We start from the raw sequence: 71,636 nt of genomic DNA, 5'->3' as shown, positions 1-71,636 counted from the left end.
GCTGTGCTTCCGCAGCCCTTGGCCATTACAAGCAACGAAGTCCTTTTCCCTCACTGACATCTCCCTTTCTGCACTGTAACTTCCAGGACCAGTTCCCTGTATTACTCTGAGGCACGAGCTAAATCAGCACTTCAAACAGGCCATTTCCTGCTCCATTATGTATTTATCTGTTTCAAAAAGCAGTTTTCTAAATAGAAGCGGGGAGCAGGAGAATTCTTATCACTGTGAATGCAAATATTTGCCCCTGACCACAGAGGAAATGAAAAGGGTCGGAATTTGCATTAATGTCTTCTCTCGAGCTCTGCTGATGCGAGGGAGGGAGAGATGTTTCTTCCAAAACAGTCTTAAGCTAATCAGGCCCCGTGTTCTCCCCAAGTCACAGTAATTGAATTGTTTTAATATTAATGTCTTCTCCAAGGAGCAGGGGGAATCGGGACAGAGCAGAGGGCTGGCCTGGCACGAGCAGCCCTTCCCGGGCTCTCGCCTCTCAGTCTTCAGGAGCTCTGTTCCATTTTTCAGGGAACTCTTTGAGAAGACCCCAGGGCTCACAAAGAGCAGTGCCACACCCTGAGCTGTGTGTAAGGAGAGGGAGCTGGATGCCATGGAGCCCAAACCAGTCTTGGATTTTGGGATTATGGGACTTAGTTTGGGGTTGATGGAGCAGGGGGCAGAGCATGGGCTGGGAGGATGCCATGGAGCCCAAACCAGTCTTGGATTTTGGGATTGTTGGACAGGGCTTGGAGTAACCTGGGGTAGTGGGAGGTGTCCCTGGCCATCGCTGGGGCTTCCAGAGGGGGAGGCTGCCTGTTTCTAAGGTATCTGGGATGTTTTCTGGCTCAGCAGCACCAGGAGGGATCCCTTCAGCCCCATGGCGGTGTTTGGAATGAGACCATCTTTAAGGTCCCTCCCAGCCCAAACCATTCCCCTTCCCCATGAGCTCACTGCTCTCACAACCTCTCTGATCACAGTAAGATCAAATCAACCCCACCCCCGAGAGGCTTTTAGCCCAAAAGCTTGTGGATCTTTCCTGCTCCACCATTTTGCTCCCCATTGCAGAGACCCTTCTGCTCTGTCATTCCTTCCACCTGCAGCATCTTCCCGTAGCAACGAAGCCTGTGCTGTGCTCTTGGCTCCAGTGGCTCTCCAGCACTGGTTCCCACTCGCGTTTGTTCTGACACCTGCTGCAATCAGGGCTAAATGCTTTCCATGGAAAATCAATGCCAGGCTTCTCTTGATTTTCTCATCCTCCCCATCGAGTCTCTCTCTCTTGATCTAATTGAAGGGGGGATCTGTCAGGGCCTGAGGCCCAGCAGAGCCAGATCCAAGCGGGTCTGGCATGAAATGGAGAAGAGCAGGAGGAACAAGGACAAAATGGAAGTTTTGCTCCAGCTGGTTATTTCCTAAGTATCAGAAATCTGCAGCAGAGGGGAAAGGCAGGACTTTTGTTTATCGTATAAGAGAAAAGTTTGTCAGGCCTTGGAGTTCAGCAAGATTCTCTCTGGAATTAATTTCCTACCATTTTCCATTTGTCTGTTTTATGTATTTTGTTTTCCCTTCCTCTGAAAAATGATTACAGGATCACTCTGTCATCTTTCTCTTTATTACCCTTTCCTCTGCGGCCATGATGGGATTAGTGATAGTGGGCTGGAAAGCTCAGGAGATAAAGAACTTGAGCTGAAAATTCACTGTGGAACAATTCAAAGCTCCTGGAAGTGGAAGCAGACCTTTGGCTGCCATCAGCAGAGCTCCAGGTGAGGCAAGCTGTTTCTCCCCACTTTGTGCTGTTCTGCTGCTCCAGCACAATCTCTCAGGGATGGCACCCCTTCTTTCAGTCTGAACCCCAAAATCTTCCTGTGTTCTGAATGGTGGTGGCATCTCCCTGTGCCAGGGCCTCACCACCCTCACAGGGAGCAATTTCTTCTATTTATCCAACCAAAATTCCAGCCTGGCCTTGGACACTCCCAGGGATCATGGGGCAGCTGCAGCTGCTCTGGGCACCATTCCACCCCCTGCCATGGGCAGGGACACCTTCCACTGTCCCAGAATGTTCCAAGCCCCGATCCACAAATCACAGAATCATGGAATGGTTTGGGTTAGGAGAGACCTTAAAGCTCATCCCCCTTCTCCAACCTTAATGATTCTGGGATCCTGTATTAACAAACTCAACAACTCAACAAAAAATTGTCTTCCTTATGTCACAATGAGGTTTAGTGGGCGTGGTGGGACTTGATCCTGGAGGCTTTTAATGCTCCTAAAATTTTCCAATGCCACCAAAGTTGGGGATTTCCTTCCTCTATGGAAGCTGGGTTCTACTGTGCACAGTGTAAATGGGGTGAGTGTCTAATGCTCACTGTGGAGGCTTTTAATGCTCAGTCCATCTAAGCATTTCAGCATTTTACTCACAGTAAAGCCAGGGTTTAAGTCCAGATCAGTGATGTTTTATTGAGGCTGTGGTACGAAAGGAGAGATTCTGTTCCTTGTGAAGAAACGAGATGGCCACAGCTCAATTGCAGGACTGCCTGAATGGTGGCTCGTGGCTGGAGCTGAAGGAGGGGTAATTTCTTTGCAGCTCAGCTCCTCTGCCAGCCACAGACTCCAGAGAGGAAGGACTATCACAAAATTAGTTTTTGGGGGTTGATTTGAGGGGTTTGGGGTGGGTTTTTTTGGTGAGGGGGGGCTGAGCTATAATTGGTGGATGTGAAAAGTTTGCTGACAGGGTTGGTTGCTAAGATGCCAAACACTTGGATAAAGGTCTGGTTGATCTTGTAGGTGATACTTGAGTGACAGCAGAAAAATAAAACTAAACCCAGCTTTCCTCTATGAGATCCCTTGAATCCTTCTGCAACAGGTAAAACACTGAGGGTTTAACCACTGAGAGAAATATTCTTAAATAAGCAAGACTTAAAACTGGGAGTTTTTTTAGCTACTTTCCTGAGCAAGCGGTGCTGCTTTTTCTGCCTTGCAACACTTCACCCATTTTTTAATAGGAGTCTGAAGGACCAAAGAGAGAATAAATCATCTGGACCCACCTCTGGAGAGATACATCATAGCAGGAAGTTGTCAGCAATTAATTTTCAGAGTGCTAAATGGCCAGCAGACAGTGTTTAGTACAGATGTGCAGAGCAGCAACTCTCAGTTGCCAGCAAACCATTTAGAATATATATGGGACATGAGGCACACATGGCTAGGGGGAGCGGGTGGGATTTATGGGAAGCGCCTGCCTGGCTAATTCCCCTCTCCCCCTGCCTCTCCAGCTGGCTCTCACTCTCTGCCTCGCCCTCCTTGTTAGCTGGAGCCACTGCCCAGTGCTGGGGCTCTGTGGCTGGCGATTTTATTGTTTGGGCTTTCTGATGGTCGTCTCAAATCATCAATAAAGCTCTGGCTGTCTGAAATGATGGGGAAAGCTGGAGGAGGTTTAGCCTGCATGCATGAAGCAGCAACTCCAGTAAAATAAGATTTATTTCAAAAACAGCTTTTCCTTTTTACCTGAAGGCGAGGGGGGGGAAATCTCTGAGCCTGGAGTTTGACAGGTTGCGCTTGGTGGTGGCATCACTGGTTTTTTATTTCCATTTTTCATGCATTACCTCTTTTCCTGCCCCATTCAAAAGAACAAAAGGAGTTCTGAGCTCTCTGAGCCTGTCCTTTGCCTTGGCTTTGTGGATATAAATACTGACACCTTGTTCGGATCATGCTCTGCTTTTATCCCTCCCTTTGAGGACTCCCAGGCTGGCGGCAGGAAAGCCCATGCTTGGCAAATAACGCGTCTCAGATGAGCTTCTTCCTCTGCACGAGCTGAGCTGCTTCCAGGTGCCAAAGACCTTTAGACCTCCAGCTCGTGAGATTCCCATCAAGCCAAAAAAGGTTGAAACACGTTTTTCTGCTCATTTCTCCTCACCTGCAAAAGGATCGGCTCTTAATGAGAGAGAAAACTGAGGAAATCGAAATAACTCAGAGTAGCCAAGTCAAAAACATCAATCCGAGGTATATCCAGTTGAGTGGGAGCAGTGATTCCCTCCTGGAACTGCAGTGCCAGCTCTGCCAGAGGTGGGAGAGCTGTTGAGAAAGGATTTTAACACGGCGCATGAGGAAGAGAGCGCTCAGTTTTTGGCACAGGGCGTGGGTGATGCTTCCCTGAGGCTCCACTCCCAACTGCACCAAGCTGTGGGTCCCAAGATCTTATCCTTAAAATAAACTCAGCAATGGAGACTTTGGAGCCCTGCTTTGCCTCTGACAACCCTTCCTCCCTGCTGGTTGATGTCCTCATTGCGTCTGCTTTCTGCAAGGGAGAGCATATTCCGCTTGAACTCTCCATCACTCGTTTTAATATCATTATTCCTGTTTACACACTAATGTTTTCCCCATCAGAGACTGGCAGAGCTCAGTGATTCTCCGTGGTGGATATTTCCCCCAATTCTGTCTTTGGGCAAGCTTTGGAGCAGGGAGGGCTGATGCTTTCACCATGCCAAGGAGAGCCCTGGAAACAGGGATGGCACAGGCTGGGAGGGCTCGTGGCGCTTGGCTTGACCGAAACACCTTAAAGAAAACACCAAGAGAGCAGGAGAAGGAGATCCAGACTCCCCTTGTCTCCTCTGGGGCAGCTCTTGCTGGAAAACACTGCAGAGTTTGCAGGTAGGAAAGGCAGGAGCTGTTACACAAAACAAAACTTAATCCTGTCATTCTTTCTGCACAAATCTGCCTGGTTTATATTCCTCTTTTTTCTTTGTAAATTTACTTCTCTTCTTGGCATCGAGAGCACCTGAGAGGAAGGAAACACAAAACAAAACTTAATCCTGTACCATCTGCTTCCTTGGGATGTGCTCCTGCTATAACTATTTATATTTTAAGTTGGTAACGCTGTTTATCACTTCTAATTTCTACATCTGGGTCTGAAAACTAATGAGTGAAACAGGTCCCCTGCAATTACTCAACTCTGTTCCAGTGTTTCAAACACTTTTGAATCCTGAAGGAGACTTGAAAAGACAAAAACCACACTGTGCGGAAATAGTGACTTCAGATCCCTCTGTGAATGTCCATGATCTCCTGATTCTATTTTCCTTCTCATATGAAGGAACGTGGCCTATCACTACTCATGCCCATGGTAGGGGGATGGAAATGGATGACCTTTACATTCCCTTCCAACCCAAACCATTAAGTGTCCCAGGCCAGGTTGGACAGGGCTTGGAGCACCCTGGTCTGGTGGAAGGTATCCCGTGAGGGTGGTGAGGGGTTGGCATGGAATTCCCAGAGAAGCTGTGGCTGTCCATCCCTGGAGTGGGCTTCCACTGCCAGAGGGCAGGGTTAGATGGGATATTGGGAAGGAATTCTTCCCTCAGAATGAGATGGATTCTAACTGACTCCATGTCAGGAACTGGAGTGGCAGGACAAGTGTGGATCTCCCAAGCTTCAGCCTGTCCAGTGTGACAGCATCCTTCAGAGAGCTGGGGGAATGTGTTGCAGATAGAGGGGATCAGGAACTGGGGCTCTGTCTGGGGGTGACAGGATGCCTTCTACAAAACAGGAGCTGGAGATTGATTAATTCTTGTGAGCTGATCAGAGAGCTGGGGGAGTCACAGACCATCTGTGAGCCAAGAGAGAAATGGGAATAGCAATGTTTTGTTTTGTCTGTTCCCCTCCCTGAATAATGGATGGTTGGGGGGCCTGGTGGGGTTGTTAATGCTCCTGTGGCAAAGTCATTATTGCAGGCACAGCCATGAATTTGGGGAAAGTTTAAACCCTGCCTCTCACTCTCTGTGCATTTGGGCTGGGAGAAGATCGTTCTGAACAATTCTGCTTCCTCTTGCCTTTGAAAGGTTGGACTTGATGATCTTGGAGGTTTTTTCCAACTTTAACGATTCTGTGATTCCCTGAAAGGCTGCAGAAAGTTCTCTTGGTTAGCACTAAGGCTGTGCAGATTTTGAATATTTTCAAATTCTTTCCATGCCAAACTGCAGCTTTTTGCCCCAAAAGTGCTGTTGTGATAGTAGTGCTTCACAGTCCACCAGGAAGGAAACCCATTCTTTGTTTCTGACTTACCCTGAATGCATTTTCCCAGAGAATCTTTGGATTTAGCGTTTCTCCTCATGGCAGTGCTGTTTTCCCTGTGCTGGGAGGTTTGCAGCCAGGAGGGGCTGGGGATGGTTGAATGCTGGAGCTGGAGGTGCCTCCAAGGCCATTCCTCCCTGGTGCCCTGAGCACAGAGGCTGCTGTGATGTGGGGAGCTGTCATAGAATCTCTTCTCCTTGAAATAGAATAAATTGCCTGAAGCACCTGGTTTCCCAGGGAATGACTTGTGACCATTTTTCAAGTGAGAAGCATTGATTTCTGTATTTTTTTTTTTTTTCTCTGTAACCAGGGAGAGTGGGAGGGAGCAGAGACCGAGTGTGCTGGTGCAAAATGGGATTTTGGCAGCAGCCTGGTCTGCTCTTCCTTAAAATATGTTTGAAATCAAGGAGCTCAACACCCGAGGTGGAAGTCCTGAGCTCTCTGCTTTTCCAAGTCTTCAGCCCAGCCAAAGCAGTGTGCTGGGCTGTGCTGCTGCCACAGGCCCTGCTGAGGGTGCCCTGCCCGAGGCTCCGGAGAGAGAGCCTTCACAACCCTGTGATTCTGTCTCTGGTGTAGTTCCAGACTGAGCCAGAGCACGCCGTTTGGAGGGCACAGTTTGGTCAAATCATCAATTACGTGATGATTCTGGAGGGCATTTCCTGGCTGGGCTGAGAGCTGTGGCCGTGAGGCACAGCCTGTGTCCAAAGTCCTCACAGCGTGTGCTCCTAGGCCAGGGGATGCTGCTGCGGGGAATGAGTCTCTGAGTGGGGGGATGCAGAATGTGCCAGAAAGACTCGTGAATGCCTGCTGGAAGGGCTGTGGAAATATTTTGGCAGATGTGTTCTCTCCTGCTGGGTTTAAAAAGAAATGGTTTCACAGAAATGGCTCCAGGTGTGCATTACATTGCAATTAAATAAATTCACTGCTCCCCATAAAGCCTAAACCCTATAAAATACAGCTAACACTCGGACACTTTTCCAGCCTTTCCTTGGAGTGGAGGAGCAGAACTGTGCTCTTGCCAAAGGAGGGAACGTGTGTAATGTCACCAGCTCTGCCCACGCACTGGGGAATTTGCCCTGCCAGGGAGGGGACTGAGAGCAGTAGATGGAATTAAATCCCTGTTTAATGTAGGCTTTTAATACCCTGGCTGGGTGCCACAACCAAGCTCTGCCTCCCACCTTAACCTGCACAGGAGCACTCTTAACTCAAGACGTGACATGCGGGTCCTTTTGGGTCCCTCGGTGTTGGAGCAAGCCCAGCTCTTTGATCTCCTGCTTCCATCTGCTCTTTTATTGCTCCAGAGCTGCAGTGTTGAAATTTCTTTGCAAGTCGAAAGGTGCTGAGTAACTTCTCCTGGAAGCAGCTCTCTGCAGCACAACCAAACCTGACCCAGTCTGGGATTCCGGGATTCTGTTCCAGCCCTCTGGACACACTCCAGTGCCCTGTGCTCTGGGATGGCCCTGCTGGAGCAGGTGACCCTCTGTGGTCCCATAAAAGCCCAGAGAGGGGCTGGAGTCTCCTCACTGGGATATTCCAGAGCCCTCTGGACACAGGCCTGAGCCCAGGGAGCTCCACCTGGACACGAGGAAGAACTTTACCGTGGGCACTGGAACAGAGCCCAGAGTCTGCTCCCAGGGCCCAGCAGTGGCACCAGAGCCACGGGCAGCCAGCTGAGAGGGGCCCTCAGTCCCTGGATGTCCCTGGGTGTCCCTGGGTGCAGCGAGGGAGCATCTCCCTGCCCAGGGAAGGCTGAGGGAGCTGGGGCTGCTCAGCCTCGAGAGGAGCCCCAGCTGAGAGGGGCCCTCAGTCCCTGGGTGTCCCTGGGTGTCCCTGGGTGTCCCTGGGTGCAGGGAGGGTCAGAGCAGGGCCCAGGCTCTGCGAGGGCTGAGGGAGCTGGGGCTGAGGAGATGCTGAGAGGGGCCCTCAGTCCCTGGATGTCGGGTGGGGCCAGAGGAGGCTGTGGAGATGAGGAAGGGCCTGGAGCATCTCCCTGCCCAGGGAATCCTCAGGGCGTATTTAAGGATGAAACTCCTCAGGACAAGGGGACCTGGAGCTCCTGGCTGCCAGACTGTTCTGGGGCTTGGGGACATGTGGGGCTGCCATCACTGTGGCTGCAAATTGAGCCCAGAGGAAGCAGAAAGACGCTCAAACATCTGTCCTGGTGCTGCGCCTTGCTCAGCATTTCCAGCATGGGAAGGGAGCTGTGAGCCTGCTCCCTCCGCTCCCTCAGAGTGTGAATGCTGACAGCTCATCATCTCTCAGAGCTGTCTTGCCAGACTGAGAAGCCTCTGATTTTTTTCCCCCTGTCCCTGTGTCACAGCTTGGTGACGGCAGCCTGGCACCTGGTGACATTCTCCATTGGCCCTGCCCTGAGTGCAGCAGAGTCACCCTGGATTTACGAGGGCAGATCAGAGCAGATAAGGGCAGAAATTGAATTGATCTGGGAATCTGTGGGGATTTGTGCTGAAATGGCCGGGGCGGTTTGGTTTGTAGGAAAAGCAGAAAGAGCCCATGGACTCTCCTCATTCCTTATTCCCTTAAGCAGCAATGGCCAGAGCTGTCTTTCCCCTTGTGTTCGCCCCCTGGGGCTGAGGAGGTTTTTAGGTTATTTATTTATTTATTTATCTATTTCTTTCTTTCTTTGCTGGCTGAGGTGACAAGAGGCCTCAGGGAATGCCAGCCTGGCTTTAGGCTTTCTTTTTAGATTTTCAGTGAAGACTCTTCCCCAGCAGTGCCAGCCACCAGCATCCCCAACACTCCACAGGCCCAGGCTGTGAGCGTGTGATGCTGCTGCTCTGCCTTTCCTTGGCTTCTCTCCCTCCCCAGCCCTGCTCTGGCTGGAGATGTGATTGATGAAGGTGTGATTGATGGGCATGTGCTGGAGGTGTGAGGAAGGCGTGAGGAAGCCGTGCTCGCCCTGCTCTGGCTGGAGATGTGATTGATGAAGGGCTGCCCGTGGCTGATGGGGAGGAGGATGGAAAGGAGGAAAATTGGGCATCTGGCCTGCAGGTACGGCCTGAGCCCATCCCTGGAGGATGTCCCGGGCTGAATATCCGTCGAGTCACTCGCCTGTGAATAGAAATAAAACCAGCAGATGGTGCTGGAGAATGTCCACCTTGGCACCTGCATGGTCCTGGTGCAGGTGGCACACGAGTTCCTCCCTCTCCGAGGGGCTGCGGCAGCAACATTTGCTCACGTAAAACATCTCATTTAACAAAACCTGTTGTTTTTCACAGGAAAGCGAGAACTTACATTTTCTTCTCACATGGGAGTATCCCACACTGAAAAATACGGACAAGCTTCAACAGATGATCAAAATAATTCATTTTATAATTCTCAAGAAGCAGCAAAGTAAAAATACATTTGGCAAACAGTTTCTGCCAAAAAAAAAAAAGAAAACACAAATTCTCCCTTTATTGCTTTCACCAGAAATGCCAGTTTCGGAGTGGAGGAGGCAAAGCTGTCTGGGAATTTGGGTCAGATGGAGAGGGTGGCTCAGTGGCAGCAGCAGACCTGGGTAATTTGGGTGACAAAGAGTTTACATTAATCTCAAATTAAACCTTTTGTTTTGCCCAGCAGGAGCGGGCAGGATGAACTCTGCTCCTCCTGATACCAGCACAGCCCAAAAATGTTCCCTCCCTCCCCTCCTCAGCTCCAAGAGAAGCCACAGCCGTAATCCTCGGGGAAGGAGAATTCCATGCACAGGCTGAGCTGCAGACAGCGCTTCACGCACTGGGAAGGACTGAGGGAAAAGAATCAGGATTTGTGTGATGCATTGGCTGCTGAACTGTAAACAGAACTTTCTCTTCCAATTCCACACCTTCATTCTGGATTTTTGTTTGCTCCCTGTGTGGATGGGGATGCTGGGCTGGGTTCACCTGTGGCAGCATCCAGGAGAGGCATATTTCTGTGCTGGAGTATCCTGAGAGTTGCAATGTTTCACCTCCAGTCTAACCATAAATGAGAGAAGTGGGCAGAGTTTGTTGCCTGCTCCTCAACCTCTGGGCTGTCCCTCGCTGATTGAGGTGAAGTGGTGAATAAAATAAGGGCGTGCTTGAGAAGGGCTCAGCTACATTGCCCGAACTTGTCTAAGCTGAACTTAAAGTTCTCCTGTTTGGAAAATGTGGGATGTCCCCCTGGTGATGGAGGTTCAGCATTGGAATTTTGGTTCATACAACCCAATAAAGCCCTTTTGGATGGTTAGCGTGTGAAGCGTCGCTGTTTCCAGTTCCTCTGCCTGGGTTCAGGGAAGGGTGCTGGGGAGTCCTGCCTCTTGACCTGCTTTTCTACTCCTCAGTGCCTCCCGTGCTCACTGCCATCAGTGACAGCACTCTGGGGTCCCTCTTGAAGAGTCCTCCTACAGAGTGACTTTATTTATCCAGCTGCTCCGGCTCAAAGGGGGGGAGGGATGGAGACTGTGCATGGAGCAGCTGTCCCTGCAGATGTGAAGATCTCAGTTTCACCTCAGATTAAAGGCGAGGCTTCTCTTCGGGCAGCGTTCCGTCCATCCACTCTTTTCTTATCCTTTATTCATCCCTATTGTGTGTGAAGTCTCCTGTGACCAGGACTGGATGAAAAATGAGGTTTGACTTTTAATGCCAATATAGAATCCATCTGTTTAGAACACAGGGTAAAATAGGAACGACTGCGTTGAGCGGATTCCGTCGGAAGTGCTTTACAGGAGAATGGAGCGGAGAGGTTACTGATTGCTATCTGCAGCCTGTCACAAAGGAAGATTTACTTTTTTCTCCTGTTCCTGCGAGCTCTTCTTTATTCCACCTCAAAAGAAGGCCTGTGAAGGAAGCAGCTTTGACGATAACCCCAAGCCAAGCTCAGCTTTAATGGCAAAATAGATCAGCCCAGTGGGTTTCACCAGCAGCAGGGCTGCGAGTGGCAGAAGTGAGATGTGCTTTTTGCTGGGGAAGGACTTGTAAGGTGATCAATATTAGGACGGGGTGATCTTGTTTTGACTTCTCAGCTTGTCCCCTTCTAGGGGGAAAACAGGCAAAGTTGGGTGTTGGGTTTAATTAAGGACTTTAAAAGGCCCCTCTGGATCACACAGGGGGCTCTTTCCTGCTGGTTGCATCCATGATAAAATATTGAGGTTGAGTTGGAAGCAAACACAGCTCCAAGGCAGGGGCTGGGTCTCACCAGGGCTCCTGAGAGAGTGGGTGCTCAAAAGTCTGGCTCTGCTCTTGGTGAGTCCCTCCAGCTCCTGGTGTTTCCTGTGCCCTTGGGAGCTGATCAAGCCACCTATCAGGGATTAATTGATCTGTTTGTGGTTGCAGGAGTGCTGAGCACTGGGGTGGCTTTGGGAAGGTCTCCCTGCTTGCCTGCCTTCCTCTTCTCAGGCTAAAGAGGTACCAGTGGGGGTGAGGAGAGTGCACAGGCCTGTGCTGCAGTGACTAATTCCTGCATAAATCATTGCCATGACAACACCTGGAATATCTCCTGTCAAACAGTGCATGCTGCGACTCGTGGTTTTTCCTATTGTTCTTCAGTCTATTGTAGCAGTGCTGCAGTGACTAATTCCTGCAAAGGAATTTAATCTCTTTTCCCCAACCCTCAGCCTCTGTATCACAGGAACTTGGAAATGTGATTAGGCACTGACTTGTCCCTGAGCTGTTTAAATGTCACCGCCGGAATCAGAGGGGTGAACTGCCAGCAGAGTTTAATATGAAGTTTGGGTTATTGTCACATTGCTATTAATAACACTTGTGTTGTTACTCAATCCCCAATTAATTCAGAAATGGGCCAGTAGTGAATATACAATTGCAACAACTCTGATTCTTTCTTCATTATATAACAATGCAAATGTAATAATTTCTTCTCTGCTCCACAGTCAGCAGAACTTTTGACAGCAGCGGGGCCCATGGGATAAACCACCCCGGTGCCAGTAGGGGTTTTTTTGCCTTTTGCTGAAGCTTAATATAACCTAGCATGGATCCATGGCTTAAAAGGAATTTCCCAGCTTCTGCGTGCTCACACTTTGAACTTTTTCTTTCTTACAGTTTTAGGTAAAACCGTGTTCCAGTAAGCAATAACAAAGTGGGAATTCAGATGGTTCAGTCTCAGCACTTTGACCTGGCTCGTGCCTTTGCCAAACCTTAGATACACATGAACCAACATCCTTCAGTGATGATTCCCTGGATTACAGGGAGAAGCTCTACCTGTTTTTAAATCTGAGTGCCAGCCCTGCGTTGATTGCCCTGTAATCCAGGGAGCAGTGGTGGGGCTATCAGCACGTGGGAGTCAGGAATGGTCTGACCCTGCCTGTTGTGAGTCTTGGAGCTGATTCCAAAGGGATGGAAATCATGAGGTGCAGATTTCCAAGTTCGGCTCTAAACAACCTTTTCATCGCCTTGGCTGGGTTTTGTTCGGCTTTGGGTATTCAGAGGAGAAAAAAGCCCCGAGTCCCTGAGAACAGGAAGACTGGGAGCTCCCTTCCAACCTAAATTTACCTCCTGTGATTCCATGAAAATGGGAAAATTCCATCTGATGGTGGACAGGTGGACAACTGGAAGGTTGTCCCTGCCCAGGAGGTTGGGACATCTTTGAGGTCAGAGCCTCCACTCAAAATCTGGGAAAGATTCCCAAAACAAAGAAGGAAGAGTGTGGCAGTAACTCCCCTGGCCTCAGGAACCTTCCATGCTCGGCTGCTTTCACTGGGCAGAACTGCAGAGTTTGATGGTGAAACCACTAAAAAGTTGGGAACTCTTCCTGAAACAAATAAAAAGCAACCAGAGAAAAATTCCCCTGCCCAGTTCCTCATCCCCACAGGTGTTCAGAAGGCTGGGAGAATAAAGGAGAATGAGGACAAAGTGATGTTCATTTTCTCCTGTTTTTCTCTCCTGTCAGGAGTTAAATTTGGAGGGCATTCCCACCCATCATCAAAGCACTCCTGTGAATGGAAATTACTGTGGAACATTGAGATCCCTAAATTCTCAGCAGCTGCTCTGCTGTCTCTGTGTTTATTTGGTTTCTTTTTTCAAGTGTGAAATGCCTGGTTTGGATTCTTCCAAGTTTACATCTCCATGTGCCACCTATCAAAATATTTCCTCCAAAGATCCAAGGAGCCTGTGAGAATGCAGAGACACCCAATGGGATGCAGGGATGCCCAGTGCAGCTGGAGAATTTCCATGCTTGAGAGATGTGGTAGAGAGGAAATTCCAGCAAAATGCCAGTTTTGTACAGGTTTTGTACAGGTCTTGTACAGGTTTTGTACAGCTCAGCATGCTCAGTGTCGTTCCCCATCCAGCTCTAGCGTGGATTCCTTCGTGCTGCATGGGGTCCCTGCTGCTGGTGGCAGAGCCTGCTCCATTTCCCGCTGAAGGGAAAACATTTCCTCTGCTAAACGCAGGAGAGCCTGGAAGTGCCTGGATCTGGCTCCCAGCTCTGCTGTCCCATCTGCTGCTCCTCAGGATTATCCTGCCTACCTCTGCTTTGGAGCCGCAGCACCTGCCCAGCAACTCCACTTGCTGAAAGAGCGCTTGTGGTTCTGCAGGGATGCAGGCAGCCATGGCAGGCAGGCTGCTTGGCAGTTAGTGATGCTGCTCTGTTTTCCCTCAGAATTTGCCAATTTGACAAATTTGTTTGCAGAGACCTGGTGCATTGGGTTCATCCCAGCAGCTGATCCTGGGCTGGGAACAGAGCTTTGCTGCAAAGTGATGCTGCTCTGATTGCTAATTTGACTTTGGGGTCTGAGTGCTGGTCGGCTCTCAGCTGGCACAAACCAGCCCGGGGGTTGTTGACATCAGTGGAATCATAACCGTGCTGGCAGGAGAGCTGGAAGAGAAACACAGAGTGCATGAAAAATGCAAAATGTGAGGATCATCCCGACAGGTTTGTTCCAGGTCAGGCTGGCAGTTCTCTCCTCACCACTGCAGGCAGGGAATGGCAGGGGTTGGAACTGGAGGATCTTTAAGTTTCCTTCCAAAAAAGCCATTCTGTGATTGGCAAATCCTCCCAGAGCAAATGCAGGGTGTCCAAGACGCTCGGGAGAAAACAGCTCTGGCTGCCTTCCCTCTGCTGGGAATGAAAGGACAATGAAGGGCAGGGGAGCGGGATCAGAGCTGCCAGGTGCCTCGCACTGGGAGCTCGCTCCTGCAGCGCCTTCTCCATTGAGGAGCCATCAGATTTTCCAAGGCAGTCCTAGGAGATGGCCCTGGGAGTCAGCTTGATTTATCACTGAGCTGCTGCAGAAAATAAACAGTCCTGGTGGCAGAGCAGACAGACAAAACCTCGCACGACTCTCGCTGCAGCTGAGGAGGCTTCGCGGTGCCTGGGCGGTCCCCGTGCCCGAGTCACTGCTGCAAAGGGAAGTTAAATGTTGGGAATGTTCCGAGCGGCGCCTGGCTCGGTGTGCCTGGGGAGAGGAGGGAGGTGTTGGCATTGTCACCCCCATCCATCTTGCTTCTGCAGTGATCCAGAAGTGCTGGGAAGGCTGTGACAGCACAGCCAGGATGGAGCTGTGCCCTGGGGATTTTCCTTAGGAATTTCAGAGTTAAAATCCACATTTTTGCCTCGGCCGGCCAGAGCTGTTTTCCTGCTGGGAACATCACCCAGATTCCCAGGGGACACTGGGGTGGCCTCCTTGCAGCTCTTGTCCAAAGTAGGAACTAGAAGCGGGTCTGGAATTCTCCCTGGTACATCTGGAGGGATCATCTCAGGAAAATCTCAGCTGTTACATTCACACAGGACACGAGTAAGTTGAGGTATATGAATATTTTTAGCTGCAAGGCAGCATGCAAGGCTTGGGCAGCCCTTTGAGTGTTGCTGGTTGAACTTACCTTACTCTCCTCTGTTCTAAAGGAAGAGAATCCAACAAGAAGCTGGAACAGGGATTAGGCTCTGTGTGTTCCTGGGACACATTTAGGGTGGCTTAAATTCAGGTTGTTGGGTGTGCTGCAGAATAACCTCTGGAGCTTTTTGAAATATGCACAAGTTTCTGTCAGAAAAGGTCTGAAAATGTGGGATTTCTGAGCACGGTGGGACCACGGGGGTGCTGCCACCTGGATTAGGACTTCCACTTTGTGCCTCTCCCAGAAAGGATTGTGCAAACTCAGCTGCTGATTTCCTGAGGAAATGTGTGCTTTGGGAAATCACAAATCCATTAATAATGTGTCTTGTACCAGACAGATAATGGGGATCTTCCACCCAGGGATTAAGAAAATCCATTTTTAAATCATTAAAAGCATTAAAAGTGACCTTTACCTGCTGCAAACATCATATTACTTACTGGACAGGGTTTTCACAGCCAAGATGCTTGAAAATAGTAAATCTGAAATTGATCCCTTTTGGGCTCTCTTTTGGAGAACTGAGCAAGCTGAAGCTCTCCCTTTTAATTTGGCCTGCATTTTCTGCCCAGACTGGCTCCCACATCGCCACTGGCCACCATATATTACAAAGTGTGTCTGAACTTGCTCTTTAAAGGAAAGGTTTTCATTTTGGAGGGGTTTTGAAATCCTGGGACCAAAGATGGGATTTGGCCACCCAGAGCCACTTGTTACTTACTGGGAGGACAGCATGCGCTTCACAGCCCAATTCATGCAGAAGAGACCAAATAAACGAGGTCCTGTGATATTTGGTAGGCTCAGCGTGAACAAATGTCATGGGACCAACTCAGCAGCCTGGGCTGGGAGGTGCCAGAACAAGTGGAACTGGGTGATAAAGCTGAGATTGTCTCTCCTCTCATTTAAACTCCCCTTGTCCCACTGGAGAGGCAGGGCTGCTCTGCCTGCAGGGAAAAGGGCTGGGTACATGTGAAGACTTCTCAGCATTGATGAGGAGCAGAAGGGATCAAGCCCCTGCTGAGCATTGCTGAATCTTAGAAGGCATCGGACAGGCTGAGATTTTCTGGCAAGGTTTGAGTGCCTGTGCCATCCCTGGCTGTGATGCTTGAGGAGGATTTTACAGCTCCTGGAAATCTGAGCTTGCTCTCGCCTCAGCCAAAGGTTCAGGCTTCCTAAAATAACAACGTTTGTATTTGCACCAAGGTCTGGGTGTGCAGCCCTGGGGCTCCCATGGAGACACCTGTGGCTTCCCTGTTTGTTTCTTTCTCGGTGTCTTGCATTCAGAAGGTGAATCCACAGGGAGGATGGAGCTCAGTCCCACCCAGGAGCTGACACCTTATTTTCCGTCCCATGGAGGCTCCTGTGGACCAAGCAGTAGCTCAGATGAGTTGATTCCCGAGGACAGACAAGAGCTGGTGGAACAGCAGGGCTGCTGCCTTCCATGGATTATCCTGGCCTGGCACGGACACTGGCCCCTGGCCAGGGAGTTCTGCCTTTAAACCCCTGAGCATCTGCTGAGTGGGCTGGGCCAGGTGCTGCCATCAGCTCCTCCACTCCTGCTGCGCCCCTGGAAATGGGAGCACCAGGGCACCAGGGGGTGATGTGACCGCTGAGGGATTGTTCTGGAGGGAGAATCCTCCAACTGCTCTGGTGACAACCCTGTCACACATCCCAGGGGAGTGATGCTGGGTATCAGCTCTGAGCGTTGCCTGCCGAGGAGCCCTGAGCAGCTTGGATCTCTTTGGGGGACAAACCTCTGTGTGTGGCGAGCACTTGTCCCTGCAGAGGTGATTTGCACGTGGTTACAGGAATCCCTGGGTCCTGAGCAGCTCTTGGAACAAAGAGAGGGGGGACAAAGGCTGGGAAGGTTTTCTCCTGCTCCTGCTGTGGATGTCACTGCTTACACCCCTGCTCCTCGTCCCACACCTGGGCTGATCTCCTGGGAATCTGCTCTGCACCGTCCAGACCCACACCCCTACCCTGAATTTCCCCTCCTGTGCTCCCTGTGCTGGTGCAGAGCTCAGTGCAGCACTGAATGGCAAAAATCTTCATGGCATCACTGGAATGGTCACTTTGGGCCCCTGGGCTCCAGGGCAGGAGGCAAAAAGCACTGAGAATACAGAAGTTGTAAAAAGGTATAACGGGTATAAAAGAAAACCTGGCTACGAAGCTTCTAAAATGTTGAGTCTCTCAGCTTGACAAACAAGGCCAAGACTGTCTATCTGAGTTTACAGAATGTGTTCTGGAGAGGACCTTGGGGTCTGGGGCACACTGATCGATTCCCCAAGGAGAGGCTCGAGTGAGCCCCCCTCCCCAAGGAACCTTCCCCTGGATGGCTCTCCCCCCCCAACATTGGGTATCTCATTATAGGTTTTACTAATTAGCAGATCTATCAAACACACAAAAGGACAAATGCATTGAGATGCACCCCGCCGAGTCTATCTCTGTGTCTCTGTGACACGGTTAGAAGGGGAAAAGGGATTTTACCTTGGTATTTATTTTAAGGATCCTTAGGTGCCTTTGGAACATCTCCTGCTGCTGGTGATGCCTTTTCCTGGTCTTAAAATCAAGAGTCAGCCTTGGAAAGAGCTGAGCGCGAGATGAAAAACTCCTGGAGCTCCTGGGCTTGCAGGGCAGGAGGTGGGAATCAAGGGAACTGTGCTGCTCTCTCCATGTGAACTCTAAGATCAGCACCAGGGTTCCTTCCAAACAAACCAGTCTGGGATTCCATGATTCCTGCACCTGTTCAGGCTATAACCTGGGACAGTGGGAGGTGTCCCTGCCCGTGGCAGGGGGTGGCACTGGATGAGATTTTAATGTGGCTGCCCCTGGATCCCTGCAAGTGTCCAAGGCCGGCTGGGATGGGGCTTGGAGCACTTGGGAAGGAATTGTTCCCTGGGAGGGTGGGAGGGGCTGGGATGGAATTCCCAGAGCAGCGGAGTGACAGGACACAGGGAATGGCTTCAAACTGGAAAAGGGGAGATTTTGGGTGGGATAGGCCTTCCAGTGCCTGAAGGAGCCGACAGGAAACATGGAGAGAGACTTTGGACAAGGGATGGACATGCCCAGAGCCCCCTGTCCTGGGCTGATCCAACAGCTCTGGGGAGAAGGGTTTGGGAGAAGGGAGAAGGGAATCCTGGGGAGAAGGGTTTGGGGATGCTGGGGCGTGAGGGCGGACTTGGAATTAATGATTGACATTATTGGAGATGCAGTGATTGTGTCAGATGGACAGGTCGGGAACAGCTCTGGGGAGAAGGGTTTTTATCCCAAAGCACTTATCAGGGCTGTTAGGGAGGACTTGGAATTAATGATTGACATTATGAATAACAGAAAATTGGGAGTGAGCAGTATGAGGCAGCTTGCTGGTGTTTTGAAGTTCCCGCTTTAAAACACTTCCCACTAAAAAGCCACACAGCTCCATCCAATCCCTGTGATTGTTACTGATGCATTATGATATTTTTATGGAGTGTTTGAAAGATTACAAAGGGAAGGGTTTACTTTATTTTAAATACTTGGCAATCAGAAGGACGATTACAGGGAGGCATTTGGGTTTGTGAAGCGCCGGGAGAGGCTTCCCAGCCATTGCCAGTGCTCCAGTGCCTGGTGGTCATTAACCACTGCTCTTCATTTGGGTGTCACTACCTGGGAATGAAGAACTTCAGAGCAGTTTTTCCTGCCTGACTGAGCTGTTGGGAGCAGCTTTATTTGAGAGCCTTGCCCAGGTTCTCAGGTGCCTGGCCCGGGCTCGGTTCTCCCTGCGCCATCCTGGGTTTCCCCTTCCAGCACTGGATTTAGACCTCCTGTTCCTGTGAGAGCTGGCGTGTCCATGAGTGATGGGTGATGGTGCTGAGCAGCACTGCTGCTGTTCCTGCAGCAGGACAGACAGACACCACCAGCAGCAGGCACAGGCGTCCTTCAGGACCTGTCTGAACCAGTTGAATTGTAACAGCAAAGTGCTTAATGGCTGCTCTGGGTGATGCCCTGAGCTGTGGGGTAAATAACCGTGGCTCTCCGAGCTGGGCTGGAGCATTTTAATGTTTATTTACCATTAGTGGCTTTCCTTCATTCCAGGACATGGCAAATAAACCCACAGGGCTGAGATCTGTGGCTTGACTCCTGCTGTCTGACTGGAGCAATGGATTCAGGACAGGGAAGGTGCCTACAGAAATGAGCTGGGGGGAAACAAATTCCTTATGTAACTTTTCAGTTGCCAGGAAATGTGACGATTTTTCTCTGCTGTCCCCTTCCTGCCTGGCCTTTGCAAAGCCCGGCTTGTTTGCCAAGTGCAGGAGGTTTCCTTGCCAGGGCACTGCCCGGTGCTGTCGGGGCTCTGCTGGCCCTGCCTGTCACTCTTACAGAGCTTCAGAGGTACAGAATCGAGCGTGTGCAGTGCCAGATCCCAGCTCAGGGACAATTAGGTTTCCCCAAGAGCTTTCTTGTCTCCAGGCTGGACAATCCCATTCCTCCCAGGACCCTTGTCCAAAGTCTCTCTCCATCTTTCTTGTGGGTCCCTTCAGGCACTGGAAGGCCAAAATTAGGACACCCCAAAGCTTCTCTTTCTCAGGCTGAGCCTTCCAGCCCCTGCCATCCTCTTGTGGGCTCCTTTCACTTCAGGAGTGAGAAACTTTGTGTTTATTGCAAGATGTGATCACAAGATGGTTTGGCTTCAAGGGAATGTGCCAGTGGGGAAATCCATGGTGTGGCTTGGGGTAAATTCCTCCTGAAATAACAATAACAGGTCCATTTCTGTGCTGACCCCAGGGAGAGTGCCCTCCCAAGTCATATTGCCCCCCTGTAATGCAACAAGTGCTTTTTGGAGGCTGTGGTGTGAAACAAAGCCCATTCTGCTTTACTGCTGAGTAGTTATCTAATCATTTCCTTGTAGGGATATAAAAGGGTATTTCCTAATAATAATGACAGGTCTGCTCTGAGTACACATGGCAGTTTGGGATGCGGCAGATTGAAAAGGAGGGCAGTAGGTTGGGGAGGAAAAGCCTGTTAACACAGATGTTTTAGGGCACGGCTTTCTAATAAATATATATGGACCATAATCTCTCTGTCACCACCAAAGCAGGATGTACACAGCTTTACAGAGATGTATTTCCAATTCTCCTTTGCTGCCGTCCTCCTTCACACGCACTAAATTAATTTACTTATTTGATGGAGTTCAGTGGTTGTAGACAAGGAAAGAGGAGCTTGGTGCTTGGAATGAGTTTCACGAGGGGTAACACTTCTTCTAAAATGTCTGTGGATATTTTGGCCACTTTGGAAAACTCTTGGAAGCTGAGGTTCTGTCCCAACCTTTCCAGAACCTTCTAAACACTTCTAAACCTTCTAAACACTTCGGGTGGGTACCAGGCGGGCAAGAAAGAAAAACTATTTAACCACGGAGACTTGAGGGACAAGGAGGGATGAGGAATTTGTCATCCTTTTGTGGGGAGAAGTGCCTGCAGTTCTTCACCTTGCCCAAGACAGGCAGAGCTGATCCGTGTGTGTTCAGAGCAGGAGGAGAAAGGTTCTGATGGTGTTCGCCCTCTCGGTGAGAAATGGTTGAAGAAAATGAAACATCGCCAAAAAAAAAAGACGGGCTGAGAAATGCCAAAGGCAGCGGAGTCACAGCTCGGGGTTTGTTTAAAATTCGCCTCACGGATTGTCAGCCCCCGTTCCCTCCCTGCAAAGAGCCGGCGTTTAACAGGGTGAGAACATCCTGAAGAGACTCCGTCCCCCACTGCTCGACTAAACAGGGTTTTTTGTTATGCAAAGCCCCTGGAAGAGCAGTGGGAAAGTCAATAACTTATTAGCACCAGTTTCTGGATTATCTGGTTAGAGCCACAGCTGGACTCTGAGGGTGGAAGCAAAGCGATTACCGGAAGCCATGAGCTGCTCAAAAGCTGACATTGCTAAAATATCCCATTATCACAAGCTGCCATAAATGAGCTCTTCCAGCCTTTTCTGATTGCGATGGGAGCAGGGGGCAGTAAATCGGCGGATTTTTATATCTTGTGGCAGGAAAGGGGAGTCATGTTCACCTAAATGTGACTGAGACACACTTTATGGGTTTCTTTGCAGGAAGGACGTGCAGGTCCTCTGTGCCTGGCACGGAACTCGATCCAAACACGGGCAGGAGCAGCATCCTGGCAGCTGCATCTGCACCTGAGCTGAGCTCCTGGCACAGCATCACCAGGGCAGGAAGGACCTGCCGGTCCAACCTGGACCCTCCAACCCTGGTGTGATTCTGTCTCTTGGGCAAAAGCAGATCTTGCACCAGGGGAGGAACAACCCCAGGCACCTGGACACAAAACTGGGAGGAGAACCCCAGAGTGCTGGAAAGGTGGGCACAGAGGAACTGTCTGGAATTCAGCAAAGGGTGAAGCAGTTCTGTGACTATTCAAAGTTCAGTCCTGGGCCCAAAGTTAATTTGTATACCAATTTAAAATTTAGCTCCAGCTGTGGGGGGTGTCCTGGAGAGCCAGGCCAGGACCAGAATCAAACCAGCACTTCCAAACCCTCATCTGGCTGTGCTCAAGCTGCCTGATTTAAAGCCTTAAAACATCTGCTCACAGCTGCAGCCCTGAGAACTGCCCTGAATTTCACTCAGGTAAATCCTGGGACTCCAGGTCCCCAAGAAGGTGCAGTCTGGTGCAATTAGAAGGGAGAGCTGCCTGTGTCTGGGAGCCTCCTTTCATCAACATGTTGCTGTGCCAGGTGCTTTGGAAAGGCAGCAGAAGATTGATTTATAGACTGAAGGTCTGGCGTGCTCATCTTTTTAATTAGCATCAGATCCTTGCCCCCCCACAGTAAGAGCTCAGCTGCTGTAAATTGACTGTGTGGTCGTGGCAGGGGATGTTGAAGCATTTTTTGGGGTTACCTGTGGGCAGCTCTGGCTGCTGCTGAAGCATCACCCCCCCCAGTGCTCCCTCTGTTCTCCTCCAGCCCTGCTAACAAAGCATTTTTTCCCTTGTCCATGTGAAAGCCTTTCCTGACCTTCCCAAGTCACAGGGGTGCCTTCCAAGTACCGCCAGCCTGGAATGGGTGGAGATGGATGTGCCTCATTAGCAGGGCAGGTGTTGGAGAGACCCTGGTTCTTTTTGTGCAAGTCTTGGTTTTCCTAAATCAGCTGCACCAAAGGCAGGACGACACTGGGTGTGCCTTTTAAGGGCAGAAGGGCCCAACTGTGATTATTTAGTCAGGATTTATTGGAAACACCGACCCTTTTCCCTCCCGCCATCATATCAAGAAACTTGCCTCACTACTGTAGAAAATGTTCAGTAAAGGGAGAAAATATATTTATTATTCTCTCCTTCCAACTCCAGAAAGTCTTCCTTTGACAGGATCTGATCCCCAGGAGTCCCTGCAGTGTTTTAGCTTCGCTGTAAAAACTGCCTCAGTTCCCAGCAAATGCACTGCCCTCACCTTTCAAAGCTCAGCCATGAAATGCAAACCTTTGACTGAATGGAAATATGTTCAGCTCTGTTATTTCAGCCTGAAGGACGAAGTTATCATTCTGTCCTCCTCCAGCACGCACATCCACACCCACTTACCCGTTATCCCGGGGATTCTGCTCTTGTTTCCTCCCAGGGGCACAGAATCTCCCCCGTGACCCTCACAGTGATATTCTGTGTTCTGCTTTTTCCCTGCTGTAGCTTTCCAGAGCCCAGGAGGTCAGGCACTGCCCAGCCCCTGAGAGCAATTTAAGTCCCCTCCCAACCCAAACCATTCCATGAGGATTCTGTGATAACCAATTCCAGCTGGATGGGGCTTGGAGCAGCCTGGGATAGTGGAAGGTGTCCCTGCCCATGACAGGGGGTGGAACAGGATGGGTGCTATCAGGCCTCATAATGCCCATCCCTGGAAGTGTCCAAGGCCAGTTGGATGGGGCTTGTGGATCAGCTCTTCCTCCTTCAGCTCATCTTGCAAACTTTGAACCCTGTTTATCAGCTCAGCCTGTAATATCTGTCAAGTGGTGGGTGAAGGTTACCACGAAATCCACAGGAGTTCCTTTGCCTCTGGAGAGGTGGAGGGAAATTCCACCGTGAACCAAGAGGGATGTGTGAGCTGGACTCCTGATGGGAAGGAGGAGATTACAAGGTGAGCAGAGCATGCCAAAGGCAAATCCAGGGTGAGGAGCTGCCTGGAATAGTTCCCTGTCTAATGGAAAGCGAGGCAGAGACAAGGAAACACCTTGTTCTAAGTGTCACTGCTGCTTGTGCCTTAGCCAGCTCCAAGGCACTGGGGTTGTTGTTTGTTTCAGGGGTTTTTTCTGAGCCTTTGAAAGTGCCTCGAGCCTAGCAAGCACTGGGGAGCCCTCAGTGCCATCAGGGCTGTGCTTGCCCCAGCCCAGACAAAGCATCGCCTGCTGCAGTGGACAGTGTCACGTGGAGTGGTGTCACTTCATCTCTTTAAATTACAGAGGTTTCAGCCCCCCCTCAGTGTAGTTGGACCTGTTTGGGCTCAATACACTGAGTGACATCCCCTTCCCTCATCACCTGAGCCTGGTTCTGTCTTCCCTTCAGGCGTCTCACAGAAGCCACCCCTGTAGCCCCCCTGCTACCAAAACCAGGACACGCAAACCCATGTCCATCTTTGGAGCCAGCAGGGATTGGCTCTGCTGGACATGGAGGAAGCTTCTGGCACAATCTGTTATCCCAGAGGTGTTACCACCATTTCTAACTGGCCCAGGCTTGGCCAGCACCCCGCTCTTCTCTGGCTGCAATTCCAACTGTGCAACAGCTTTTTGTTTTGATTTTCTTCTTCAATCTCCCCTGCCCTCGGTGTCTGCAGAGCTATTCCTCTCACAAGTTCTCACCCTCACCATCTCCGGCTGCGGGTGGATCTCCGCATCCCCTGTGGATCCCCAGGGGCTGAAGGGGCACACCTGCATCCCCCATGGATCTCTGGGGGCTGCAGGTGGATCTCTGCATCCCCCGGGGATCCCTGGGGGCTGCAGGTGGATCTCTGCATCCCCCGGGGATCCCCAGGGGCTGCGGGTGGATCTCTGCATCCCCCGGGGATCCCCAGGGGCTGCGGGTGGATCTCTGCATCCCCCATGGATCTCTGGGGGCTGCGGGTGGATCTCTGCATCCCCCGTGGATCCCCAGGGGCTGCGGGTGGATCTCTGCATCCCCCGGGGATCCCCAGGGGCTGCGGGTGGATCTCTGCATCCCCCATGGATCTCCAGGGGCTGCGGGTGGATCTCTGCATCCCCCGTGGATCCCCAGGGGCTGCGGGTGGATCTCTGCATCCCCCATGGATCTCCAGGGGCTGCGGGTGGATCTCTGCATCCCCCGGGGATCCCCAGGGGCTGCGGGGGGATCTCTGCATCCCCTGTGGATCTCCCTGGGGCTGCAGGTGGATCTCTGCATCCCTGTGGATCCCCAGGGACTGCAGGGGGATCTCCAGGGCTGGAGGGGGATCTCTGCATCCCCTGTGGACTTCCAGGGGCTGCGGGGGGATCTCGGGGCTCCCACGGGGTCACAGCCTCTCCTCAGGCATCTCCTGCTCCCATGGGGGCTCCTCACTCTGCCATGGGGTCAGTCCTGCAAGGACAGGCTGCTCCGGCAGGGCCCCTCTGGCCATCTCCAAGGTGAGTCCATCCCAGGGCCAGCAGCCCCCTCACACTGCTGCAGCCCGGGGGTCAGGAGTCGTTCCCCTGCTGCACCCTGGGGTCCCTCCCACGGGAGAGTTCTCCAGGAACTACACAGGGAATGGGGGCTGTGGTCAGTTCATCCCCTGTGCCTTCTCCCGCTGCTCCGGGAACACCTTCCCCCCACCCCTCCCTCCTTCCCAGCTCTACCTCCTACCCCAGCAGCACAGGGGTGAATTTATTGCCAACAAAATCAGAGCAGGACAATGAGAAGTCAAATAAACCCTTAAAAATAAGGACCAGCAGAGATCACTCATCATGGGCAAAACAGGCTCTAATTAAGAGATACAAACTCACTCCTCTCCACAGCTGGATGGAGAGAGAAAATTTAATGAAGGGTTCATGGGTTGAGGCACGCTTGGTGTAGTGGGTTGATTCTGGCTGGACTCTGAGCACCCACCAAATCCATTCCAACAGCCCTGAGCTCTGGAGAGGGTGAGCTGCCCCTTGGGGTGAGGTGTGAAGCAGATGTTGTTCTGCTATGTGTGAGCAGCACCCTGGCTCGGTGTCTCTGCCCTCTGTGACCTCCTGTCAGAGGAAGACAAGGTAGTTGTGCCCCGTCTCGTAGAGATTGGTGGCTCGAGCAGTGCTGGAGTGCCCTGAGGGGGAAGACACGAGGTGAAAAACACATGAAAAATTCAAGGATTATTTTATCGATCATCAGAATAAATCTTCCTTCGCTTCCTCCCACGCTCCTCGTGCAGCACGGGGAGAGTGCCCTGAGGGGGAAGGCTGCTTCCAGTGCAAAGGGTGATCCTGGCATCCACAGCCCAGCTGGCTCCTTGCTCCGGGAGAAGGGGTGAGGGGCTTCAGACCTCGGTGTTTTTCCTCTGTTGCACGAGGCAGGTGGTCTCAGGGGCTGAGGCGAGGGAAACCTGAGGGGATCAAACCCGGGTTCCATTCAGGGAAAGTGATTCCAGAGCTGGCATCAGCCAACTCAGGGTGCCACTATAGCCACGCTGGGGGATGTCATGTTTAATTTGAAAGTCAGGAATCTGTGGAAGGAGCAGGGATGGGCTGTTGGTGCTGCTTTTCTTTTGGACTCCCCACACAGAACTTCCCATCCAGCTCCTCTTTTGTGATTTCAAGCTGCAGTGAGCTGGGAAACTTTGCAGCAGTTCCGTGCAAATCCATCCTCCACTCTTCTCCCAGGGCTTATGGGAATAGCAGAGGATCTGTTGCCTGAAAGGAGGAGTGTTATTGATGGATTGAGGCTGATGCTGATGGAACAATCACTGGAGAGTTGAGAACAGTTTTTCCCTCACGGTTCTTTCCAGTGTCTTGGTTTACTGTGAATTCCAAGTTGGAATCTCAGACTGACGAGATGCAAACGTTTTGGGAGCTGATTTCTTGGCAACAGGATTGTTTTTATTCTGTTTAGAACACCAGCAGCAGGTTTAGCTGGGAAGGCTTCACTCTGTCCTTCAGCGTTTGGAGGGTTAATCCAGGTTTGTTTATCTGGAAGGAGCTCAAGTATAGCGAGGACATGAGCAGCAATCGAACAAATAGCAGTGAGATTTTAATTTTCTTCCCCAATTATGATTATGATACTGGAAAACAGGCTTCTCAGTGGAACTAATGATGCTTGTTAGGCCTGACACAGTCACTTTTATAATGCTGTTGGGGAACAACATCTCAATGGGTGTTTAACCAAGCTCTGGTCCCTGCGTGGAGCTGAATGCTATTGGTGACTGGCAAATTAGGGAAAGCCTGTTGAGTCACCCAGCTGAGAAATCTGACTAGGACTGGGAGCTGCCAAAAATCTTTCTGAATGCTCTTTTTTTGGGGGGTTTAAGGGTATCCCTTGTGTGCAGAGGTTTGAGTATAAGGAGAGCGCATGACCTCACCCCAACCCTGTTGCCATCCAAGCTCCTTTACCTGGCTCCTCATCACATTCCACGTTGCTTTTCATTTATAACCTGCCTCCTGGAGAACACTGGACAAAGTTAACCTTTGGGAGAAGGTTCAGCATAATTCCTTTAAAATCCCTAATTCAGAGCTGCTGGAGAGTGAGTGCAGCCACTGGCACCACCCCAGCCTAACACGTCTCCCTTGATCTCAGGGAGCAGCTGCAGAGACCCCACTGCTGAGGAGGGAACCTCCTCGTAAATCCTCTCAGGCTGGCTGTTTGCTGCCGAGGCTTTGGGGAGGGTGAGTGATCTGCAGCAGAGATTTACCATAGCAATAAACTTTAACAAGAGGGATTTGGGATTGGTGTGGGCAGGAGAAGAGAGAGGTGAAGTTAAAATCATGGCAAAGCGTTGCTACAACAACCTCCCGGCATCCCCTGCCTCTGCCACCTCACTGAGCAGCTCCATGGTAGAGATGACACCTCTGGGGCAATGGATGTGGAGTGCTGGGGGAAGCAGGAGAGGGAGACACTCCAGGGAGCTGTGCAGAGTGGGTGTGTTTGTAACGTGTTTCCAGTGCTTTTCTCCAAAAAAGATGCAGAACTGCCTTTGGAGACTGCATCCTTAACTTTGTGCCAAGGATGGCTCAGTCTGGGGAGCTGCTTTGGCGTTTTCTTCCTAACCTAAATTCATAATTCATAAGGGAGAAAAAAAGCTTAATCCAAGTTGTACCACCATAAATGTGGTCCAGTCAAAATGCACCTGGATTTAGGCAGGTGTCCATGAAGGCCAGGAGTGGTAGAAGTGAATGTGTGCATGGATGGCTCCTTCTGGTGAAGTTCCTCTGAGGATTGGAAAGTCCAAAGGGAATATTCTTGCTGAAATGAGGTGTAGAGGTGAAACAAAAGTGTCTGTGGGCTTGTCGAAGGCGAGATGTTATTTAGAGCCTCTGTTAAGGTGGGAGTGCTGGGCTCTTGTGCAGGGGTTTGCAGGGAAGAAATGTAGCGTGGAGTTAGGAAAGATGAAAAACCAGAGAAAGGAAAGTGCTGACAAGACAGTGAAGCATTTTTTTGTTAGCACCTCCTGATGCCATCTAAATTGGGTTCACATCAATTACTTCTGTTTCCAACTGGATAAACTTGAATGAGACGCCTTTCTGTAATCCAGCGATGCTGGCGAGAAGCTTCTCCCACCCCCCTCTTCCAAATCATATATTTTTCAAGTATAATGGAGCTCCTGATTAACCAGCCCCGGGTGAACAGCCGAGGGATGAGCTGGGTGGAATTTACACCTTGTCCTCATCCCAGATCCTTGTGCCCTTTACACCTTGTCCTCATCCCAGATCCTTGGTTCTCCAGAAGGGGCAGCTGTGACCAAGGGAGGAGGAACAGGGACCTCACTCCAGTCCCCCTGCCCTATGCTGGGATTCTAATATTCCCTGCTGCTCCTGCCTTTGGAAGTGAAGCTGTCACTGTCGTCCCTGCCAGTGGCAGGGGGTAGAACTGGATGAGCTTTAATGTCCCTTATACCCCAAATACACCAACACCTAGTGGGAGGTGTCCCTGCCCACGGCAGGGGTGGAATGGGATGAGCTTTAATGTCCCGGCATAATTCAAGCAAAAGCTGGAGCATCCTTCTGGTGGGATGGGGCTTGGAGCAGCCTGATCAAATGTGCTTCATCTCTGCAGGCAAAGCACTTCCTAAGAGGACAGGCTTCAGTGTGGTGGGTGTTTTGCAAGTAGTTACAGGTTCTACAAAAGGTGGAGAACCTTCATTCTTGGAGGAGAGGATATTGCACTTGTGCAAGTTAAAATGGGAATTCATTCTCCACAGCTGGAAAAGCCTGGGTGTTTCTGACACCACTGAGTCAGCCCGCTCCAAAATTCACATTTAGGCTTGGCTTAACCACAAAACTCTTGCCCAGCCTCAACACCAGTGACTCAGGGCAATGACAGAGATCTGAGGAGGTACCAGACTGATTAAATGAGATTTTACAGCCTCTGGGAGCCCCGTCACAACAAATCCAGCTTTGCTTCCTCCCATGGAGGCTGGGGCTGCTCTGTTTCAGCCACTTGGCTGGGTCACCCTTGGGTGCTTCACTTGGGAATTTCAAGGCTCTGAGTTTGACGACAACCCCTGCAGAGAGTTTTAATAGTGAAGACCAAGCCATAAAGCTTGGATGTGGAATCTGGCTTCATTATATCGGTGCACGACTCGCTCCTGCCTCATTCCCTCAAACTCCTGGTAATCCAGAGGCTAACCTGGATAGGGACTTTATTTGTGTGTTCAGAGGGAGATTAACACAAAACGCTCAATGCCTGTGTATTGAGTGCTGGCGCAATAAAGATGGCTGATAGAAGAGAGACTTGGCGGCGAATTTCAGAGGAAGATGGAGACAAATAATAAAAATGTTTTATTTATGAAAAATGCCCGAGCTGCTCAGATTTAAGGATGACAGAATAAGAAGGGGGTTTTTTTTCTTGGCTTTTTTTTTTTTTTGTATTAATCCCCTATGATTTATAGGGTGAGAAACAGCTGCTATTTATCAAAAAGAAATTTAGTCCCACAGTCCTATAAGGACTTCATGTTTTCCCCAAAGTGAACATTTCCATCTCGAATATTTTAAGGGAATTCAGTTTTCCTGTCCTGGTAGCGTGAGGAAAAGCTGCTATTTATCAAAGTCCCACATTCCTGGAGAAGCCGCAGGGACAAACCTCAACTCCTCTGCCAGTGAGAACCATGCAAAGAAGGAAGGAATTTGGAAGTTTGATGCAATCCCCTGAAGCTGGATCACCTTCCCAGAAAATGGAAAAAAAACCCACCCAGAAATGGATAAAGGCTCCTAAGAGCTCCATTATTAGGAACAGAATTTGGCTGTGAGGAGAGAGTGGAACTCCTCCTCCAGACTCGGGGCACAATACTGAGAGCTGCTTTCCCAGTTTTCCCAACCATTCAAACTTTCCACTCTCCCAGGGAATAAAGCAGAGACAAATTTCTTCAGGGCTGAGATTCCCTCCCTCCATTTTCCGTTGTTTTACAGGAGCTCCTGCAACACTGGATAAAAATAATTAAATATAACTCAAGCTAATTGCAAATATCCCAGAGATTAATGAAGAAATTCCATGTTTATTAATGCCTTTAACCTACAGCCTGGAAAAGTAACTTACCTGAAACAGACTTTGCTTACAGCCAAAATATGTCCTCACGGCCCTCCAAGGGGATTCCACTGCTAATTCCCAAGTTTTGGGGGCTGTGTTGCACAACGGTTCTATTCTTACAATTTAATTTGGTCTCACGACTCAGGAAATTCCAGGTCAGAGTTTCACTGATCCTCCTTTGCAGTCTCCTCATCTCAGAGAGTTCTGAGCTTTGGGCAAAGGGTTTAGACCTCCTGTCCAGCTTTCTGGACTGAATTTCTCAGGCTGGAGGTGTAAGACACAACCATCTGTGGCTGACACATTCCTTGAAGCATCTGAGGACGGACAAAACCCCTGGAGCGTGTCCATGGCAGGGGTGGCACTGGATGGGCTTTAAGGTCCCTTCCCACTCAAACCACTCTGGGATCCCAAGGCCAGGCTGGATGGGGCTTGGAGCAACCTGGGACAGTGGAAGGTGTCCCTGCCCGGTGAGGCCCTGGCACAGGATGCCCAGAGCGGCTGTGGCTGCCCTGGATCCCTGGAAGTGCAAACTGGAAAAGGGGAGATCTGGGTGGGATATTGGGAAGGAATTACTCCCTGTGAGGAGAAGAAGGGAATGGCTTCAAACTGGAGAAGAGAGGCTCTGGGGGGACCTAATTGTGGCCTTCCAGGACCTGAGGGGGACAACAGGGTCCTCCTCCTGCTGAAATGGAAGCTCATGGCCATGGAGAACTGGGATTGTCCAGCCCAGGAATTGTCATGTGCCATGCCAGCGGCTGCTATCCCACTTTTCTCTAACACCCAGTCCATTTGCTCTGTGGTGATGCCCACTCCAGGACTGGAAACTGCTGGAATGGCCTTTTCCACTTTCGATCCCGCTGCAAGGTCCCACAGGAACCCGGGGGCTTTGGAGGGGCAGCACTGCAATGGATCTGGAGCAGGTGACCATTGCAGGCACGTGGATGTGTCGTGAAGGAACACCCAATTGCATGGCAGGAGCAAAGTGGAATTTAAATGGGTGTTTGGAGGAGGGAACTGCCAAGAACTGGAGCATCAGTCATTCCCTCCAGCTAAGAAGAGGAAATTGATAACACATTAAATTATTCAATTTAGAATTTCCTAACTTTAGCTGTTTATGAACCATAGATGTGCTAGATACATTTACAAGGCACAAATCTGTTGAGGTTTTTATTACAGAGAATATCTCTGTTCTTTAAAAATAGAGGGGGAGCAGAAAGTTGTTTCTGTACTCAAAAATAGTCTAACAATGTTCTATTTTCATACCCACAACAGAAGGGGAAGGCTGCAGCCTGTGAAGCCACCAGACAGGAATCCCTTTGAGAAAACGTCCAAAAAAATAACTTCACAGATGAGGAAACTGAGAATTTTCCAGATGAAGCCATGGAGGCATCCTGCAAACCTGGCCCATCCTGCTTGGGACATGGAAGTGTTAACTGATAGTTCTTCTAAATCCAGCTCACAATGAACAAGAATTAACACGTGTCCAGTTCTGAAAGTCCCAACAGAACTTTGCATTAATAGGATAATATTTACTGTGTGCTCCCGAAATAGAAAACATAAAATTGACAAAAATTTATGTGTTATAGGAAAAATTTACAGGAAGAAGAGAAAGCGGCATTCAAAGGAGCAAAATTGAAAATTAAAGTTAAGCAGCTGCTGCATTTGCTTCCCCACAACATTTAAAGGAAAACAACCACAGACACATCAATTTTCTTTGGGACAAGTGTGTCCCATGAAATCCGACTACTTCAAATTCTGAAGCACCCCACGAGGTACATCCTCCCTCTAATGAGGCGAATCATTCCTGCTTTTTTTCCACCACAACCACCACTCCATGATCCTGCACCTTTCCCGAGGTGTTTCACCTGTTGAAACAAAGCCTGAGGTCCCTGCCCGTGGTACGGGGTGGGATGAGATGAGCTAATTTAAGATCCTTTCCCATCCAACTGCAAGTGTCCAAGGCTGGGCTGGACAGGGCTTGGAGCAACCTGGGATAGGGGAAGGCGAAACCCTTCCCTGTGAGCGTGGGGAAGCCCTGGCACAGGCAATCTGTGGCTGCCCCATCCCAACAGCAGCGTCCCCAAATTCCAGGTGCTGCACACCTTTGTACGGCGGATTTGGGGAGGTTCTGTTTCCCACTTGTCCCTCAGCCCCGCCAAAACTCTGCTCTGATTCCTCCGAATGGATGCCACCCGCAGCCGGAGCCGGGCTGGAATGCCACATTCCCCGCAGCTATTATCCCGCTTAAACACAGAAATCCTGTCTGCCGTGCGAGCGCCCACCGGGACACAAATCCTGCTCTGCACAGCCCGTCTTTAACCCCGAGCACTCACTTCGCGTCTCACCTTGCGGAATCACCTCTCACTTCCCTGCCATCCCCAACTTCTCCGATCGCAACATCCCCAGCGAGGGATGCGCTGCTTCCCAATTAAGAAAAAATTTCTGCGTTTATTCACGGAACGGACAATCGTGATGAGCACAAACCACCGGGTAGGTTTGCGTCGCAAAAAAGCACGGAGGTTTAGGGTTGAACTCTCTCCAAAATAACAATCCCACTTTATTGCCGGGCAATCGGCTCACAGCGATTTCAAATCCAGGGGTTCCTCGCCAAGAGCCCTGCATGCACCAGCGACGATCCACAGGCATAAAAAAGGCATTGAGGAGCCAATATTGCACCCAGCTGAAGCTGGCAAGGGGCTGCTGCACACCCGCAGGGCAGAGGCTGACGGGGGGCCACAGCTCCATGCGCTCGTGTCCCCTCCCCAGCCAGCGATGCCCCCCAGCCCATCAATTCAAACAGCCCCGATTGTGCGAAGGCACAGCTCCCCCGGGGAAAGCTCCGGGGAAGCCAAGGCAACCAGGGCTGGCACATGAAAGAGTTGCTTTATGTCTGTGTAAGCTGCAGCTCCCTCCATCCCCTCTGCTTTTCAATCCTCGCACTGCCTACACCGGGAGCCGCTGCCAAGTATCGAGGGCTCGCCGCTCTGTCCCTCCACCCTGGGATCAATCCTCCTTCTCTCTCCCTCTTCTTCGGCCGTGTTCCGGTTGCCTTGAATGAGCTTATTTGACAGCTAAAAAACAAATTACCCTGCTCCTCCGGCTCCCCCGGCTTTGCATTTGCTGCAGCTTCTTGCTGCAAAACCCCCCCGGGCCGCTGCCCCCGGCCGTGCCGGGGCCACATCGGGGGCTCCCCTGGCCACCCATCCCTCCCCCCGGGGTGCGAGGGAGGCGCGGCCGGGCCGCTGCCCCCGGTGCCCACACCGGGCGACATCCCCTCCCCAGCGCTGTCATCCCCCTTTTCCCCCCGTCCATCCCTGTTTCCCCCGGACAGGCTCGGAGCTGCCCCTCTCCCACAGCCCTGTGGAACAGGGGGTGTTTGCCAGCCTTGGAACGCTCGAGCATCCTCCTCCTCCTCCCTCCTCGGCAAGCACCGACTTCACGTTCGTCAACTCGAACACGACACCAGAGCTTAAGGAAATAAATAAATAACGAAGAAAAAGGCGCTCCGCCACATTCGGGAACTTCATTATCTTGCTAATGATGCTCAGAGCCAGGGACAAGGAAAACCCTGGAGCTGCAGGCAAGATGGGGAAAAGGGAGGGAGGAATGGGAATGCAGCCACTTAAACCAGCACCACCAGCACCACCTCCCCTTGTTTTTGTTTTAACATCTCCCGGTACGCCGGTCTGGGAGCCAACAGGCAGCTCCTGCCCTTGGCAGGGCTGGCAGAGCCCCATTTCTCCCCCGCTCCCAGCAACAGAGCGGTCCCCTGATACTGGTGGGACTGGTCCAGAGGCATCCTGGAGGTCATGACAGACACCCCCCCCTCCCCCCCCGCGCTTTTCCCTATCTGTCCTCGCAGCACGCAACAACTTGATGCTATTGACACAATTTTTGTGATGAAGCAAATTTTGTTACAAACACAGTTCTCTCTCTCTCTCTCTCACACACACATCGCTGTTATTCAGACAGCCCCCCCCCCCCCCAGGGTGTTTATTTTTGACACTACAGGTTTCCTGATAAGGAACGAGCCCCCCAGCCCCCATCCCCCCAACCCGGCACCAGCCTCCCACCAGCACCAAACCCCACACAGACTGGGCTCCAGCTGTGGCAGGGGGATGCTGTGCAGCCTCCACACGGAGCTGCCTTGGGGGTGCCCCCCCCAATTTTATTAAGCCACTTGATTAATCGTTCCCGGAGCTTTGTTCCCTCTCTCGATGGGGTGTAGCCAGCTCCTCGGCAGCAGCACCACCAGCACCACGCAGCCCTCAGGGATTTATACTTTTGAGAGGAGAAGAGAGGAGAGCAGGGGAGGGCTGGCGCGTCCCTCCCGGTGGCTGTCTCAGGAACCAAGTGTGGCAGCAGCTCGGGGAGAGGAGAGGAGAGGCGAGGAGAGGGAAGGCGAGGAGAAAAAAAAAAAAAAAAATCCCACCGCATGGAAGGCTCTGAGCTTCTGCAGCTGGAATAAGCGGGTCAGGCTTGTGATTTTTATTATTTTTTTTCCCCTTAATTTTTTCAGCCCAGGAGGTCCTCGGCTCGGCTGGATGAAGAGGAGAAAGGAAGGAGGAGGGGGGAGGTGGGGGGGGTCTGCCGGTCGCTGCTGTTGGGTTTTTCCCCCTTTTTTCCTTCCCCTTGGCGACTGGGATTCCCATCCCAAGGAAGGTTGCATGTCAAAGGGCAGCGGCAGGAACGGGGCGTGCTGGGGGAGAGCCACGATCCCCAATTTCCACCAGTGCCTTCCGAAGCTGCAGCTGCATCCCGGCTGGGCCAGCAGCCCCAGCGAGAGCAGCAGCGCCCGGCTCCAGGCGCTCCCCTCCGCCGTCATGGGGATGGAGAAGAAATGCTCGTGCAGAAGTTGCCCACGGCACTCACCCATCGCCGATCCACGCCCCGCACCCCCTTTCCCATGCGGGGGGACAACGCCGCTCCTTTCATCCCCGCAGCTGGACACCCCAGTGCCATCACCCCAGTGCCATCACCCCATGGCCACCCACCCCAGTGCCACACCAAAGGTCTGAATCAAACACCCTCGGTGCCGTGCCCAAGACACCAGGGCAGCGCGTGCCAAAGCCACCCTTTATCACACCCCAGCGCTTAAAAAATTGTTGCTCCCGAAGGATGCAGCTGCACATCACCAGCGCCTGTGCCCAAACCTGACCCACCGGGGAAGGGGAATGAGATCATAGTTAAGAGATATTCAACTGGGAAGGCAGGAGGAAAAGGAGGAAAGTGCTTCCATCTTCATGCAAGGCATCCAAAAATGCATTTTTCATAAAAACCAGGATGCTGAGGCCAAGGAGCTCATATATGCGGAAATGAGGTAGGAGACACAGGCAAACTGCCCCCAAATTTTTGCTGTTTACACCAGAAATAAACTTCAGTCCCTGGATCTGCTTTGGCTACAAGGGCAGCTGCACTCGGCTCTCCCACTCTTCCCCCTCCTACACACACAGAAGGACAGTCCCTAAATATTCGTTACTTGGAAACTCTTGGAAATCGGGGCACTGCACAGTGTGGAGAGCAGCCACTGCCATCATACACATCAACACCCAAACAGGCATTCCTCCAGCCTAGGATACAGCAGACAAGACAAACATAATAAAATCAGTGTTGCATTCCAGATAAAGTTCCCCCCCCCAAAGCCAAGGAGCTTCAGAGTGCTCAGGAGGAGCAGTTAATCCTCATCCTGAGCCCCTGAAAGGAAACCTGCCTTTGGGTTTACAGCCTTTCCTAACAGATCCTCCCAGTCAGCAAAACTGTTCAGCTCCACTGCATGAAAAATAGCCACCAGAATAAATATTCAGCCTTTATTAGGACCTGTAGGTCGTTTGGGCAGCAGAAGCTGCTGGAATGGTTTTCCTCAGTGCACAGGCTGAATGTTCACACTGAAGAATGATAGAGTAAATCTGAGATTTAGGTATCTCTCCATCAGTCTGCTCGTATGAGGAAAGCTGAAGATCCAGTATGAATAAGCCACAGACAGCTCAGAATGTAAGCCCCAGGGACCAGGGGCCTGAGAAGACAGGATTAAATGCTCAGCAAGGTACAGAATGAAGCCTGACCCAGAGCATCAACCTCTGGCACTCATGCAGATAAAAAAAACATCTGAGATCTAAAAAGCTTTCGCAGGTCTTCTGCTCACAAAGCAAAACAACCTCTGGGGTTTCAGAATCTAAAGAGATTACTGATCAATGCCTCTGGCACTCATGCAGACTGCGTACCCAGCACCAGACACTGACGCCAAAGTTGGCATCCTGCTTCCACAAAACCATCCCCCAAACCCACCGCGGAGCCTGCAAAGGGCGGGTGCCTCCCCTCCCTCCGTGTGCGTCCAACTTTGTTCCACGGCGGTTCAGGATTCAGCCCAGGCTGAACTGATTTCCCGGGATTACAGGAACTCCTGGCTACTGCTCCCTACACACCGCCGGCAACGGGAGAGCTTGGAGCTCTTGGCTTTTTATGTCGAACTCCTCGCTGACAGCTCCACACACACGGCTCTGCTGCCACACTATGTTCTGGGCAGCAGGACTGCAGACACGGCCCAGCTGATGTGATGGGAGCAGCGTTTCTCCCCCTCGGACACAGCAGCACCTGAAGGCACCACACGCCCTGTGCCAGTTTTTAGAAGGCCATGCAGCACCTTCCCTCCCGTTCCAGCTCCGTCCTTTCCCAAGGGAAGCTCCGTTATCCTGCGAACCACACAAACCACTTCCTCTCCCCCTTCCATACCTACAGTAAACTTCCCATCCCCAAGTGCCCTCTGCCCACCCTACCCCTGTGAAACCATCACTGCACCCCTAAAACTGAAAGGGGACCATCACACTCAAGAGGCCGGGCAGGGGCCACCATCAACCACAGCCAAAGGCAAATCCAAAAGGAGTGAGCAGCGCTGCTGTGCCCACCTGATTGACAATCGATACCCAGAATTCCAGACACAAGCCCCAAATGCACCTTTCAGTGCTGGAGCACAGCTGATTCCCCAGACAGGAGCAGCTTTTATAATAGGCCATTAAAATGTGTTTTATCTGTGTTTATCCACACACACGGGGCCTACCAGTACCACGCAAGGTGCTGACTAATAAGGCACAGTTTGTAAACAATGGTGTCAAGACCAAATTACAATCCTCCCTTAACTGCTCCTCCACTCTTCAGAAGAGAAGTCTGGCAAAAACTCCTTTCCATTGAGAAAAAAGACCCTGTCCTCTGTTCCTGCCCACATCTTAAATTCATAAACAAAATTCATGAACAGCTTCCTGTGGTCCCTCAGGGGATTGGAATTATCAGTGCAGGTTGAGATCTCTGCAATGAAACCTCCTAACACTGGTCCACACCTGATTAAAAACGTGGGACAACAGGGAATGTTCTTTAATTTCAGTTTGATCCAGAACCACCAGATTTACTCACGGCTGGAAGCTGTGCTCTTTAAAACAGGAATCTGGTTTGTTTTTCCTACATCCCATTCCATCATTTCAACAGGATGCTGAGATGAGAAGCACACCGAGGGTATGAACCAGCCTTACATCCACAAGCAAGGATGGCTCATGGATGGATCCAAAACATCCCTAACAGGAACTGAAGGGGTGGATGCGCTTGTGCTCTCTAAGCTACATTTACCTGCAGCAGGACCACACAACATCACCCAGTGGAATCGTATTTCAGTTACGGGACTTTCTGAGGAGAATTCCCCTAAACCACCTCGGAAGCTCCTCTTTTCTCACCAAGAGCCTCGAGACTTTATTTGTCTGTCTGAACAACAGCCTCGGTGGCTCCCCTGCAGCTCATCAGAGACCCCTCTGCTCCCACAACTCGTGGTCCCTCACACTGAGCTCTGGGCTCAGGAAAGCTCGTTAGGCCTGGGTGCTGATTAATGGGAGCTGGGCAAACAAAATAAAGGGATGATTTACAGCATAAATGCACCCTGTGGTGGTGCAGCCCCCTCCCAACGTGCTGGATGTGGATATTCCTCACTGGGAACTCCCAAGTGAGGATTTAAGACAAGAGAACATCCCAAGCTTGCAGCAGAGTTCTGGCCACAGCTCAGGGCACACACTTCCATGGGGACTGTGACCTTAAAGGTCTTTTCAATCCAAATGGTTCTGTGATTCCCTGAATTGTGAGCCAAATCTGCCAGGAATGGGAAGGCAGAAGGTGGCATGGGCAGTGCTGGGTTAACGATGGATTCAGCAGCCACAGCGAAAAAACGCCAGAGGGACAGGCAAGGAACAACTTCCAGCACAGGGACAAGGGACGGGCGCAGCTCAGTGGGGAGCAAGTGGGGTTTAGATGTTCTTCAGCTGCGCTTGCAGCTGGCGCAGCTGGGAGCCGGCAGCAGCGGGATCCGGCATTTCCCCGGGAGGCATCTCCTGATGTCCTGACGAGGGGGAGGCAGCAGCAGAGGAGCAAACAGCCCCCTGTGCTCCCGAGCCCAAATCCATCCACGGGATCCGGGGCAGACTGCCTGGATCCCACTCCCCGCACCCATTGATAGGAACACACATCCCCTACAGCACTGACGTCCCCTAAACAGCTCTGCCACACCTGAGCAGCCTGGGGGGGTGAGGAACCATTCCCTAGATGCGAAGCAGGGAGGAATACTCAGTTGCAACATCACGCAGTAATTCCACGGCTGGAAATCCCTGGAGCGCTGGTGAAGTGGCTGACACACAGCTGTGAAATTTGGCATTTCCCAACCAGCTGGGCTCTCGGAACCGGAGAAGGGCACTCTGGTCAAGATCCAGGCCAAATTCTGGCAGGAGTCGGGGGGCAGCAGCAGGAACAGAAACCAGTTAAGGCTGCCTGACCTTGCCCCCAACTAACCCTCAACATTATCATAACAATTTCAGGATACTCCTGATAAAAATGGAGTTAAAAAGACTTTTCTTGCAATGCTGTGGGCTCAAAAACAGAGCTTTGTTATAATTTCACTAAAGCCCATGAAAAATTACTCCAGCCCTGTGTCTCTCCCAATGCCTAGAAACATGGAGGAGAGTAAAGAAGTATTATGTAAAATCCACTCAGCTACTTCTGTTAGAAAAAAAAAGCCTATTTTAAATTTAGGCCTATTCATGGTGTTTCTGCATCATTCCTTTTTTTGTAGCCCTTAAAGTCTTATCTCTCCCCTTCCATTTGAATTTGCTCTGTACGTCATCTGCTGTGTACGTCAACCTGGTTTAAACTCCTCTTAAAGCCTGATGCCTTTTCCCTTCCCATCATTCCTCACTGGACTCAGTTACCAGGCAGGATGGATGGTTCCCACCTCTTCCCAGGTGGACCAAGAAGCCTCAACTTCAGGGAAACATTTCAACGAGCAGTGAAAATTAAAGCGCTGAGCTGGACCATAAATCTGCTCTGCCCTGAACTCCCCAAACAACCCCGTGCAGGTCACTCCATGAAGCAATGAGTTATTCCATGGAGTGGTTAAGGCTGAGCTGCCAACGTTTTCTGCTCCGCCCTGAAATCACCTCACAGCAAGGAGCCGCACGTTCCTTGGTGGACAACTGACAAATCCCTGGCCTTTATTCCCTTACTCCTGTCCAGTCTCTGTTATTAAGTGGCCACTTCCTTGGGGCCCATCTCGGCAGTGGCCTCTGGCTCCCAGGGTACCTCTGAAGGCCTTTCAACCCTGCAATGCAAATGAACCCAACCTATAAAAGTGTGAAGAACTCGTGCCCTGCCGTCCATAAAGGGGGGCAAGCTGAGGGGAATTACCTCATTAACTGAAGCTTTAATTGGAGAATTAACCTGCTCTCCAGGGACACCCAGACCGTCCTAGGCCCAAAAAGTATAAACCAAAGAGCCTCTCTCGTGGCCTGTTCGCTTCTGCTCTCTGTGCTGGGCAGACAGAACAAAGCCTCTCCGGGCTTAGGTTTTAACTTCTCTATTTTCCAAATCCTGCACTGCCAGTGTGTCACTCTGGAGTTAAAGCCATAGAAGTGGCTTCTCCACGGAGCAGGAAATAACCTTGGAGTTGCACTGGATGCTAAACACCAAACTGTGGCTGCTACTATCACTGGGTTCATCTCCATATCCCAACTCCACCAGCAAGCAGAGAACATCCATTTCCATAATTGCACTGTACTTCACTCCCCAGAAACGCTGTGCTGCAGAGCATGGAGGCAGCACAGAGATTTTGCAGATCCCTGCACAGCATCCTGTTTGTTTTCCTTTAATCAATGGGATTGTCCCAATTACACATTAACCAAGGAGGGAAAACCACCCCAAAAACTCTCATCCACTTTCATGCAAGGGAGGTGTAAAATCATCCTGACACTGGGAAGAAAGAAGAAACACCACACAACCCACCGTAAAGTCCCATTAAAAAAGTGATGTTTGTGCCTTGGAAGAACAGGAAATTATTGTGAGGAGCTGAGTCAAGGAATGCATTCTCTTTCCATCCAGCAAACCATGGTGTGCACTCAAAACCAGGGAGTTTATCCCCACGGACGATTTTTCTGACCCCTTGGGAATCACCAGCACCAGCAGGACTCTGACACAGCCCCCAGGGCCTCATGGTTACAAAGTCCTCTTCCAGTGGAAGTCAGAGCATCACATCTCCTTACTCCATTTGATTTTTTTTAATTACTCTCCTATCCCACACCTCCCTGGCAGCCACAGCTGCTCCACCCCCAATGCAGGCCACAGGTTCATTTCCCAGCAGATTTCTGCAGTCAACAATGGGGCAGGGGCTGCACGGGTGTTTCTGCACCCTGTTCCACTTCCTTCAACCCTCTACAAACCTTCATTCACTGGACAGGTAATGACACTGCACCAACACCACATGATGGCCTTGGAGGGCTTTTCCAACCTCAGGGATTCCAGGATTCTGAGTGTTTACACCTGGATGTGGCACTCAGTGCTCTGGACTGGGGACAAGGTGAGGACACTGCTGATAAATAACCTCAGGCCATCCGACTCCAAAAGCAACGACATAAATACCACCAAAAAAAAAAATTCTTATTTCAAACTCCTCAACAAACTTTCTGTGCCTAAAATCCCACTCCTGATTTTTCAGGGAATAAACTGGGGATAAGATGGAGAGGATACCTTCCTCCCCTTTCCGGGAGGAAATGTGTTTTTCTAGGTGTTATTATTTGGTGGATAAAGGAAAATGGCATCGCCTTTGGAAAAGCATCAGCTCCATTATCCTTCTGCAGGATGGGATATTAGACAAAACAACAATAGAGGGATATAAACAATATGCTGTGGGATGCAAGGAGCATCTTTACTAATGCCAGCCCCTCCTTCAAACCCTTCATTATTCTAAAATACTTCAATACTCTAAAACCCTTCATTACTTTAATGGGAAGAAAGGCCCCACACTGGAAGAAAGTCCCCACACAATGAGGGACAAACTCCCCATGAGGGCAGATTGTCCTTCTGGTCTGGCTGCTGCCTCCAGAGGCTGTGCTGAACCCAACAGGCTGCAGGATCTGCAGGACAGGACACCAGATGGAGCCCTCAGAACCGATTTTCATTCAAGCACCTACCAAAGCAGAGACATTCCAATGCAGCTGGTTTACCAGCTTTGAAGACAATTCCACACCTTGTTCCCTCAGCACAGGAGCTCTGATGGGGCTTTCAAAACCGATTTTAGAACTTCACTCAAAACCCACCCTGGGCTTTATCTCTGGGCTCTCCCGACTGTGTAGGGACCATCCCAGCTCCTCCCCACCCTCACAGGGAAGCATTTCCTCCTTTTTTATACCTTAAAGCTCATCCGGATCAGAACCAGCCCTGCCTGTGCCTCTGGAGAAGGGCCCTGGGCCTGTGAGACACCAGAAGAGGTGACAACAGCAGAGACCTCAGCATTGGACTCCTGGGCACAAAAAGGTCATTACTTGTTCTCTAATTTAAGATTGGGTGTCAAAAGTCCTCCCTGTAAGAGCCCTCAGTATTGGACTTGTTCGTTCAAATTGGGGATTTTTTGTCAAAAGTCAATCCCCAAAGCAGATCAATACCTTTCTTCTTCAATCTACATAGCTCTCAATCAAGGAGCCTCCATCCATTTAAAACCTCATTTTCACCCACAGACATATTCCACTTCATCTTAGTTTTCAGAGAAACCCAGAACTCCCTTCCATTAACATTACATTGTGTTTTATTTTTCTCTCACTTCATTTTCCACGACTTGTACAGTTTCTGCATCCTGTGACCTCTCCACATCTGTGCAACAAGCAATGTCCCTCCGTCCAAACATCATCTTGGTAACTGATGGATGCTCTGATAGCACATGGTTTGGAAGAGATGTTAAAGATCATCTGTGGGCACTGAAAGCTGTGAGCTCTGTTCAAGAGACGAATTTCACATTTACAATGGCAAAACCTCGATTATTATTTCAGAGAATCATGGAACCAGATTATCTGGAGAAAGAGTGAAACATTTCAATTATACTGAATTTTTCAGTTCACCCAATGAGCCAAAAAAAACCCAAGCCCGTCACATGCCCCAAACAACAACAGCTACAAAAGGCTCCTAGAGTTGACGGTACAGAGAAAAGTTAATAAATAAATCCAATTTTTACTTGATTCCGTTAACGGCACTTTCATATTCACTTCCTTTAAGTATTGCAGCTTACAAAAAGAGCCAAACAGAAAGCAATTTCTCCTGGGAATTTTTGTTAGGATATAAATCCAAACCTCTCTGCCAGGCAATTGTATTACAACAGCTCACACTCGTGTGACTGGATTCTCATCTCCCCACGCTCTGCAAAGTGAAATGTTCTGTCTGTTTACAAGTGCTCTGAGATCTTCCAACGGAACAAGCAGAGACGCCACTTATTAAAAGCTCTTCACTCGTGCACCACAATTCTCATCACCCACTGCCATCCCCAGCATCTTACACCTCCAGAGCTGAAATAAATCAAAAATATCACTTTTTAGTCCCCAGGGCTCGGAACAGGGGCCCAGAGAAGCTAAAACAGAAGAAACCACTTTCTAAAAGCCCAGGAGTTACACAAGTCCCCTTCTGGGGCTTGCAGGGAGGCCACAGACCCTAACTTAGATTTTACACATCAATTAATTACCCAGGTTGTATTTTCATGCGTTTTTTACTCCCGCTAAGCTCTGAGGGGGTTCCAAGGGGTTTTTTCCCCTCCCCACCATGTTTGGGATTCTATGGAGAGCTGATGGTTTAAGGAGAGCACAGTGGGGAGAGCTCCTTCACAAATAAACCTCAATCTACAAGCCCTCAGCCCTTGGAATTCTCCCAATATCAGCAATTCCATCATTTCCCTGAGTTCAATGTTCCCTCATGGCCTAAGGGAGATCTTGGGCTCCAAATCCCATCTCCCTAATACAGAACAATTCCTCATGAAAATCTTTCATTATTGGACTGCCCTTGTCACCAAACCTTGTCACCAAGAAGGTGAAGTCAGGTTCAAGGTGAAATCCATCCCAAGCCCCAGTGGAGCCAAAATTAGGCTCAAAGGCATTTTCATCTTGGGTGTTAGGATTATCTCAAAAAAGAAAATAAAAATTGATTTGTATTTCAATTATTTTGCAGTAAAATAATATTTGCATTTAAATGGTTTATCCAGTGAGCATTTTTACTGTCTCATTTACAAGGTGCTAATTATTATCACCGAAACAGATTTTTTCACAAGCTAATTTGATGACAAACTTTCTTCCCAGCATCTGCAAATGGACTCTACTCACGAGCACATCTGTAAAAATGACCCAGATCATCTCAACCCCCAACTGGAATTAAACTCAGAAAACATTATTTTCTCTGTAAGAGGAACACAGCGAAGATTTCATTTTTTCTCACCTCCACTGACAGGGAGTCCGAGCCTCAATGAAAATGTTCAGCCTGATTCAAAACCTTCTGAAAATTTTACTTCCTCCCTGGACAAGTCTCCACTTATTTAGGCATCTAAATAGCCTTGAAAATCTTGCCCTGTGCAGAGAGATGCTCTGGAACATTCCCAACGCCATGTGCAGCCACATTTCCCTTACAAACTTCAAAAGGCCCCAGGCTTTTCAGAGCCCCAGGTTTACAAATATTTTATAACCCAAGAACCCACCAGGTGACCCCTTTGTGACAAACGCCACAAAACCCAACCCAAGTTCACAAATCCTTGGCACTGAGATGGACGCTGGGAGGCCTTGACTGACCCTGGAAACACGAGAAGGTGTCAAGCACTTTGCCTGGCAAAGCAAGAGTTATCCTCGAAAAAATTATGGTTTAAGGCACGGTTAATTCCATCACAGAATCGCTGAATGCTTTGGCTGGGAAGGGACCTCAAAGCTCCTCTCTCTGCCCGCCGGGAATTCCCAGCACTTCCCTCCATGGCCTCTCAGTTCCTGCAGTGCCCTTGGAATCTCCAGAGCACTCCACAGGCATTAACCAATTAATGCAGATTCTGGCGTGAGGAACAGCCTCCTCTCCACAGCCATTGTCAGCAGAATAATAAACCCGGGCACTTATGGAGCTGCTTCCATTCCCTCAGCACTGCCACCACCCTTCCCTCAAACAGGAACCCTGCAGCAGCCACTCATTAACCAATTATCTGCAGGAAGTCCACAGCTGCACCACCCCTGCTGGGTGGCTTTCACATTCCAAACAAACCTAAACAACTGGGTTTCCCAATGCTTCCCACACTTCAGAAAATCCCAGGATTCTTCCAGATTGCTCTTGGATTTCACAAGTTCTGTTTCAAACTCTGAAGCTTTCATGATTCACAACCCTCCCAGAATTCTTCCTGTGCCAAGGACATCAGACCACTTCAACTTCCTGTTTTCCAGGACAAGTAAGAGCTGTGCTTTCACTCCTCTAGGATACACCTCTGACAGTTCTCCCCAGTCTGTTTTACCTGGCCTGGGTGTATTTATGGAGGATAATTTGATCTCAATTCAGGATAAAGCCACAGCTTGGGGCCATTTCTTTCCACACCAACATTTTCCTTTGAAAGATGCCACAAATCACCCACCCCCAGGATGTGCAGGAAGTTCTTAAACAGCAACAGTGGAGTGTCCAGGACACAGGAGCAGAGCAGCTCATCCACGTGTTTGGGATCAAGGATTCTATCCAGCTCAGCAACAGAAATGAGCCTGACAGGAGTGTTTTGAGCAAAGCCAGTGGCTGCAGGTTTAACACCCAATCTGAGCCTGAATTCGAACCTGAATTTGAACCTGAATTCAGCCCAGGGCGACACACAAGGAAAGAACTGCTGCACCCAGCCCAGAGCGATCACTCCTCTCCACCAGCCTGCTCCAGCTGTTTGGGGCTTCCTGCTGAGGCCCTGGGAAGTGGTGTGGAAGAAGCAGCCACCACGTTCATCAAGTCTCAGATTATTTCCTTTACAACATTCCTGCCTCTGGATTTCAGCACTGTGTCTGCTGAGCCGTCAGTGACAGAGTTTGGTGCTATTGCACACAAACCAGCGCCCGGAGCTTCCTGACAGGCCTTGGGAGAGGGAAAGGAGAGGGACTGTAAACACACAGAAATTTCAGCACCGCCGCTGGTGCCCTGATGTTGCCAGGCTCAGTTGCTAAGCACAGGCACACAGGTGGAAAAGCGGCAGCAGGATGGTTCATCCCAAATTACGATTCCAGAGGCAGCCGGGGCCGGCTGGGTGTGTTCAAGGAAGCCTGAAGGACAGGGAATGAAGCTCCAGGCTTTGGAAGCCCCCCTGACAGGGTTTCACTCCCAGCTCGCCTGGTTTGTGCAGGGCAGTGGCAGGAAAGCTGTTCACCCCGAGCACAGGGCAACGTGACTGAGCCAGAAAACTCCTGGAAAAACTTCACACGAGCCTCGGATTTAGGTGAAATCATGGAGCTGTGTCACGGGAGCTCTTCACATCTACAGAAAAATCCATTTCCTGGTACACTCCACTTCTCAGAGCAGCAAATCTAATTAAGCAGCCACACCTCAGCTGAAGGAGTTCAGACATTCATATCCTGAAAAACCCCAAGCAAACAAAAAGCTGCATGAGAACGAGGGGCATTCGTTCTGCCAGGCCCACTGACCTCCACAGGGCTCTAGGGTGTCTCACTAACCACATGTGTGTCTGTCCTGTGACAAAAGTGACTTTATTCCGTGCCCTTACACCCCACCCCGAGCTTTCTGCAGGCCCAGCAAACCAGCCAATTCCTCTCCTTGTACCCGAGACTCTTTGATCTGCCCGGGATAAATATCCAGACACGTTCAGGATTGCACAGAGCCCATGGTGAGGCAGCAGGCAGGAGTCTGGCACTGACAGTGCTCTCAGAGCCCTCAGCACGACAGCTCACTGCCAGAGATTTATGCTCGATTTGCTTCCCCAGTGACAGGAGGGGAGAGGAGCAGAGACAGCAGGGTCACAGCAGCTGTCCCTGCCCGTCCCTCGGCGTGAAGGGACCACCCCACGTCAGTGCCCCGAGAGGAGCTCACACTCGCTGCCCTGCCTGGTGTGAACTGCAAATGCAGGCTCAGATCTCTGCAGAGCACTGGGACACCGGGAATGGCAGCACAGGGAGCAGCAGCGCAGCAGCGTCCCTGGCTGCAGCCTGGGCACAGCACGGAGCTGGCACAGCTGTTCCCTGCTGAGCCTCAGTGGGACAGTCCCTGCCAGCAGCAGGGGAGCCTCAGCCTGGCAGTGGCACCAGCTGTAATTCCTGCAGGCTTTCTGCAACCACAGTGTCATGGAATCACGCCCAGAGCTGCAAGCCCTTCCCATGGCCACTGACAGGGAGCGCAGGAGGATGTGGAGTCATCCAGAGCCCAGCCGGGAGAGGAGCTGCACTGGTCTCATGGAACACACCCTGCTGAGCTCCACTTCCACAGCATTGCCATGGCCACAAACAGAATTAGGAACATCTCACGCTTCCCACTCCACCAGGCTGTGCTCTATGGACTGAGCACCACATAAATCCCAGGGCTGTGGTGCCACCCAAAGCATTTGCAGTTAGCACAGGATTCCAGAGGATTCCTTATCCCAGCTGAAGATCTGCCGCTTCCCACTCCACTCCATCAGTCACCAGTGAAGATTTGCCCCATTGCCATCTCTTTGTCCTTGCCAAGTACCAGAGGGATCAGCAAAGCCGAACACCCCACACTGACCCTTCTTTAAGTGACCTGAGAGTCACCTGCTAAGGGAAAGGGAAAGGGAAGCCCCAAGACAAGGGGAAGGAGAAGAGAAAAGGAAAAGGGAAAGGGAAAGGGAAAAAGAAAAGAGAAAGGGAAAGGGGAACGGGAAAAAGAAAGGGGAAAGGGAAAGGAGAAAGGGAAGGAGAGGAAGGGGAAGGAGAAAGGGAAGAAGAAAGGGAAGAGGAAGGGAAAGGGAAAAAGAAAAGAAGGAAAAGGAAAAGGAAAAGGGGAAGGGGAAGGGGGAAGGAGAAAGGAGAAAGGGAAGGGGGGAAGGGGAAGAGAAAGAGAAAAGGGGAAGGGGAAGGTAAAGAGAAAGAGAAAAGGAAAAGGAAAAGGGGAAGGGGAAGGGAAAGGGAAATTTAACGTCGGGAAACGTTGGAAACGTGCACAACAAAGAAAACTTTGCTTGGTCAATACTCTGACTCCAGGTGGAGACACAAACACTGCTCCATCTACCAGCTGATCCAACGGCAATGGACACACATTTTCCTGACCATTTCCAGTCAGCCACCTGCAAAAATTGTGCATTTGATTTGCACAGTTTTAGTATCAGCAGTACCAAAGTCTGAAGTCTGGTTTAGCAAGGCACATTAATGAATACTGAAAAATTCCTCTGGAGTTGTTCTAAGAAGCGTTTAGAAAATCTCTCGTAACACATAGATGGATTCCCTCCTGCTGGAAGAGGAGGCAGGAGGGCTTCAGGACTAATAGTGGAAAAAGGTGAGACAACAGGACAAGTGTTTAGGAGGGGAGACTTGCACACAGTGAGGGGAAAGGGCAGCAGATTGATGGAGCACTTTGCCATCTGCAGAGCTCCCAATCCAAACGGAATCAGAGCTTGTTATCTAATCAATCGCTGGCTCCCACCAGGTGCTCGCTGTACCATTCCCAATCACTCACCTGGGAACAGAAGGGATTCAGCCTTCCCGGCCCTCATCCCTGTTTTTTTAAACAAAGAGGGAGGGCGAGCGTGGCACAATGACCTGAGCGTCCCTTGTGCCATCCCTGCCCTGGAATGATGACTTTGGGCTCCACCTGTTCTGGTGGAATCAACTCCACCCCAGCTGAAGGCAGCTCAAGCACCCCTGCAAAACATCCATGAAAAGTCCACAGAAAGTCTGTTGGATTCATTTATTCCTGCACCGCTCCCCTTCCCAAGTTTTGTTATAACAGCAGATATCATTCACACGGTCTGTGGGCTGCACGTCCTGCCCCTTATTCCATGCCCAGATCCCACATTATCCAGCACAACTCCATTGCACAAACCCAAAACACAGCCCCAGAGCAGGGAGGAACATTAACTCTGCCCCAGCCCGAACTTGGCTCTGGGCAAGCTCAGCACTAACAAAACACCTCTGTGTCATCAACCCCGTGTTCGCAGCCTCCCACACACTCCCAAATCCCTCCCCAGCACGGCCGTATGAGGGGCAGGAAAGGCACATGCTCTGGGCCAGGTCTCCTCCAGAGAAACACCATCAATTCCAAATGTCCCCTCCTTCCGCCTTCGTCCATCCATTTATGTCTTCCTGTGGGCAGGCAGGTCCTCAGCACCTCCAGGAGAGCAGGACCCCTTCACATGGAGCTAATAGGGAAAGCAAAAGCTGTGCACGCAAGCAAAGCAAACCCAGGAATTCATTCCCTGCGGAACAGGGAGAGAACGGAAGGGTAAAAGCCAGAAAACGCGTGGGCTGAAATAAACAGCTTCCTGTCCTCACAGTGTCACCCCAATCCCCCCACAGCTGCTCCCTCATCCCCCCACAGCATGCTGGAGTAGTCGCTGGTCCTAAAAGCAGCTGCCAGATTTCCCCTTGGGGCTCCAGACCGAGACTCCAGCTGCTGGGAGGGACTGGGAAGGAAACGCTGCCCTGGGTTATGCTGGGAATGAACATGACACTGCACACATGTCCTGTCTCACCAGCACACAGCAGCACCCTGACAGGCCAGGAAACGTCCAGCTCCAGGTAACAGCAAAACCCCTTCCAGGGAGAAATGTGACAGCCCAGGAGCACATCCCTCCAACACCGAGCTCCGAGCAGCTCTGACAGCGGCAGCGAAAACACCCAAAGAAAGTCCTTCCAGCTTTATCATCCTTTGGGTTTGTAATCCATGGCCGAGCCTGTGGAGTTGGGATGCCACCTGTCACCTCCACTGGCACACTCCCTCCTCTCCTCCAGCCCTCTTTGGACACTGAGTCCAATCCCAGCTGGACACTGGGGTGGACGTTCATTCTGCCTCACCCCGGTGGGGTTCTGGACTCTGCCCAGCTGTGCCACATCTGTCCGGAAGTGCCAAATCAAAAACTGAATAAATGAGCCCAATCCCCCCTGGTCACCTAACACCGGGAATGCTGAATCTACACACGCAAAAATGTGGGAAAGCACCACTACGGCAGACATGAGGCTTTTTCAGCTCTCTAGAAATGCCATGAGCACCTACAGAGACAGAAAGGTTCACCCTGCAGCTCGTGAAGCCTCTGGGAATATGTGAAAGGCAAGAAAGGGAAAGAGAAGGTATTTTCTCCTCCCCACGTGGCCTCAGAGAAAGGTTCATTCTCCCCAGACAGGGGATGAATCACCCCAGCTCTGCCTTTCCTCCATGTCAGATCCATCCCGTTATTCCTTCAGACCATATTCCCAGTGTGTCTTCCAGATGACACCTTTGTGTTTCAGATTAGGAAAAGCCTGGACAAAATCACCACACTGCTCTGTCAGCCCACAGCCCAACTGAGCCACCACACACCTGAAAACCACAACACCCACACAGGAAAAGGGAGTTTGGAAAATACTGTCTTGGAAAATGACGAGAATTTCCTACACATGTTTGGGATTCCACAAAAGCTAAAGAAGTGAAAACATATTTAGATTTCCCCACGTGTGCTCTCCCTTCCTTTCCCAACCAAGGCACTGCTCCAGCCCAGCAATTCCATTTTAAGGCCTTCCCAAGGAAAAAGAGAGGAACATGCCATCACTTTGTCCCTTTTAGTGCTGTCCAGGCTGTTACTGCAGAGCTCCCACACCCACACGGGTCTCTGGGCACACACAACCCTTCCCTCCCAGTCCAGGAGTCCCTCACTCCCCCCCTCAGCTGCAGGCTGGGAGCTTCCAGCAGGACGGCACAACTCCGCAGATCCCAAAAACACTCTGAATTCAGCTCGTGCCAGCACTGCCAAGCCCAGGAAGAACCCAAAGCCCCAGCTCAGTCCCCCTGAGCAAGGGGAGTGATGAGCCGGGCACTGCAAGGGCACAGAAAGTGCATTTGTCCGCGGATCCAAGAGCATCATCAAGGGGCTGATTTACATCTCAGATAGCCCGGGCCTGCTAAGCCTGCTGGGTAATAAATAATGCAGAGTCATTCCATTAACTATAACTTAATCAAAAGCCCTTGCTGCCCTCAGGATTCACCTTCTCCGAGCTGGAGCTTAACCTCCAGTCTCCCATCACGCCTCACCCAATTTCAGTGAGCAAACAGGGAAAGCACCTCCACCCCGGATCAATCAAAGAAGTCATTACAGCTGATCACAAACACGGAGTAGTTTACTCCCAGCCCGGCTCTGACTCTCGTTTACTGTTGTGAATCATTTATCAGGCACTAAAGATGCCTCCTTACTAGGTGCTTTACCGCCGACTCCTTTCATTGTTTGCACCGCCTTCTAAATAGGGAAAAGGTTCCTTTGCCCGTTCCGAGGTTTGCTCACCTCACAGAGCCCTCCAGCTGCTCGGAGCCCTCCAAACCCACACACTCCTGCAGCCACACAAACGCTGAAACACCAGGGGCAAATCCTGCCTGCCCAGCAGCACCTAGCCATTCCACCAAACACGGGCGCATCCAAAACCTCTCCCCAGGAGAACTGAAACCCACATGCCATTTGCTTTAGTTACTGCTCCTCACACAGAAATGCTGTTACTCCGTGCTGTTCTACGCAGCATCATTTATTGAGGATCCATGGCTGCCTCCTCCCTAATGCAGCAGTTTGGGGCATATCAAGTTGCTGCACTTTGCTCCTCAGCAGAAACGAAATCTAATTTAGCAAACACTGATGCAAGGAAGCAACGCTTGAGAGACAGGGAGACTGAATTCCTCTCTGAAGTGCTTCCTAAAATTCCGGGGTGCTGTAAACCAAGGAAGAATTGTAGCTGTTGGTTTACACCACGTTCTTATCCGTAGGGAAAAAGTCATCTTCCACCTACTTTCAATTCCTTAAACTTAAATCCCAGGCCAGCTGTCAGAGGTAAACACAATAACAAAGGCGTTGTCTGACATGACAAGTGCAAAGGAAATGAAGCTCCAGATTGAGATAAACCTGAACATCCAAACTGTGTCACTACAAACCTCCACCAAGCGGAATGAGCTGCCCTGGCTGCTGCTCCCCCCCAGCCCCTGCCTGAAGGGGGAATTCCAGCAGGAACATTCGCAGCAACAGGATTTTGTTATTCCCTTCAAATAAGCAACACTTGAGGCCACAATGGTGGCACTCAAACCCACCAGGTTATGTGCATGAAAACCAGGAGACTCAACCATTCCAGTCACTGCAGCTTTAGAGCGGCCCTAAAGCAGCAGGGCTGGCTGGGCTCTGGGGCAGCACCAGTTCACCCCAGTCACTGCAGTCTTCTGACAGGACAAGCTCCAGGAGTGGAGCCAGAGACTCGTGGGAGCTTCAGTTCCACGTGAAGAGAAAGGAAGGATGGCAGGAGCAGCAACAACATCCTCGTCCTCCAAAGCAGAGTAGTAATATCAGCTGAACAGAGGAGAGTTCCAAACTCCCCAAGCTTCGTTGTGGGGCTGCCCCACACGGTTAATCCCCACGGTACAGAACTTAACGTGACCAGACACTGCAGTGAAAAATATGCAGTACTCTCACAGAAGAGCTGCAGCTCTGAGCCACGGGCTGCCCACAGCAGTTTGTACCCCAGACTAACTGGCTTCACCCTGGGCTCCTCACGAGGGAAACAATGGAATATTTACTCAACTGAACCAAGTCTCCATTTCCAACAGTTCCTCTGTGCAAGAGCCACTCTCTGAACAATCCCCAGACTAACTGGCTTCACTGATGGTGACTCAGTTTTTCAATTCTTTTACACGTTGGTTTAACCCATTGAGTCCTTTAAGGAAACCAATGTGACTTTGGGAAAACATCTTGGTCTGGGACACCAGGGAAAAACCACAGCCCAAGGAATCACAGAGTCATTTAGGCTGGAAAAGACCTCCAAAATGGCGTTCCCACGCCTGGCACTGCTCAGAGCCCTTCTCCAAAGGGATCACAACCTAAGGCATAAAGAATCCATCAGTGCTGCTTCACTGCCGCGGCACTGCAACTTCCAGACAAGGACGACCTGCCAACACCTCCTGCCCCTCTCAATTCCGGAGAGTGGTTTATTGGGAGTGTATCCCCATTTGTGGGCATTTGTCCGATTTGTGACGGAGTGAAAGCAGAGCTGATCCCAAGCTGGGCTTTATCCGTGGGCTCACATTCCAGAGGGTGTGACACCCCCCGGCTTCATCACAGGGATGGGCAGCCTTGCTTTTAACCTCAGCTCAGGTGTGTTTCTGTAGATATTCCAGCTCCTAATCTCGACACGAGGCACCTCCAACTCCTCACCCAGAGAGGGCAATGCTGCATCAGCCCCCCCTCCGGGGTTGACAGAGGACAATTCTCCCAAAATTTCTGGCACATTCTCCCCAACCCAAAGTCTAAGTAGAAAGATATGAAAGGGCAGCACCGGTGCCTGTGCTGGGAAGTTCCAGGTGGATTTTTTCTCCTCTGAAGATTGCAAGAACAATTCCCTTCATCCCTTTGGCCCGGGAGCACAAATTCCAGGTCTGAGTTAGTTCAGCTCAGCCTTGATTGACAAAACCTTATCTAAAATTCAAAATCATCAGGCAAGGAAAGAAATCCGGGAAGCTGAGGGAATTTATGTGTTCTATCATTTGCTTATTCTGTAATAGCTGTAATAGCAGGGAACTTCATTTAGATTGGACATTGCTGGAAAAAGAAAATTGCTTATTGCAAACAAAGAACAGCTTTGCAAAAGCTGCCAAACAATATACTGAAATACTTGCATGTTCACGATGTTGACCCAGAGGTGCTCTGGGCACAGATAGAAGTGAAAGAACAAATAAATAATAGAAAAATAAGACAGAGTTTTATGATGCATCCAATCAATCAAGTCCACCAACTCAGCCCATCCCTGCACAACCAGGGCCACAAATGGACATAAATCTCTCATAAATTCAAGGTCAGAGACATCGTGTTCCAAACGCTTCCAAGGTCATACGGAAGCTCCAGCTGTGTCTCTCCATTTCCTGATGGTATAGAAGCTACCAAGGCTGCATGAAGCTCAGGAACATTTTTATTTTAATCATGAGTTCATCAGAACAACTTAAGGCAAATGGGAAATTAAAGAGTTCTCCAACCACAGCGACGCTCAATAGGCAGCAGGGGGATATTGAACTGTCCCTCCTGCTCCCAGTTTGTTTTAACAACCAAGGATCCACGAGCTCGGTTCTCCAATTCAATCGAATCCTGTGCCAGAAAGCTGCACAGGACTGGGAATATTCCTGTGATCACAGAGAAGTAAAATGAACTCCCTCCTCCACTTGGGCTCCACTTATCTTGGGGAGTTCACTGGAAAAGCCATTTGCTCATAGCATCTGGCACCTGCCTCTCTCAGGGCTTTTTGTCACTACATTAGAGAAGAATCCACCCAATCCACCAGGGATTAAAAGTGAGGGAGGATTCCTTAACTGGAGTATTTTGCATTTCCACTACCCAGGGAATCTTTTTGTAGCACGTTCATTGTATCAATGAGAGGCAGGACAGCCCCAACTTCTCCCTGCAAGACGGAGTTCGCGGTTTTATGAATCTAAAACGGCCCATCCCATTTATCATTAAAGCCAATTATAATTAGATTGACCTACTTTGGGTGCAAAAAAACGCTCCGTGGACAAAGGCATTTGCACTTCTGAGTGCCAAGCAGCTACAGGTACAGAGCTGTCAAGTCGTGCTGCATCAGAGCAGCCCACCCATGCTGGATTGTTTACCCCGCTGATGGGGACAACAGAGGCTTTCAAGTCGAAAAAAATCAGAGTTTCACCTTTATCCTCTGAGCTGCTGATCCCTGCCTCTGCTCCAGCTGCCTTACTGGAAGAATTCCTCCACACAAAGCCCAATTCCAGACAGATGGAAGGGTCAATCTCGTGGCCCCAAATGACAAATTCCCTTTAGTGTTTTCCTCTCCCTTCACTGTTACTCTGCAGTTACAGGATATATGAGATTTTCTTCTCTCTGGGGACACAGGTACATGAATGTATTTTGGGAAAAGCAGTACCTGGGAACACCGCATGCCAAAGACAAAGATCCACTGCCACGATGTACCTCCTGTAACACCAGTGGAACACCTAAAACTTCCCTCAAATCTCAAATCCATTTCCCCTGACCTTCAATCAGTATTTCTGAGGAGCTGCTGCAAAGCTGCATCTTCTGAGAGCAAAACCCGTCCCTCTCAGCCAGTTCTGAAAGGTTTGTGCTCAAGGTCTGGCTCAACACACAGCAAACAGACCTGATAGGGGGACACCAAAGAAATTGTTGGCCAGACCCTGCCTTGGAGGGCTGCTGGATTCTGGGAATGGTTCACTGGAATAGGAGACAGCAGCAGCACCACCCCCCACCCCTATCGTGCAAGGTTTGACCCAACAAACCATCCTCTAAGGTGCCTTCCAACCCTGACCATTCCATAACCTGCATGGCCAAAGGTCAGGAATAAACCTGTCCTGACCCCAGAAAGAGCAGGACACAATGGATGCACATGGAGTGAGGGGCTGGGCCACCACAGCACCACTGGCCAAGGCTGCCTGAAGGCAGAAGAAGGGCTGGAGTGTGCAGGCAGTGCCACATCCCTCACCCTGCTGGAAAGCAGACAGCACAGGGATGATGCGCTGGGTCACAGGAACAGCTCCCTCCTCAGCCACCCTTCCCCAGCCCACCACAAAACCCAGCGTTCTCCCCATCCCCAGACACATCCTGGGCTCTGCTCCCACCAGCTGTGAGCACAGCTGCCTGTCCCTGGGGAAAGTAGAATCTAAGGATGAAATTGTGGCTTCCTCCCTGCAGGCATGTGGAGCCCAGACCCATCCCCATAAACCACACAGGGTTCTTCCCACTGGGTTTCTTTGTCCCAGGAAACAGAGACAAGAGAAAAGACAAAAGCACAAAGTCAGAGGGTGTCAGGTGAACAGTGAATGTCCTCACGCCTGGGCTCTGTATTGTCCCGTTTGGGCCCTGCAATGTGTGACTGCAGTTCTGGGCTGGCTGCTCCTCAGCAGTGATTGTCCACGTGCAGTTTGCATAATTGGGGTATCCATAGGGAAAGGATAATACATCAAAATCTTCCTCTAATGCAAAGGACTGGAAAACAAGCTGTATCCTGTTACTGTAATGAACACTGTACCTCGTTCTCAGATTCCCCTGCTGAGGCAGCCCATCGTAGATAAACATCCAAGGCGAGATTTAATCCCAGCAGCAGGAAGGGGGGACATGTTTATAAACATCAGAAATCAAAACAACTGTAAGAACTGCTCATGGAGAAACACTCCCAGTTTATTGCAGCATCTCTTGATAAATCACTACTGTCAGGCATTCAGAGAAACATTTCAAGCCTTATCAGAGATACACATTAACTCTGCTTCCCTCCTGCTCCATTTCCTAATTAACTCTGGATGTCTAGGATGAGAACCCCACGGCCCATCCTCCCACTCTGAGAGTCTCGTCTGGTCTCAGGGAAGCTCTCTGGTTAAGGAATAGCCCAGATTTTGGGGGAAAACCCACAAAGCCTTTGGCAGAGCTATCACTCCCTGGAGGTCCAACAGATGTGAGGGAATACGCCCCGTCCTGCTGCTGGATGGACTCTGGTGTCATTTGAGAAGCCATGGAGAGTTTTCCTACTAAAGCGGGTTACTGAACGTGTCTTAGTGCTGCCACAGCAACGCATCCAAATCAGCCTCCCACGAAACTTTTTAGGAACACTGGAAGGGTTTCATCTGGAGGGCTGAGATCACGGCTGCTCACACGTCTGACACCTCATGGAGCATCCATTACTGTCAGGCTGGAGCTGCCAGCAGCACCAGCAGCCGTGTCCCCAGCCACCCGGCTAGCACTCTCGCCAGGCATTCAGAGGCTGGATGCTGCCACTGCTCCATGAGGTTTTGAATGGGTCAAAGGATTTGTCCTGAACTCAAGTGGCTGGAAGGAAAATCGATTGCCCAGGGCTCCAGAGCTGATTTCCACCAGGGTGCAGCTCAGATGCTCCACTCGGGTTAGACAAGACACTGATCAAGCACAGTTGCGAGATGAAGAGATGACTTATTTGCATAACTGAAATCATCTACATAACCCAAAGCAAAGCACTGAACCTCCTGATTAAAGGCTGAGGCCCCGTAATTAACGTGATTCTCTCACCAGACAAAGTTTCCTGAGCCGAGTTTTCCCCCCAATTTTCCACCTTTCCATTATTTCTGCTACTTCTATTTACAACCACAATATTCTTGCGAGTATCTCAGAGCAGCATTAACTGCAGAGGGAGGACCTTTTCTGCCTCCTCACCTTCCCCCAGCTCAGCCTTGGGAGGTCCCTTGGTCCCATTCCCCAGCTCACATTCACCTGCCCAAGCTGCACCTGAGCTTCACCAGGGATCACACTCCACTCCCGAACCCCTCATCCCACATGAAAACATCCCCACGTGCCTTTTGCTGCTCAGACCTCTAGAAATCCCCCTCTTTATTTCCCCTCTTTATTTCACTTTCCTGCCCTAAAAGAAAGCAAATGTCCACCATGAGTTCATCTTCTACTTTGCTAAGCCCTCTCTAAGTGCTTACAGCCCAAAGGCGCCAACTCCAGGTTTTGAAGTTACTGATCCAGAAATGTTCCAAGGGACCTGTGCCTCAGAGCATTGCCCAAACTCTAAAATTGGTGAACAAAGAAGCGAGACACGAACTGGGATCTCCTGAGGTGGAAGGGAATGGGAAAGGGAAAAAAGGGAGTAAGAAGGGGAAAAAAATCCATCTTCAGGGCCGCGCCTCAGTGATGAATTGAGAACATCTGGAAAGCAGGCAGGGACCTTCCTCTCCCCTTGCTCACAGCTCGTTTTGGGTGAGCTCTGATGAGTGACACGTGGCCGTATCACTGATGCTCAGAGATGCAAGTTTGAGAAGGGAAGAAGCAAAGCAATCCGTTGTCACAACATTAACCCCTTCCCAGGAAATCCTGGAATGGTCTGGGTTGGGAGGGACCTGAAATGGAACCTTCACACCACATTAAATTGCAAGACAAGAGGGTGTTTGCCAGCACACGATGAACTCCAGTAAAGCTGTTTATTAGCAACGCCTCATTGGATTAGGGCTGCTCTTATTCTATTAGACTGAAACCCATTTAATATTCACGTCCTCATCACAAACACGCAACGCAAATTCCCTAATAAAACAAAGCAAAGTCATGGCACTGAGAAATGACAACAGCCCTGCATGTCTAAATTAAGGCACCCAATAATTCGAGAGAAGCTGAAATAGCAAAGACTTGAAAATGAGCTCTGATTTTAGCGGATGGAATGAGATGGAATTTAAGTTCCTTTCCAACCCAACCCACTCCAGGATTCTAAAAGTGTCCAAGGCCAGCTTGGAGCAACCTGGGATAGTGGAAGGTGCCCCAGCCCATGGCAGGAGGGTGGGGAGGCCCTGGCACAGGCTGCCCAGAGAAGCTGTGGCTACCTCATCCCTGGAAGGGTTCCAACCGAACAAAGGGGAAGTTTAGCTTATATACACGGAAAAAATCCTTCCTGTGCCCACAGTGGTCCCTGCTGGAAGCAAGAAGCTGGGAAAATTCTAGTGGACAAGGAGGAATCTCATCAAGGAAGAGAAAAATCTGCAGCCACCACAGCTCTCACCATGACTCCCTGATCCCACAGCAGTTGGGAACTTGAAGGATGAGAATTTGGGAGAGTCTGGTCTGGAATAACTGCACAGTCAGAGCAGGACTCCCCAGGCAATCAGGAAGGGAACCTGATTGGAGCGACCTCCGAACAATGACACAATCACAAGGCCCCCAAGTATTCAAATTGCAGTCAGGTCTGTGCTGAGCTTCTGAGCCCAGCACAGTGGGATGACACAAAGAGGTGCAGAGAGTCTCCCAAACCCCACAGCAATCTCAGAGCCATAAATAAGCTGGGGGAAGCCACGTGGGTCTGTCGTGCCCACTCTGGTTACGTCACGGAGCAAGAGTCGCAACTGATTTAAGATTCTCACGTTTAGAAGCGTCCTGCAAACTACCAGCAGATGAAAAAACTGTAAATGTGCCTTCCCTGGATCTGGGTGCAAGCCTGAAGCTTCAAATCAGGGAAGTTTTCACCGGGTCTCACTGGGAAAACAGAATTAGGGAGCTGAAGCGCCCGACTCACGGGGAGTCTCTGGAATGGAAAAAAAATCTGTTTTTCTAAGTTGACCGCTTCCATTTGGAGCGTAAAGTCTCTCCTGGTAGAAACATCCCATATTGTGTCCCTTGGGCTTCCCAACGTAGTTTTAAACAGCCCAAGGGTTGGAAGAGCCTAAGAAACCCAGCATCACTGAAACATTTTGTTTGAACAGGAAAGAGACCAGAGGATGACACAGTTCCCTGCCCACAACAGGCGGCAAGGGAAACAGCCTCAAACAAACGTTTTCTCAGGCAAATAAACTCAGCATCACTGAAACATTTTGTTCGCCTGTGGAAACACATCCAGCACTGCTGCGGCTCTGGGAGTTGTTTTTTCTCTGGATGCAAAATCCTCCTCAGGACGGGCAGGTTCCTCCCAGCTGTGCCAATAAACACCTCTGAGCGAGCAAGGACTTGCAAACGTTTCCCCAGACTCTGCACACTCTGCAGCCACGGCAATTTCTGCGAGCAGCGGGGCCCTGTGCCAGCAGCGGGGTTTCTCTGCTTTGCACAGAACCCCATTGCAGATCTGGAAGCAGCTTGAGCAGGAGATGCTGCGAGATGCGGGACGGGAGCTGCACGGCACGCAGATTGATGGCAATCCTTCTCTTCACTCTTCAGCCCCTTGTCAGGGAAGAGGGATGAGATACTTAAACTTTCAGTCAATTAAATGTGGCCCAAGATGTGGTTTTGAGCTGCTCACAGACAGCTCAGAGATAACTCCGCTCTTATCACCAGGATCACATCCTTTTGGAGTTCAAACAAAAAAGGTTATCAAGAGAAACATGCAAGGTGCAGGTAATTCCTGGAGCAGCTGTAATTAGGTTGTGCTCTTGATTGGTAATTAAGTACAAGTCACCCAGGCTGCTTTTTCAGAGAGTAATTACCAGTTCCCTTTGTCCCTTCCTCTCCTCCTCCCTTTTGCTGTTTTTAAGATCAAAAGCTTTTCATCCCGAATTTGCATCTCTGCAAGCCACAGGAACACTGGGGGAACTCTCTCCTCTCCAGGTGACAAATGCTGTTTTTCCAGGAATTTCTTTACCAGGAATGAACCCCAGAATGTCGTTATGTCACAGGACCAGAGGTGACTGAACACAAACTCCTAACACAAGCTCTGTGCATTCCCCCTTCTCCTTAGCAAAAAGAACTGTAGTCACCTTGGAGACATGAGGCAGTGACAAAGGACTCTGCTGAGGGGGAAAGGGAGGTAGGACTCGGATGTTTACTAAAGGTGACAACGGATTTAGCTGGCCCTCTGCTTTATTTATTTCTTTTCCCAGGGAGGAAAAAAAAAATAAAGTGGATTTTATCCGACAAAGCAGAGAACATAAATTTAAGTGGGGTTTTGTTGTGTTTCTTTTCCCAGGGAGGCAAAAAAGAATCCTGCAGACGGAGTTTACAGAGCCCTGCTGCAGTTGCATTAACTCCATTACCTCTCCCTGACTTTCAGCTCCAGTTTCATCAATTTGCACCCTCTGCTAATAAATACGGAAAAACTGAATCGAGCCTCTGGAAATTGCAGAGCCCTGGTGCCAGGGAAAAAGCTCCCACTCTGATTGAATCAGCTGCTTTCACCACTCCTCCTGATCTGAAGAGGCTGCCAAAATATCCGTGCCAAGCCTCCTCCCAAGCCTACAACATTCCACAGCAGAGCTGAGAGCAGGTCCCTAGCAGTGCTGAGAGATTGTCCCTAACCCCCTGCCATGGGCAGGGACACCTTCCACTACCCCAGGTTGTTCCAAGCCCTGTCCAACTTAAAATCCAGTAGATGCTGCCCAATTACAGAAAATCTTCCTACACTTAATCCACTTCACACACCAGCAGCAGCCAGGGCTCACAGATCCATCAAAGGCTGTTCCAGGGCAGAGTCTTAACTAAAATCCCAGAGTTTCCATCCACTACTTAAAACTCATCCTAGAAAACCCCCGCCTCACCCACGACAGGAGGCTTTAAAGAACTGCACCAACATGGAAATGGAAGATGAAGGACAACGTGAGCCCTACAGGAGGCACCTCACAGCATTACCCCTCCCTTCCCTCCACAGCTCCAGGCCAGAGGGCAGAGTCCCACGAGCTCCTGCTGCTGCCTCAGCCAGGCCAGGGGACACCCCAGCCCTGTGGAACCCCAAGGAGAGGCTGAGGGGGGAAGTTTTGTGTGTTCTGCTGTGAGAGGTCCCCAGCAGGGGGTCACCTGAACAGCTCCCCTGAAGGAAAACCAACCATCAGCTGGGGGATCTGGAGAGGCTCCAGGGCTTGCAGTGCTCACATCCAGCCCTCACCATCTCCTGATGTCTGCAAGGGCTGTCTGACAAGGAGGAGTGAGCCCTGAGAGCCATCTGAGGTCTCATTTACCTGGAGCCCTCGATACAGAACTCCAGAGAGCATTTCTTAGCAGAGCATCAGTTGTGTTTATCATGAGCCATCGCTGTGGCTCTGTCACTTTACACAGCTCTTGCACAGAGGCACAAAGAGATGATAAACCCGGGATTGTCACTGCTGCTCAGGAATGAAGGCAGCTGTGTCTGAAATGAATGACTCGAGGTGCACTGCTAAAAAAATCTCATCTCGCTCCCTCTGATCCCAAAAAACTCCCCACTGGTGCTAGCAATCTAAAAACGAGAAGCACCAAGCCAGCGCCATGGGTTGGTTCAATTTCCCCCCCTCCAGCCAAAACCTCCCTGTGCTGCCCTCACCCTCCTCACACCAGCCCTGCTCCCTCTCAGACAGGGCCAGCCTGGAGCCACCTCCTCGTCACAGAGCACCTGGGTGCCAACCAAGAGCCAATCTTTGAAGATCTGGTTCTGTATTAAGTCCAGAGACCTTTGGGACAGGTTCTTACCCAAGACGAGGGGGGTTCCTTCCTGCTCACTGATGGCAGGATCTCTTGGTTTAAAAAGGAATTTACCCAGTGCTCTGCCTTTCCCCCACTGCTGCACTGCCCAGCCCGTCCTGGCACCAAACCCCAGCAGCTCCTGGGCTCTGGGCAGGACTGATCCCGGCTCCTGGGAGGGATTCCCAGCACATTCTGGGATTAGGACATTTTCCAGCTGGGGAAAGCTGATAAGGGAATTGCCCAGGGAGCAGCAGCCTGAAACGCAAGGAAGGCGGGATGGAGAAGTGCTCAGGCCAGCAGCTTTCTGTGCTAGCCCTCCAGTGCAGAAATCCAGTGTCCTGTGGCCCGAAGAACAGGTTAAATGTCTGAGAGTGGGGAACAACAAACAGTGTTGCCACAGTGGAGGTGTTGGGAATCCCAGGGCTCACAGCATGAGTTCTTGGAACCCCCTGGAAATCACACAAGGTTTGTTTACTGCTAAACACAGGGCAAAAAAAAGAAAAAAAAGAAAAAAAAGCCACCAGGGGGTGTGAAATCGAGTAAATGGGAGAAGCTCAGTGGCTTCAATTCAGAACTTGGCAGATTTGGGTTATTTCTGTCTTTCTTCAAAAAGGCAAATCCGAGCTGACATTCCAAGTAAACAAAGACAAGTTTGGATAGAACCCAAGCACGCAAACACGAAGAAGAAAACACAAATTCACAGAAAAGTTCATCAAATCTCAGTCACCCCCTACCCTTCCACAATTCCATGAAATCCAACTCTGGCACCTCTATTCTCAGCCCTTGTTATGAGAAGGTGTCCCTGCCCATGGGGGTGGAACTGGATAAGCTTTTAGGTCCTTTCCCACCCAAGTGAGACCCCACCTGCAGAGCTGCCTCTGGGTCCCGGCACAGGAAGGAGCTGGGATAGGGGCTCATTTTTCCAAGATTTTCTGGGTTGCGGTGGGATTTTGTCCCCTCTGCCCTGCTCAGATGGAGTGGGAAGACCCTGGAGTCGGATGTGATTTATTATTTTTCTCGTGTCCCTTCCACCAGGCTGGGGACAGGTACAGAGCATCAAATTTCAATAAATTTGATTTTCCATGGAATGCATGTTATTTATAGAGCCCAGAGGCAGCACAGCCAGCTCAGATATACGAGGCCTTCACGGCTGCCTGGATGGATTTCTCCACTCATTTAAAGCAGGGTTTGGGTCAATTCCTGCTAGAAAAGCTGACAAAGCTTCATTAACCAACACGGGCTCAGGGGACAGTGACAGAGCTCATAATCCCGTGCCTTCCCCAAGCCAAGCACAATCCATCAAGGCCCGGAGCCCTTTGCTTACCTCTGACAAATTTTCCCAGGAATTTTATCCAGCACAGTTCTCAGTCTCAGGAATCAGCTGCACTTCCCAGGGGCAAAACCCCCTGTTTTTCCTGTCCCTTAACCTCTCCCAGTGCCATAAACACCCACATTTTTCCTACCACGACAGTAACAATCAAGGGGCAAAACCCCCATTTTATCCCATCCCAGCCATCCCAGCTGCTGGAGAATTGATTCCAAACTAATCGAGTGCTCCAAGCACCAGCAACTCCTTGGATCTTCCCCTGTTTCACCAGCCAACCCCACATGTGCTCGGAGGCAAACTGCTTTTGTTTGGGAGTCAGGCACAGAGCAAACGCCTGCACAGGCGACACAAGAACAGCAGCCGCAGTTCCCACTCGGATTTACCCAGCCTGGTGGAGGGATCTGAAATGATGCTCTGGACCAAAATAAAACCAACTCTCAACCAGCTTAAAAGGATCCTGCACAGGCACAGCTCGCTGGTGTCACTGAGACAGTTGTCCTTTCATTTGGATCCCTGCAAGGCGATCTGAGAGCACTCCCAGCTCCCAAACGCTGCAGACACTTAAAAGGCAGCTCTGTCCGCTTTTTCAGAGCACATTAACATGAACACTCTCATTAATCATCAATAAAACAAGCAGAGCATCCGTTAGATTTTCCCCGTATTTATGAAAGAAAAACGCAGTAAACAGTGAGATGTCAGCTTCGCTCTCTCCTGGCATTTCCTCAGGCTTGGCTGGGGCAGGAATTTCTTCCCTCAGTGGCTCCTCAGAACTTTCCCTGTTTCCAGTGGCTGTGGATAAAAGCCACACCTGAGGAGCCAGCTTGGCTGTACCCCAGGTGCTGCTGCCTCAGCCTCTCTCACGCATCTCATCCCTTCTCTTTCCCTGCGCTGTGCAGCCCCTCCAGCATCCTCCTCCTCCTCCCAGCCCTGGCTGATCCCCTCTGGCAGGGCTGGGGCTGTCCCCTCGCTGGGTGCCAGGCTTCCTGGGTTCTCAGTGCCCCCCTTTGCAGAGCTGGCAGAGCCCTGGGCAGCAGGGCTGTGGTACCTGCAGGCCACTGGGGCCCTGAAGGGGTTTAAGATCTCCTCCAAACGCTGGGCCAGATCCCCAGGGAACCTTTAGGAGGGGAAAGAAAACATCTTGTCATTCCTAACAATGTCTTCGTTTTAGAAATCATCTCTCATCGGCACAGGAGGCAGGATCATTTCTGTAAAGACACAGCTGCTGGTGGGGAAAGTGTCTATAAAGCACAAATCCACGGGATCAGGGAATTTCCCCACAGGGATCCATCCCACCTCAGATCTGCTGGGGTCACTCACAGATGTCCTCCCCACGGCTGCCCCATGGCATGGACACCAAGAACAAATACAGATGGACGCCCGTTTGGAATTTAAACTCTCAGGGGAAGCTGCGAACAGCCTCGAGGTGTCATGAAGGATGTGGGAGCATCGCAGCGCAGCTGCTGCAGGGGGAACACCTTCAGGTGCTGCATCTGAAAAATGGCCACGAGGAAAGTGATATTAATCAACATTTCCAACTTCCTCCCAGCTGGTGCAGGTGCACAGGGCAAGGAGGGAATACTGGAGCCAGGGAAAGGGGCCGGGGGCCAACACAAAGAGCCCCATGACTTCCAAGTGACTTTGATCCAGTTTCATGTGCCTTGTCAACCTGGAGCTGTTTGAAAGCTGAATTCATGAGGGATTCAACTCATCCATCACCACTGGCTTTGGGAAAGCCTGGAATGAGCAGTCCTCTCCCAACGCTGCCAGCAAAGAGGGCAAAGCCCCATCCTGTGATTCTGCCACTGTGTGTTGAGAAAAGAACAGCTCAGAGGGAGAGCTGTCGGTTGGAATCATCCACAAGAATCCTTCAAGTCCAGCTCCTGATGGTCCCTTCCAACCTACTGGCCGTGCTGGAGCAGGGAGGTGGCACCAGTTGAGCCTCTGTGGTCACAGAATATTGAGTCTCCTCACTGGGATATTCCAGAGCCCTCTGGACTCAATCCTGTGCCCTGTGTTCTGGGACTGAGGGGCTGGAGTCCAGGGGCCCAGCAGTGGCACCAGAGCCACGGGCAGGGCCTGAGCCCAGGGAGCTCCACCCTGGGTGTCCCTGGGTGTCCCTGGGTGCAGGGAGGGTCAGAGCAGGGCCCAGGCTCTGCTGGGGCTGCTCAGCCTCGAGAGGAGCCCCAGCTGAGAGGGGCCCTCAGTCCCTGGGTGTCGCGCTGGGGAGATGAGGAAGGGCCTGGAGCATCTCCCTGCCCAGGGAAGGCTGAGGGAGCCAGCTGGAGTGTTTGTCCAGCTCTGGATCCTCAGCACAGCAGGGACAGGGAGCTCCTGGAATCCTTTTAAGGCAGGTTTGAGGGAGGGGATCCTGCCCCTCTGCCCAGCCCTGGGAGGCAGGTAGATGGCACCCTTCCCTGAGTGCCAGCCTGGCACCCCTGCACCACCCCAGGATAATGTAAAGGCACCTATTAGGGAGAATTTCCCATCAAGTGAGGCACTCTCCTTGCTGTGTGCAGTTTAACCCAGCATTAAATTACAACACCCCATAGCTCGGTGAGCTTTTCCTGCCTGTCATTTAAAAGCATAAATGCTGGAGAAGTGTCTCAGAACATCTAATGAAAATGCACTGGATTGTATCGCACCATCAGCTCAGGCTGCAATCAAAACAGTTATTGCAGCTGGCAATCCAGCAGCCTTTACCTTTGGGAGTGCAGGTGCCATAATTAAAGCCCAGCCCATTATTTTTCTGGTAGGATGCCCACATTATCCCATCCCTCTGGATGCAGCACAACTGTCCCGCTCCCGGTGACGCAGGCGCCCCCCAACAGGCAGCCAGGACAGCCCAGCCCTGCTCCAAACACCCTTGGCTCCATCTGTTGCCCTGACTGCTCTGCCCAGCAGCTTCAAGCCACACCTGAACGTTTCTTTTTCCCCCCAAAACCACCGATGGAAAACTGCCCCATCCACCCCTGAAAGGAGCTGAGCCCCAGCCAGAGCCCTTCCCTTCCCTGGACACTCTCCAGCCCCTCAGTGGATCCCTCCTGCCTCCCCTGTGTGACAGCCTCCTTTGCTCCAGGCTGAGCCCCTTTCCCAGCTCCTTCAGGAGTTTCCCAACTCTGGACCCCCCCCAGCTGCCCCCTCCTGTCAGGGACTTGTGCAGAGCCACAAGGTCCCCCCTGTCCTGGTTCAACTGGAAGATGTTTCCTCTCTCCTGTCTCTGTTCCCTGGCAGCAGAGCCCTTCCAAGGCCTGACCACCTTTTCCATGGAGAAATTTTCCTTAATATCCAATTTAAACCTCCCACATCCAGGAATTCCTTGGACACCCCCAGGGGTGGGCACTCCAAACCTCCCTGGGCAGATCATCAGAGTCCAGCCTGTGCCCCATCCCCACCCTGTGCCCAGCCCAGAGCACCGAGTGCAGCCTGGAACCAGACAGGACAGAATCCCAGAATCACTGAGGCTGGAAGAGCCCTCCAGGAGAGCTGGTAGCAATGAAAAGCACCCTCCACAGGTGAGAACCCCCACCTGGCCCAAGGCTTGCTGGTTTGGCTCCCAGTTTGCAGCAGGACAGATAAATCTGCTTTGGGACAGGTTTGGGCTCTGCTCTGTTTGCATCCCTCGTGCTCTGCTCCAGGTGTGCCACAGACGCTGCAAACGTCACTTGATAAGCTTGCCCTTGCAAAAAATCAATATATCCAAACAAATCAACACAGAAATCTTCATTGGCTTAATTCTGCTCCTGCTGCGAGGAACCAAACGAAACCAGCGCCAGAAATGCTGATTATCCCCTTAACGTGCTTGGAGCCAGCACTGATTGTGTGAGATTTGCAATGTGTTTTAACAGCAGGAATAATCATATTCCATTCCTTCTGTACCTCTGGCCAAATGGATTATTGAGCTAACAAGGCAAAAAAGCAGCGAACTCCATTCCTTGTTTTTATGAAGGTGAGGGCAGTAACCCCAGCAAACAGCAATTCTGCCATCTCTGATCTTTAGGGCAGCAATCAAAAAACACACATGATTCTGCATGCCAGAGCAATTTAAACCACGGGAATGGCAGACAGAACATGGCATCATTCCAGGAAGGCCAGGATTGGCAGGAATCCCTGCCTGGTGACTGTTCTCCTGCCTTCCTCCTTGAAGGAACAATCATTTACCAGTGTCCACGTTCAAAACCTCAGCTCTGCTTTCCAAAGCCCTGATTTTTTTTTCCTTCTCTGATGTCCTTGTCCAAGTGAGAGCCCAGGCAGCGTCCCCTTGTTCTCACTGAAGTCACCATAAAAGCCACTTCTCCTAAGCCTCCAACTAATGCACACAAAGCCCTCCCTGGCTGCTCCTGTGGTGAAATCCCGTGCTGGGAACAAGCTGGAATTGCTCCCAGGAAATGCTGCTTCAATCAGGAAAATATCTGTACAGCACCTCCCACCCTCAGCCCCACCACAGAACATCCAGCGTGGCTCCATCAATGGTGCTAAAACCACACTCAGTCAGGAGGGAGGGATGGGCAGCCTGGCAGCACCAAAGGGCACCAAACCCTGCTCCCCCGCCCCTCTCTGCCCACAGAGGATCCTCGTGTGTCCCCAGCGTGCCCAGAGCCAGCAGAGGATTCCAGGGGAACCTCTGGGCTTCTTGAACCTCTAGAAAGGAATAAAGCCAAGCAGCTCTGAATTGTCACTGAGTTTGTTCTCAGGCTTTCCACAGAGCCCACATGGGCTGAGGAGACAATCAACTGGTATTTTCTACTTACAGGGCTTTAAAAGAGAAGTGCCTGTGCACGAGGGCATGAGGAGCCACAGGAATTAAGTGTTACCCGAAACAACACTGCCCTGCAGCATTTATTCCAACATTTTAATTCAGGGCAACACGAACATGTCCTTTACCTGTAAGGAAGAGCTGCTGTCCCCAAGGCATCGTGGATTCTGCTCACAGTCCCTGTGCTAAGAGGATCTCACTTTGCAGATGTTGCGGGATTTGTGAATGCAGCCTGGGCTTTTTATTACCCAGAGTGGATCTGAACGGAGCTTTTCTTTAACAAAAGCAGAACCTGCTGATTTATCTTCCCCTGATCAGCCCATACCATCACTCATTAGAGTGGCCTGCTGAAACATCCGTGCACTCAGAAAAATCCAGGAAATGCCCAGACCAGCGGTTTTTACTGTGCTGAGTAAAAGTGTCATTGTTTTTATTAATTAATTTGGCAGTTTAAGCTGGAAGGACAATTGCTCCTGTTTATTATCAATAAAAGCTTCCAGGATCCGTAAGGATTTTCTAATGTCAGCACAGCAGCACTGACCAGCCCTCGGCATAAAACCCAGTGTCTGGACAATTGGAGCAAAATTTCCAGTTATTGGCAGAGCTCACGGAGTTGCCAGCCCGTGATTTAAAGTATTTCACACACACTGAGCTCTGACTGATGAGAGCTGACGGGCTCTGCCTGAGAACTTTAGAGACAGCAAGAGAACTTCCCTCCTCTTCTCTCTGGCTCTCATTTAGCAAACCTAAATATTTAAGTTTCTGTGAGCACCCAGCCCCAGCAATTCCTCCTTAAACTCATCAGCAGCCCCCACTCTCCTCACATGGAATGAAAAGGCACCCACAGAACAAATCCAAATTTGGGGGGCACCATTACAAAGCTCTCTGACCCTTTAAGAAATACCTGTAAATATGATTTAGTTCAGGGTGTTTTAGGTTTATCCCACATACAGCAGCCAGACTTTCTGCCAGGAGGGCAAAGGATCACCTGTGCAGGAGCAGCACGAGATAAACAGTAAAAAAGAGAATTTAAAGCTTCTTACAACACACTCCGCAGGAACTGAAGGAACTCGGTATCCTTCAGGATCAAGAGTGCTCAAGGGTTCCCAAGGGCGAATCCAGGAGCAATCCCTGAGCTGCCCCAAACCCAGAGCTTTACAAACCACGGGAGCAGTTAATCCCAAACCCTCAACAAATCCCATACTGGACTCCTGCCTGCCATTACCAAGGCCAGGGACTTAGGGCTAAATGACACCTGATTTTATTATAAAAGCCTGTTTATTACTGGTTTTCAACTGGACAAATCCAAAAACTCCCAGCCCTCGTGTCTTGTCCTCCCACCTGCTTCCCTCATCTGCCCTGCAGGAACTGCCCAGGACACGGACCCAGATCAGAGTGAAGAGAACAAAACGAACCCCTGAGGTAAACACCCAAGCCCAGAGCCAAGGATGAGGGTTTTATGTGGGGACAGATCCCAAATGCAGCACAGCAAAGAGTGGGATGATTCCCACCTCCCTAGGAATCCTCCCCACCCTCACCCAGCCATCCCTGCCAGCACAAGGCCAAGGATGAGGGTAATGTGGTGCCTCCGGAGTGCTGGCTCTGCAGTTGGACAGTGGATAAGGCTGGGAGTTTGCGTTCTACAAACTGCACTACCAGGCAAAAAATGGATGTTAGCAACTAATTAAAGCCCTTTCACTGATGCTTAAAATGTTTTTGAGAACCCTGGAGTAGAAATATCAGCAAGTGACCGAACCGCCCCATCCACACCATGGGAGAGAGATTTTGGGGTGCTGAGTGAGCCCAAGGCTTTGTGGTCACCAACACCTGCCCTGGGGCGCTCCCAAACGCAGCCTTGGGATGCTGGAGCAGAACCTCTCCGCTCCTGTGGTTCCTCACTGGTCCTGTCCCAAACCCCTCCCTGCTTCACAGCCTAGAGCAGCAAATCCTGGGCTTTCCCCACCTTCTCCCTGACCGCAGGAACTGCTCCTGCAGCCCACCACGCTCCTGGGGAAGGAGCTCAGAGCTGCAGGACTCGGACACCAGGGCAGCCTGCTCCACAGCGAGGTCACTCTCAGCACTGCTGCCCTACAAAAAACCAGGAGCGGGGCAGATACACTCAGCATTGTCCAAAAAACCCCACAGCGAGGTCACACTCAGCATTGTCCAAAAAAACCCCACAGCGAGGTCACACTCAGCACTGCTGTCCAAGAAAACCCCACAGCGAGGTCACACTCAGCACTGCCCAAAAAAACCCCACAGCGAGGTCACACTCAGCACTGCTGTCCAAGAAAACCCCACAGAGAGGTCACACTCAGCATTGCCCAAAAAAACCCCACACAGCGAGGTCACACTCAGCACTGCCCAAAAAAACCCCACAGCGAGGTCACACTCAGCACTGCCCAAAAAAACCCCACACAGCGAGGTCACACTCGGCATTGCCCAAGAAAACCCCACACAGCGAGGTCACACTCAGCACTGCCCAAAAAAACCCCACAGCGAGGTCACACTCAGCATTGCCCAAGAAAACCCCACAGCGAGGTCACACTCAGCACTGGTACCCTGGGAAACCCCACAGCAAGGTCACACTCCACGAGGCCGGTGCTGACAATGGGAGCAGGCAGCTGGAATCCTGTCAGCCTGGAAAAAACGTAGCTGGCCTGGAAGCCTTGGGCACTCACGGCGTAGTCGCTGACGAGCCACAGGGACAGTCATTTCCCACCCCCCAGCCAAATTCAGGTGCAATTTCAGCCCCTCCTGGACTCACCCTCCTGAAAAAACAGATTAAATTACACAACAACAAGGCACAGATGTCTAAATCCTGGTACAGCTTTAAAGGATGGCTGAGACGAAAAACAAAACCACGCTGGAAGGAACCAGCAATTTAAATAGGAAATCCCACTGTCACCCCCACATCACCCACCCTTCCCAGACATTCACTCAGAGTGCAGGCAAAGAGAATGTAAAAAAAAAGTGCAGTAATTCAAATATCCTGGTGCCTACGTGGCTCCTACGGGGGGTGAGTTCAGGACTTGAGGAGGCAGGGGCAGGGAAAAGCAAAATAACAAATGGGGAGCCTTCACACACAACCCTTCACCCCACAACCACCAGGCATCGTTTATGGCAGCAAACCAGAAAACAGCTTTTCCCAGATATCCGAGGCTTCCATGGGCCCAGAGCATCTGAGGGTTTAACACGGTTAATTTGTCATTCCCCCAGCAGCAGCACGGAACATCATGACCTGACTTCCACTTATGGGGAGCTGAACAGCATTTTAGGTTCAGTAATCAACAGCGGCGTAAGTTGAATTTTCTCATTACCAAGAAGTTCTCAGCCTTAATGATAATTTTAAGGACTCCAAAAAAAAAACATTTAGAGGGTTTTGAACAGAATTTAATTGTTGAGAGCAGGAAATGCTGAGAGGCTCCAGCACAGACAAAACCATCCCAGTGCCTCGGTGCCTCGAGGCAGAGCAGAGGTTTTCATCAGGACGATCCTGGGACCAGCTCTGCCCCCACTGCTGCCCCCACTGAGCCCCTGTGAGCTCCCCAGGGAGCACCACCCCTGGGAACACCCAGAGCTGCTCCATGGCCTTATGGGGATGAGTGCCTCACCTGTCCTGACAGCCTCACCTCTCCCAAAATCCTCACCTGACCCCCACAGCGTCCGGTTTTGCAAATGGATTTGTCTTTCCTCCCAACAGGTGCTGAGCTCACCTGTCCTGACATGAGGGTTTGCAAATGGGCAGATCTGAAGAAAATTGCAATAATTCGGGGGGAAAAAGCAGACTCTGTCCCAGGATTTGGGAGTGACGTGGTCTCGCACGGAGGCTGGCAGATGTTCCAGCATGTGTAAATGCCAAAAAATGAACTCGAAATGTCAAGAAAGTGCAAAAGCAGCTGCGTGTCTACAAGATTTCCTGCGGCATCGAGGTAATAAAAAACCATTACAAAGTGTACAAGGAGCTGATAAACTCCAGATCATTTCAAACGCGTGTGACTAAAGGGCAGCCCTGGTGCGAGCCTTTGTTAAATACATTTATTTTCCCCCTCAGTTACAGCCTTGAAAGCCTCCTAATCACCAGTCAACTCAAATAGAGCTCTGATTTACCCAAACGCTCTCTCTGTCACTCTGGCTCAGGTTAAGTTATGTTTTGCTTTGGGGAAGGTTTCGAGCGGCACTTGGAGCAAGCGAACCCCTCTCCCGCCCCCGTGCATCCAAACCACATTTATCACCTCCTTCAGCCTCAGTTAACACCCAAACCTCGAGGCTCTTCCCGGAGTCACAGATTCCCGAGGAACTGAAGCAGCATTCCAGCAGGAGCCCGGCCATTTACTGCAGGACTCTGATGCATTGTTCTTCCTTTCAACGGGAATTATCCCGTCACACGATTGCTCCGAGCGAGGAGGAGAACAATGAGCGGCCTTTGATAGCGGATCAGAACGGAGAAGTTCCTGAGAGCTTTCGTTCTGATTTTAAAATTCTGTTTCTTTTGGTGCATTTCCCAAAATGTTTTTGTGCCACTCTGATGCCTCCAACTGCACTTTCTTCCTGTCCTCTTTTCCAAACCAGCCTCAGCTGACGCGTTTCCCAGAGGGTCAGGGCAGAGCAGACACTACCGTGAGCACGCCAGCTCAAGGCATCAGGGATCTCTTCGTGCAGACAGGAGAATGTTCACCGAGGTAACACCCTTGCAATAAATACCTCCTTTTATTCTCTT

The sequence above is a fragment of the Corvus cornix genome, chromosome 23, assembly GCF_000738735.6.
Source record: "Corvus cornix cornix isolate S_Up_H32 chromosome 23, ASM73873v5, whole genome shotgun sequence".
Lineage (NCBI taxonomy): Eukaryota > Metazoa > Chordata > Aves > Passeriformes > Corvidae > Corvus > Corvus cornix.
Note: the sequence above shows the minus strand (reverse complement) of the source record.